Source organism: Trichosurus vulpecula, chromosome 9 (genome assembly GCF_011100635.1).
Source record: "Trichosurus vulpecula isolate mTriVul1 chromosome 9, mTriVul1.pri, whole genome shotgun sequence".
In the NCBI taxonomy this organism is placed as follows: domain Eukaryota; kingdom Metazoa; phylum Chordata; class Mammalia; order Diprotodontia; family Phalangeridae; genus Trichosurus; species Trichosurus vulpecula.
In genome coordinates, this window is record NC_050581.1 from 201,778,048 (window position 1) to 201,843,047 (window position 65,000).

The following is a 65,000-nucleotide window of genomic DNA, read 5'->3' on the forward strand; positions in this document are numbered from 1 at the left end:
ACATCACCAAAGAAATTGGCCACATCTTTACAGATAGGAATTACTGGCTACTGATGTGGAAGCCATTTGAGAATCTGCTTTATATGAGATGTAGTAACCACTGATTAGTCAGAGCAAGGGCTGGTATCAACATTAAATTAGGATAAGAGAGGAAAAACGATATAATTACAAATTTGACTTTACTTATTCAAATAAACTAATGAGAGAGAGGAGGAGGAGGAAGGAAGAAGAAGGAGGATGAGGAGGAGGAGGAGGAGAGAAGAGGAAAGGAGAAGGAGGGAAGAGAAAAAAAGAAATGCAAATCAAAACAGCTCTTTTGGTACCACATCACAGCTATCAGATTGGCTAACATAATGAAACAGGAAAATTATAAATGTTGGAGAACATGTGGGTAAATTGGAATATTGATGCATTGTTGGTGGTGTTGTGAACTGATCCAACTATTCTGGAGAACAATTTGAAACTATGCCCAAAGGGCTGTAAAATATGCATACCCTTCGATCCAGCAATAGCACTTCTAGGACTGTATCCCAAAGAGATCATACAAATGGGAAAAGGACCTGCATGTACAAAAATGTTTATAGCACCTCTTTTTGTGGTGGCCAAGAACTAGAAACTGAGGGGATGCCCATCAGCTGGGGAATGCCTGAACAAGTTGTGGTATAGGAATGTAATGGAGTACTACTGTGCTATGAGAAATGAGGAGCAGGAAGACTTTGGGAAAACCTGGAAAGACTCGAATGAACAAACTGCTGCTGAGTGAGGGGAGCAGAACCAGGAGAACATCGTACACGGTAACAGCCACAGTGTGCGAGGACTGACTTTGACTGACTTGGCTCTTCTCAGCAATGCACGGACCTAAGACAACTCCAAAGGACTCATGACGGGAAAAGTGATTCACATCCAGAGACAGACGTACAGAGTCTGAATGCAGACGGAGGCAAACTACTGGCTTTCTTTTTTGTCGTTGTTTTTCTTTCTCATGGTTTCTCCCATTTGTTCTAACTCTTCTTTGCAACATGACTAATGTGAAAATATGTCTCAAAGAATGTGTGGGTACAGCCTTTATCAGATTGCATGCCGTCGTGGGGAGCGGGGAGAGGAGGGAGGCAGAGAAAATTTAAAATTCAAAAGCTTATGGAAGTGGATATTAAAACTAAAATTAAAGAATTTTTTTCCTAGAAAGAGAGAGGAGAGGGGAGAGAAGGAAAGAGGACAGGAGAAGGAGGGCAGGAGAAGGGAAGAAAGAGAATGAGAGAGAGAAAATGTTGAAGAAGCTGCCATAACTTATCACAAGTTCTTAAAGAAGCCTATATCATGTAAAGCATTTGCCACAATGAGAAAGCCAAAGCAGCCCAGAAACTGCCTTAGATGGCAGGCCATGGGTGTCGTTGCCAAGCTGAGACAAATGACAGTCAAAGGAAACATCAGTTTAGACCCTAAACAGACCAGAGGAAGACTGCAGAATACAACAATGCTTCCTCCCAAAGCAGTGAAAAAAGAATTAAAGGTAAAAATACCAAAAACACCAAGCCTGCAGAAAGCTTAGCAAGAAACCAACCAAGTCCCATCCAAGTGAAAACATTCACAGAGGGCACCAGTAGGTCAGTTAGCAGAAAGTGGGACCCATTTGTCAGCGCGCTTATAAAGATCTGTTTCCATAATCGACTATAGTAGCACCCATGCAGTAGGACTTTTAACACCTCAGTCCCTGAGCGGACAAAACTGGAAAAAGAATGGACAGACCAAACCAAGTATGCACAGAGGATATCTGATATAGAGAAATCCTTGTGGAGTTATCTTTAACAATGTTTTTAGGGAGGGGATAATTTTTAAAAATGGAAAAAAGTCACAGATGGTATTACTACCAAAAAAAAAGAGATCGATAAGGCACCAATACCTATTAACCTAAATGGATACATAGTTCCTTATGAGAATGATCTACACATCTATTGAGGGCAGCCTTGATGAAAACAGAAGGGAACAGGCAGGCTTTGTGAAACACTATTCCACTGCAGATCACATCTTTATAATGAAAGCTGCAGAGAATACAAGATCCCACTACACTTATTGTCTGTAGGTACGTAAATGAGACAAATCATTTGACTCGATAGTGAAAAACGTCACCTCGAAGCTCCCCTCCAAACTAGGTCCAAACTCACATACACAGAAAGACCATACAAGATCCTTTAACGAAGCCACAGAGAGCTCTGATGACCACTTGAAGGGAGGCCGGCACCCCTAGCAGGGAGGTGTGTATGATCACCAGAAGTGCTTGGCCCCGTCACACAGGATGTCATCCATGAGGTTCTAGTGGAAGAGGGGGTACCCATAGCCGGTGAGGTTCCCTGGCTGCTCCTGTTTGTAAGTGATGTTGTGCTGACCTTATCAAGCCCCAGAATTTATATGGTGACTCAGGAGATCAGCCTAATGATCCACATAGGAGAAAACAAGCAGATGGGGCAAAAGATCTCTTTTCAGAACGTGGCCTCCAGTTGAATGGTCAGTCCTTGGAGCCATCCTTCAGCACACGCATGTAGAGCCCTCACAGCTGGTGAACCAAGAGTTGGAAGAACAAGAGGCAGCTCATTATGCTGGGACAAGTGCACAGACGTTTTTTTTTCCTTGTTATTTATTTATTTAGTATTTATAGTTTTCAGCATTAATTTTCACAAGAGTTTGAATTACAAACTTACTCCACAGTTCTACCCTCCCCCCAACTCCAAGATGGCATATATTCTGATTGCCCCGGTCCCCAGTCAAGCCTGCCTTCTGTCACCCCACTCCCCCCATCCCCTTTTCCCTTACTTTCCTGTAGGGCAAGATAGATTTTTATGCCCCATTGCCTAATTACCTTACTTCCTAGTTGCATGCAAAAACTTTTTTTTGAACATCTGCTTTTATTTTTTTTTTGGTTTTTTTTGGGGGGGGGCAGGGCAATTGGGGTTAAGTGACTTGCCCAAGGTCACACAGCTAGTACATGTGTCAAGTGTCTGAGGCCAAATTTGAACTCAGGTCCTCCTGACTCCAGGGCTGGTGCTCTATTCACTGCACCACCTAGCTGCCCTGAACACCTGCTTTTAAAACTTTGAGTTCCAAATTCTCTCCCCTCTTCCCTCCCCCCGACCCTCCCTAAGAAGGCAAGCAATTCAACATAGGCCACATGTGTATCATTATGCAAAACCCTTCCACAATACTCATGTTGTGAAAGACTAACTATATTTTTCTCCTTCCTGTCCTATCCCTCTTTATCCAATTTTCGCCCTTGACCCTATCCCTTTTCAAAAGTGTTTGCTTTTGATTACCTCCTCCCCCATCTGCCCTCCCTTCTATCGTCCCCCCTTTTTTAATCCCCTTCCTCCTTCACACACACACACACACACACATATTGTTTCTTTCTGGCTGCTTGCAGTATTTTCTCCTTGATCTGGGAGCTCTGGAATTTGGCGACAATATTCCTAGATTTCTTTTTGGGATCTATTTGAGGAGGCGATCTGTGGATTCTTTCAATTTCTATTTTGCCCTGTGACTCTAGAATATCAGGGCAGTCCTCCTTGATAATTTCTTGAAAGATGATGTCTAGGCTCTTTTCTTGATCATGGCTTTCAGGTACTCCAATAATTTTTAAATTATCTCTCTTGGATCTATTTTCCAGGTCAGTGGTTTTTCCAATGAGATATTTCACATTGTCTTCTATTTTTTCATTCCTTTGGTTCTGTTTTATAATATCTTGATTTCTCATCAAGTCAGTAGCTTCCACTTGCTCCAATCTAATTTTTAAGGTAGTATTTTCTTCAGTGGTCTGTTGGACCTCCTTTTCCATTTGGCTAATTCTGCCTTTCAAGGCATTCTTCTCCTCATTGGCTTTTTGGAGCTCTTTTGCCATTTGAGTTAGTCTATTTTTTAAGGTGCTATTTTCCTCAGTATTTTTTGGGTCTCCTTTAGCAAGTCAATTGACTTGTTTTTCATAGTTTTCTTACATCCTTCTCATGTCTCTTTCCAATTTTTCCTCTGCTGCTGTAACTTGCTTTTCCAAATCCTTTCTGAGCTCTTCCATGGCCTGAGACCAGTTCATGCTTTTCTTGGAGGTTTTTGATGTAGGCTCTTTGACTTTGTTGACTTCTTCTGGCTGTCTGTTTTGGTCTTCTTTGTCACCAAAGAAAGATTCCAAAGTCTGAGTCTGAATCTGAGTCCGTTTTCGCTGCCTGGCCATGTTCCCAGTCAACTACTTGAACCTTGAGTTTTTCGTCAGGGTATGACTGCTTGTAGAGTAGAAAGTACTTTGTTCCAAGCTTGAGAGGCTGTGCTGTTGTTTTCAGAGCTATTTCTACACAGCAAGCTCTGCCACACCAGCGCCACTCCTCCCCTAGGACCCACCAACCCGGACTGGACTCAGATCTTAAGCAGGCTCTGCACTCCAGCTCTGATCCACCACTTAATTCCTCCCACCAGGTGGGCCTGGGGCCAGAAGGAACTGCAGCTGTGGTTCTGTCCTCAGAGCTGCACCACCTCCACTGCTCCTGGTGGTGGGGTGGCCGCGAACTCCTTTCACTCCCAGCAGCTTTTCCCACTAACCTTCTCTGTTGTCTTTGGTGTTTGTGGGATGAGAAGTCTGGTAACTGTCACAGCTCACTGATTCAGGGTGCTAGGGCTTGTTCCACCCGGCTCCCAGTCTGATTGGTCCAGGTGCAGCCTACACTGGGCTCTGCTCCCCTCCACTCCCCGCTCCATGGGATAGACCTTACCCAGGGACCATCCAGGCTGTCCTGGGCTGGAGACCTACTTCCCTCTGCTATTCTGTTGGTTCTTCAGCTCTAGAATTTGTTCAGAGCCATTTTTTATAGGTTTTTGGAGGGACCTGGGGGGGAGCTCACACAAGTCCCTGCTTTCCAGACGCCACCTTGGCTCTTTTGACACTCACAGAATGCTCCCAGATCCCACCCCTAACTTCCAGATGGATATTCTGAGTTTTGCCTACACACTTTGAGCTAAAATTGGCTCAACTAAGGGGAAACACAGATTTGGTTAAAAAAAAAAGAAACTATCTTATTTTACAGCTGAGGAAGGCAGCGTAACTTCCTCCAGCTCATGTGACCAAGTGGGAGGCACAGAGATCTCTGCACCCCCATCATGCCCACGATACACAGGCCCCCCTCCCCCCAGCCCCCCATACCTCCAAAGCATTAAACAATGTACCTTTTGGGGCTCCTAAATGTGAGTCTAAGGCCTCCCATTATCACCTTCTACCAGGGACTTTGGCAGAGGAGAGAAGCTGTCCCTCCATTCTTCCATTATAAGGACTGTAGCGTGTGTATGTGTGTGCATGTGTGTGTGCGCGTGCGTGTGTGCATGTGTATGCACGCATGTGTGCATGTATGTGCGCGTGTGTGTATGCATGTGTATGCATACATGTGTGTGTATGTGTGTGTGTGTGTGTACATGTGTGTGTACACACCTCCCCATAAAGCATTTCCTTCCCTAGGCAGAGGCCTGGCAAAAGCACAGAGCCCTTGCAGGGGTCACTACCTTTGGTCTAGAATAGACTTGTCCAGAGGCCTAATTGTGGGATTGCTTTTTTAACTGCCTTCAATCCCTAAGCATGATTCCAAGGCTGCAGTTTAAACATCTTTGGGTGAGAGAGCAAAGAGATTATTTCCTTAACGGAAATCATTTTACATGCAAAGGGTTTACTTCCTGACCTACTAACAAGTCCCAGATCTGAAAGACTTGAATCCAGATGTCTACACTGATCCCTTCCTGAGAGAACCTGCCAGACATCTGGAGGGGAGAAGCAGCGGAGCATTGCTGATCTGGAGAGACCTTTTCCAAAGGCAGATTGATAGAAGACATGGTAGTCACTAACACACACATACACACACACAGATGACAAAGAAAATCTTCATTTTCTGGCATCTGCTTAGTGATCACAGAAGCCCTTGCTCTATGCAAGACACCTTCACTCAGATGTCCCGGCTGCATATCAAACTCAGGTCCAAGATGGCTATTTCTACCAGCCCCCCTCGGGTCCTCCTGTCTCTACCAGCCCCACTCGGGTCCTCCTGTCTCTACCAGGCCCCCTCGGGTCCTCCTGTCTCTACCAGCCCCACTCGGGTCCTCCTGTCTCTACCAGCCCCCCTCGGGTCCTCCTGTCTCTACCAGCCCTGCACAGGTCCCCTGTCTCTCCTAGCTCCCCATAGGTTCCCCTGTCTCTAACAGCTCCGCACATGTCCCGCCTATTTCTGCCAGCCCTAACCCATCAGTCCTCCTAATTTCCCTTTCCTGAGGAACAGTCTTCACCATTCAATCCCCAAAGCTCACAGCTGAGGGTCCTCTTTGGTTGTTCATTCTCACTCGCCCCACCCCCCATATCAAGTCAGCTGCCAAGCTCCATCAATCCCACTGCTACAGCATCTCTGACATCTGCTCCCTTCTCTTAACTGATACAACTACTACCCTTCATGGGACAGAGAGCTGGGCCTGGAATCGGGCCTACCCAAGTTCAAATCCATCCTCAGATGCTTATTGCTGGTGTGATCCTGGAGAAGTCATTTAATCTCTATCTGCCTCAGTTTCCTATCTGTAAAATGGGGATAATGGCAGCCCCTCCCTCGCAGAATCCTTGTGAGATACTAATTGTAAAGTGTGCTATAAACCTTAAATGCAATCTCCCCTTCACATGGCTGCCAGACAGAGATTCCTAAAGCACTTCTGACCACGACAATCCCTTATTCACCGAGTTTCCAAGGCTCCCCCTTGCCCCAAGATAAAAACACAAACTCAACCATTTGGCATTTACAGTCCGCCTGTCTTCCAGAACGATCACACACCAATTATTCACCTTTCGGCCCCCATGCTGAACCTTGCTGTTGTGTGCACAGGATATCAGCCCCATCTCTCCTTCTTTGCCGAGGCTACCTCCCTGCTGGGCTGCTCTCCCCCCTCCCCTCTTCTCCCCCATCAGCTCCAATGTCATCTCCTACCAGGGGCCCTTCTGGATGCTCTCCTGCATGGGGCCCCCTGAAGTGACCATTACTTATGTGTACTCTATGTTTAGTTATCTGAGAGATGCTGTGTCCCCCACTAGAAAGTAAGATTCTTGAGGGCGGGGACTATCCCATTTCTCTGTGCCCCCCAGTCCCTGAACAGGGTCCAGCAAATGCCAGGTACTGCACTAATCTTAGTAGGATTGAAAGGCACTATTTCCAATGAGATTCCGCAGGATGGGGGGACTTGACCAGATACTAACACACGGGTTAAAATGAATGAGGCTATAATTCAAAGTGCATTTTGCTGCTGAGTAGGGTGTTTATTGAACTGGGATTGACGGTTTTATTTTTTTCATCACCTCCAGTAATGTGTTCTTGAAAATGGCAGCGATATATTTAAAATAATATTTATTATTCCTAAAGAGCAAAGGAATCCATGAAGTGGAATTCTGATTTATATTGGGTTTAAGTTAAAATAGCAAGGCATCCTCAGTATCAGTATTAGCCTGGAAAACTTGGGTTTGCTTAAAGAAAGCCAGTACATAAGCACAGCCTCCTGGTCTAAACTGAGATTGCAGCAGCCAGAAAAAGCTAAGAAAGTTTTGGGCCCCTTCTGGCAGCCGCAGAGCCTTTCCCAGGCCTCAACTTGGGTTATTAAGGAGTATGGCCCCACCGTTTATTTTTACCCAGCCTTGGTCGGGGAAATCAAGACTTGTTCATTCAGTAACTGCCTTAAAGTACATTTTCTTATGCTTTGGGACAAAGAGCCTATAAAACCATGCTTCTTCTTGGCTTTGCCCATGCAATGAGAACGAGTCGCCCACCTGCTTTATTTTCCTCTCTGAAGATAACCCAAAGGCTGTGCTTCTATTCATCTACCACATCTACACTGCATCAGCCAAATGTCTGTGGAGCAGAGAACAGAAACTAAGAGGGTCCAACAGGTAAATTAACACTCACGGGGGTAAGAGCAGATTGATTTTAAGCATCCTCAGGCCCCTTTTCTGCCATTGTTCCAAGCAGGATGGGGACTAGAATGCAAGTTCTAGGAACAGAGGTTTAGAGCCAGAAGGGACCATGGGGACATCTAGTCCTAAAATCTTATTTTGCAAATGAGGAAACAGGCTCTGAAAGAGGCACACAGGAAGGACACACAGGAAGGTGGCAGGATTCAAACCTGGATCCTCTACCTTCAAATCCATTGCATTAGGACGCTGTGATTACAATCATCTGGACCTCATTCTTTATGGCTGCTCTGAAAGTACTGTCAGGATGGAGGCATGGAGGCTTGTGGTTACAAGTTTATGCTCCTTGAAAAGGGCCCTGAATTTGTCTGGTAGATTTTCTTCCAGAGGCTCACTGGGTGACACTAACGATTTGCTTGAACCTTTCGGTGTTTTCCTTCCCCTAAGAGGTGAATGAATGAAATCACCATAGAGCATCCAGAACACTGGCTGGACATACAAGAATCCTGGGGGGACTGGGTGTGGTTAGCTTCGAGAAAACTTGGGGGAGGGGGCAGAGAGACATTTTTAAGCATCTGAAGGGCAGTCAAATGGAAGGGAGATGAGCCTTGTTCTGTTCGGTGCCGGAGGGCAGAACCAGGGATGACGGGTATAAGTGACAAAGAGGTAAACTGAGGCTGGGTGTCAAGAAGAATTTCCTAACAATTAGAACTGACCACAGTGAAACGCCACAGAGCTCTGAGAGGCAGGGACTCTTCCTTCCTTGGAGACCTTCTAGCAGAGGCTGGATGGCCCCTTTTCAGGTACGTTATGGCAGGGCTTTCCAGGATGAACTGGATTAGACAGCCCCTGAGGTCCCTTCCCATGCCCAAATTCTGTGACTCTCAAGGAGCGGGCCTCACTGATACCATGTGGGTATTTCTCTTGTAGCCTCTGGGCCTTACTAAAGACTCCTTTGGTTCTGGCCAGCCTCAAAGGACAAGATGGTTCAGCTAAGCCACTTGTAGTTGAATAAAAACCTATTAGGAAGGGAAACGGGCCGTGTGAACACCTGCTGAAAAAAGAAAACTCCTCGAGATTTTGCATCCCCCAGGTTGTTCAAGCAGGTGACCCCCCTAACTTTGGCCCCCTCCCCAAACTAACTGGCTGTTTTAATAATCCGGCTAGCAGCTCCTGTGGGGGCATAAGATCCCCCCACAGCCAGCACCCAGGAGGCTGCTGGCACGCCGGGAGAGCACAGGTTCTTTTTCTCTGCTTAAACAAGGAAAGCACGGTGAACGGGTTGACCAGCTTACTTTAATCCTGCATTCAGTTAGCATACAGACAACATTCATTTAGTTCAGGGGAAAATGCCAGCATTCAGTTAGTTCAGGGGAGCAAAGAGATAAGCATCAAGAGATAGACCAAATACAGGTTCATTCACTTACTTCAGGGGAAAAAGCCAGCACCCTGAGGTTCAGAACATTCATTTAGTTCAGGGGAAACGAACCAGCACCCCAAACCTCAAAACCAAAATACAAACAAATTACAAATATCAACAGACAGACCCAATACAATTCATAGTTACCAACATCTGGGCCCAGCCCAAGAGCAAGGGCTGGCCCAGAGTCACGCTCCCCACTGCTCCCGTGCCAACAGGAAAAGGAAAGAGAGCTCTTCAAGCTGTCCTCTCCCCTCTTATAGAGTTCTTGACATCATCAAGCACCGCCTGAATGACCAGGGCCGATTGGTTCTTAAGCTGGCCCCTCCCCCTAGCGTAGACTAGGTTAACACCCAACAGGGCATGGCTCTGGAGTCAACACCTCCCCTCAGCCAGCCCCATGACTCATCACACAGGAAGTTCTCTGATTCCTGGCATGGTGTCTGGGCTTCCTGTCCCGGAAGAGAAGCGGTAGCCCCAGCAAGGCTCAATGAGGTAAACTGAGTCACCCAAAGAAAACAAAGGCCATTCTGGTTACACTGGCTGACACTTGGAAAGCATTCTGTAGGCAAGATACAATCTACACACATCAAGATAGGAACCAGAGGGAATTTGGAGTCATTTTGACAAATCCAGACAAACCTTTTATGGAAAATTCCAGTCAAATTCAAGGAGTAAAATCAAACAGAAATCCGGCCTACACATACACGAGCGAGGTAAATCTTGAGATCATGCCACAGAACGATTCTGCCTGTTCTAGTGCACGACGGAAGGGGTGTAAAGTGCTCTGCCACAAGGCCCTGACAACTCAGACACCGGGCACACGAAGGGAGGCTTTCTGGTGAATCCTCACTGTCCAGGAGGGTGGAGTGACGTCTGGAAGCCAGGCCCAGCCAACCCAGACTCCCGGCCTCTCCCCCATCGAATGCTGCCATCTCCTCATTTCAGGGACTTGCAGGGCATCCCACAGGGCCAGACACAGACTTCTTCCAAAAACATGAAGCAGATGCCGAGCAAGGCACACATTTCTGGACATGCACAATGAGAACTTATTTTTCTTGACTATGCTCATTTGTTACAAGGGTTGTTTTCTTCAGGGTGGAGGGAGGAAAAAAGGAATACTTGATCACTGGAAAAAATTAAGATTTAATTTAGAAAATGTAAACAGGAAGTAAACAGAAAACAAGCTCGCAAACGCTCTGTTAAAGGAACAAATAGACCGGGATCGTGGTAAAAATGTATCTTGAGGCCCATGTGGTAAGACAACTTCTGACTGTGCACTGCTGCTATACAGTCACGGAATAAAGAGGCCTGAGCTAACGTGAAGAAAGATATTCATAGCACTGAAGCTATGAGGATTGCCAATTTGTAAATAGAGGGGGGAAGGGATTCAGCACCTACTATGCACTAAGTCCTGGGCCAAGGGCTGTACAAACATCTCCTTCGGTTCTCACAACCCTGTGAGTTGTAGGCCCTACTATTATCCCTTTTTGACAGGGGATGACACTGAGATGGAGGTGGTGGCTTGCCCACGGTCACGCAGCCGGGAGGCGCCTCAACATGGGTCTTCCAGCTTCCCATCCTCTGTGGCCATGTCAGGTAACAGAAAACCACTTTGTACCACGCCTGCAATGCAACAAATTCAAGGCCACGACTGGCAGACCCTGAGACTTCTCCCCCATCACTTCTCCTAACTGTCTTGGGCTTGTTCCCTGAGCAATTTAACTTATAAATGTATTTACTTCGCTATTGGAAATTCAGATGTGTTAGGAATTAAAGCGCAAAGCGATCTCCTAAAGCAGAAGACCAGTAAATTGAGTACAGTGCATCGGTGCAAGCGTTTCCAATGAACTCTTCATCGAGGTACAATCAATGTGCTGTGTACGCAGCTTGCTTGCAAAAGCAGGTCGGACGGGACGGCAACCTGGTGAGAACCATCAGTGAGGCCTCAAGCCCCACGCTTCCCATCGGCTCGTGGGAGAGGCCAATCTGGTATGCAGATCCCACCCTCCTACAGAAAAGGAGCCAGTTCTGAAGCGCCAGAGCCCCAAACCTATGGAGCCCTGAACATGGGATCACAGCCTGAATTGGGACCCTGGAAGTCATCCTGACAGATGTCCTCCTTTCCACCTCTGGGAGGTGCTCACTCCCGAGTTGCTACAGAAAGGCCTGAGATGTTGGCGAGGCAGTTGGGATGCAGGGAGATTGGCACGCCAGCCGGTGGTCAGCGGGCCGAGGCTGAATGTCTCCCCACCTTTACGCAGACAGGGTGGGGCCCCTCCCTTTCCAGTATCTCAGGCTGCCTTCAAGTCCGAGCCAAGCCAGTGACCGCCTGGGTGGGCAGTGTGCCTACACCTACGGTATTTCAGTTCCATCTTGTGTCCCCCAGTTTCCTGCATTCAGTCTAGAAACCTAACGGCCATGACAAAACTTGTGTCCAGGATCAGGTGCTGAAGGAGGCTCACTCTTTCCTTCACCTGCCACGGTGAGGGGCATGGCCTTCCCACCTGCCTTCTTCCATGAGAGGGGCATCCCAGGATGCCAAGCACCCTTCTCCTCCCCCTTCTCCCAAATCTCTGAGGTGGGCTTCCCAATGCTTGTCTAAAGCTTGACCACTCTGGACAAAGGAGGCATTTAAGGTTACCAGTAAAAAGAAGCGTTCGGAAGCTGAAGGCTGGCAGGTTTCATTCTTCCCACAGGAGACTCAGCGAACCCTATGCCCAGGGTCCTTTGATTGACCAGCAGTGGTCTAAGGAACCCCTATGTGTATGGCTGATTTACAGGCTTCTTTGGCTACCTCCCCTCCCAGTCCCCACCCCATGTGAAGGAATGAGGCAGGGGAATAACAACCAAAGAAACCAAAACAAAAGCCAAGCTATAGGCATCTTTAAGTGGGTATTTAATGTAGGACGTTGTGTAGACAGGCTACCCCGAAATGCTATTCTCAATGGAAACACAGTGGCAGCCCTTCACATGGAAAGGTGGTGACCCCAGGACACACGGAAGCAGATTTCTCAGCCGAGTTTCTGCAGGTGGATGTCAGATAAGGGACATCTGTGGCTACTGCGTCTCTCCTGTCGTGTGCATCTGTACTTTGACAAGAGAAGACTGAACAGAGATGTGCCGGTGGAAGGGCTGCGCCTCCCTCTAAGGACTGGCTCTGCAGGCCTGAGCTCTTTGGTAGCAGAAGGCCCTGCCGCCATCACAGATCAGTGCTGGCAGGGCAGCTCTTTGGTAAGGGGGTGGCGAAGGCCTCTTTGCTCTCAGTGAGTGCCCGGGGCTGGTGGATAAACACACTGAATTTCACACCTTGGTTGGTGGCAGCCCTCACAAAGCCACTGTTGGCCGTCATTGTGATGGCTTTTAAAGTGTCTCCTGTTCCAAAAATGGTTAGGGAGCGGCTGTTGATTTTGGAACTCGTCACCAGTCTTAAGGCACGCTCAGAGGGCTGGTCCGGCACCACACTGATCCGCCCGATCAGCCGGGAAGCCCGCTCCCTCTCTCCAGGCCCTCCCAAGGTGTCCAGAATGGCCTGGAAGTCCCTGACGGCTGACTCGCAAGCAAACAGCTCCTTGTTGGCCATAAAGGCCTCCAGCTGGGGCAGGACGCGCTCCTTGCGCTCCTGGACGGCCTGTTCGGTCAGCACCTTCTCTCGGAAGACAAAGTGGCAGCCGCCATAACTCAGTGCAGAAACGTACGTGATCAGAGTCGTGATGTCCAAGTTCACCCGACTGCACACGTCGACCTTGACCTCTGTGGGAAAGGCCACGCTGGCCACGATGTTCTCTCTGTCCACGTGGGTCACCTGTAAGGGGCCCGGGGCCTCCTCGTCAGACTCGCTGTCGCCGAGCGGGAGCTGCTCGGGCGGCTCGAGTGGGGCGTTCACAGCCACAATGTCCCCTCGGACGGAGATGCCCATCTCCTTCAGCTTCTCGGCCACAGGGCTGGACACGCCGTTATAGAAAGCAAAGATGATGCGGGGGCTGCTATACTGCACAGGCTGCTGGGAGCTCGCCTGCAGGAAGTCCTCGGCTTGCTCGATGACGCTCTTGTCGCCGTACTGGCCCCGGCCCAGCCAGATGTTGTGAAGGGCCTCGGCCTTCCGGCCGATGGCCTTGACCCACGTGTGGCCACCGTTGGCCACCACATCCACCACGAGGCTCTGCTTTTCTCCCGAGCGGTCTATGTAGCCAAAGACATGGAGGACGCCGACCACCTCGTCCAAGTTCTCGGCGGACTCGACGATGGCACGGAGGTGAGTGAGGTTGGTGCTCTGCAGGTGGGATTCCTTAATGGCCACCTTCCCGGCCTCCACCCGGTGCAGGAACTTTAACTCAGCCTTCAGCTTGCTGCACAGCTTGGCTCCCCCCTCGACGCCTCCTTTCCTCGATCTCGAAAGGGCCTCGGCTCTCTTGATCAGCTCCTTGGCGATGGCGATGCGCTCACAAAGCATGGAGTGCACGGACATGCTGGCAGCATCATTCGTACGCTATGAAAAGAGAAGAAAAACCGCATGAGTCAAAGGCCCTGAGAAGGACGCCGGCGACCCGGGCCTTCCAGCTCCGTCTGGATGAAGGACGGAGAGGGCCGAGAGGCCTACGGCCCCACGGACGCTCACAAAGTGCTCCAAAGTCAGGCTCACCCATCTGAGCCTCTGGTCCCGGGGGTGGGCTCCCACAGGCCCTGCCTGCAATTCTACCAGGCCCAGGGACCTCCTGGCGCTGACTCAAGCCCACAGCTCCTCCACCCAGCACGGGGCACTGAGAGGCAAATCCTGCACCATGGGAGCCAGGGGCCTGGAGGCAGGACTGGAACCCGGGCCACTTCCCACAAAGTACAGACGAGGAAGCAAAGGCTTCAGAGAGACTGAGAGCTGCCCGGGTCCCCCGGCTCCGACGAGAGCAGCAAACAAGGGCTTCACCCCAGAGAGGACGAAGAAGCGGCTCGTCCTCAATCACCCAGCAGCGCGCCCGGCCCCGGGTGAGGTGCCGGTGACATACGTACCCAGAGCAAATCGAGGCCTCCTTTCAAGGGGCTTGGCTTCGAACGGAGGAGCAGGATCGGCCAAACAGCTCCACGCTACGGGCAAAAAACGTGGAGAGAAGAGAAGATGAGGGACGGGATGGCAAAAGCTTCAAGCAGTGACTGCCCTCCAAAGGAAGAGAGAACCCAGAGGCAACAAGAAGCATCTATGAAGTGCTTGCTGTATGCCGGGCCTGGGTAAGCGCTGGGGACGCAAAGAAAGGCAGGGCCGGAGCCGGCCTCCAGGAGCCCACGGCCCCAGGAGGGAGGCTGCCTAAACGAGCTAACGGAGCACAAGCCGGGCTTCCTCTCTGGGAAAGGCGAGGCCGTGGCTGGGACCCGAGGAGGGGCTGGGCCGGCCACCGGGCAGGGAGTCAATCTGCCGGCCTCAGGATGGATGGACGGGAGTGGGGCGAGACCAGTGAGGAGGCCACGGAGGCCATTCAGGCTCCCCGAGGCCGGAGGGGACGGCGGACGGCACGGGGTGGTCCTCCAGTCTGACCAGAGGAGCCTGGTGGGAGCCAGGATCTCGGACACCCGGACAGAGCAGGCGGGATATTCTGGACAGGACGGTCGGCATCCTGGCATCCCGGCATCCCGGCGGGTGCAGCCACAGAGATAACTGGGGGCATTGTGGAGACAGAGCGGGATCCGAGTTCAAATGCGGCCTCCGACACTTACCAGCCGGGAGATCCTAGGCAAGTTACCTACCCTGCTTGCCTCAGTGTCCCCGGCTGTAAACTGCGGACAGTAACACCCCCTCCCTCCCAGTGTCATTGGTACGGCGGTTTGAACGCACTTCTGCATGGTTGCAGACTGCTCTGGCCACCTGGTCAAGCCCGTGCACCCCCTCCCAGAATGAGGTGCATGAAATAAAGCGCCCAAGATTACACGGACATCTGGAGGGGAGGTAGCGCAGCAGATGGAGCCCCGGCAGAGAGTCTGGAGGACCCGAGTTCAAATCCGGCCTCAGACACTGCCTAGCTGAGTGACCCCGGGCAAGTCACTTCGCCTCTGCCTCAGTTTCCTCCTCCATAAATGGTGGATCCCAGGAGCACTGACCCCCCAGAGCTATCGTGAGGCTCGAGGCACACCCTCGCACACCTCCTAGCACCCTGCCCGGCTCGCAGCGGGCACTGTGAAAAGCACAGGGCGCAGACCTGGGGGGGCGGGGAAGAACCCCTGAGGACTTCAGAACATTCGGAAGCCTTCTGGAAGGCCTGGGACGGTGCACCTGGCGGGGGTCACCGCCATGGTCCCGTGTGGAGGTAGAGAGGACAGGGATGGGCCAGAGCCACAGCCACGGGGGAGTGTGTGCGTGGGGGGTGGGGGGTGTCCCCGCAGACCCCAAGGCCCCCGATGTGTGCGGGAGGAGAGGCCGCACTCGGGGTCCGAGGCTGGGATCCCGCGGGGCAGGTCCCCCCCTCCTCTGGGCACAGCCCACGCATGTGCTCCCGCCGCAAGCCGGCTCTGAACAGCTTGGACCGTGGCCGTGACCGAGACGTGACGTGGCCGAGACGTGACGTGGCCGCGGTCACGATTCCCCACGAAGACGCAGAAGCGCGTCCGAAGCGGGAGAGGCCGGACTGCGGTCACTCCCCGGGGGTCAGTGAAAGGCAGAGGCTGCGAACAGAGGGCACGGACAGACGATGGCCGCCCCCACGGACCCCACAGGGCAGGAAGACCTGCCCCACCCCACCCCCCATCCCTGGTTGTGACCTTCAAGGCTCAGCTGGAGGGAGGGCATAACTCCCTCCCGGGATGGAGGGCTGAGATGACTTCACTCTGGCCCCGGGTTCGAGTCCCGCCCCAGACCAACGCCGCAGGGGATTAATAACCGCTTCCTGAGCTTAACTACCTGGAGGCCTGGGCACGGACACGAGTGTGTGTGTGTGGGGGGCGCCTGTGCCAGATGTGTGTCAGTAATGAAGTTCCCCTCCCCCGCCGCGGGGAGCCCCGGGGGTCATGTTCCCCTCCCCCCGTCCCTCTGCGCCTCTGTTTCCCTCAGTGCGGGGTGGGCCGGCTGGCCTAGCGCTGCGCCTCTGCCACGCACAGCCCCCCGCGGCCTCAGTTTCCCCGGCTGGAGGCCCCAGGCCCGCGGTGGAGCGCGGGCGGGCGGTCGACCCCTCACCTGGCCCGGCCGGCTGGCAGGGGGCACAGGGACACTCGCCCGGGGCCAACTCCGGCTCCGCTCCCTGCCGGCCACCGTCGCCGCGGGAGCACGCCGGTCACGTGCTCCCTCCGACTGACGCCGCGCCAAGCATCCCCCGCCGGTAGACGCCGGTCCGGCGCGCGCCGGAAGCCGGCCCGGCGGCCATCTTGGCTAAGGGCAGCCGCCCGCGGGCCGCTCCCCTGCGCCCCTCCCTGTGGGCAGCGCGCTTGCGCAGCCGCCCCGGTCCGACTCTTGCATCATCCCGGAGCGCCCAGCCGCCCCGTCCCGCCGTCCGCTCACGGAGACCTGGAATCCTTGCAGCCGGCGGCGGGGACCCGCGCTCCGTCCTGCGCCCACCCGGCCCGTTCCAGGCTCTCCGTCCACTACCACGGCCCCTAGCGTGACGCGCTCCGCCCTGCTCCTCCGGCCCCGCCCCGCCTCCCGGAACCTGTGCCTCGTGCCCCGGGGCAGGCGCGCGTGCGCACTTCCACCTCAGCCCAGAGCACGCAGGGGCCACCCCGGCCAGGACAGCTGTGCCCTTCTAAGGGCCCCCGTGTGGCCTCATCCACCGGCCATTCTGCTCTCCCTGGGGTCGGGGGCGCCGTCCTCAACCCGGGCTGTGCTCGGACGCTGCCCGGTGTATCCGTGCCACCCCGCCCCGGGAGAAAGCAGAACGGTCCAGCACCCGGCGCAGCCTCCCCCGCCTGTGCTCGGGCATCCCGCCTGACTTCAGTGCCGTCCGCCTCCCACCCCCCTGGGCAGACAGAATGGGGCCTCGTGGCCATTCCTTTCTCCGTTTCCTCAAGCACTGAACAGTGTAATTCCCAACCAGCTGCATTGAGTCGTTTATTAGGTTTTACACCGGTCATTTTTAAAAACTTCAGTCCATTCGACTATGTAGAAATAAGTATGCAAAAAACAGAAAACCCCAAACATTTGAAACATTTCAAATTGGTAAATCAATTGAAATGGGTTGATTCCGTCAGTGGAATACTATGCTATGGCAGCGAGGTAATCCTTGACTTCAGTGGGGGTGAGCCTCCTAAAACCCGACTCATTGCAGATGCCAACTTCTATATTGTCTTCTGTCATCTGCCCTTCAAAACTTTCCTGTGGAATTAAAAAAAATAAAAAAATCAACGTGCAAGGCCTGTAATGAGGAAGGAAATTACTGGGCATCCCCATCCCCACCTCCCAAGCTCCATCGGGGTTAACTCACCTTTAGTGTTAAGATGGCAGTGTGGATGGCATCCTCCAGCTCCAGGTCCTCGTTGTATCTAAATTTAAGAAAATGAAAGACCTTAAACAGGGCTGGCCTTCTCAGGTCTTCATGAACATTCAAAAAAAGATCCTGCAATGAATTCTGGTAAGAAATGTTTCATTTTACAATTTGTAAATTTGCAAATTTTTGTCACCTCATTAGCAATGTCACAGTAATTTCTAGCCCATGTGATTCCAGCTTGAAAAACTAGCCCCGACAAATGAGTTACAAATAAAAAAATCTCGTAATGAACATTTTAATCTAAGCAATATATAAAACTATATGATAAAATAAGGAAATTTCAGGTTGAAAATAATTTACTTTAAAGTGAATGATCTTTGATTATAAAAATAAATACGGTCTTTCTGAATTGAAGATAAGAATAACTAAATGGAGTAGTCTGTATTATTTGTGCAAGTTCCAAAACTGACATCCATAGATTTCTCTGTAATGTAAGTAAATTAAACACACGTGTAATCCAAGGTTTAGGAGACAAATATGATGCTGGTGCAGTGGACAGAGCGCAGGGCCAGAAGTCAGGAAGACCCAAATTCAAATAGGGCCTCGGACACTTACTAGCTGTGTGACCCTGGCCAGGTCACTCCAGTGCCACCTGCCTTGTGGTAAATGGTAAAATGGAGGTAGCAACAGTCCCAATCTCCCAGGGAGGGGCTGTTGTGAGGATCCAATGAGCTGTAAAGTGCTATGCATGGTGCCTGGAATACAGTGGTGCCCAATAAATGCTCGTTCCCTTTCCTCTCTCACTGGAGGGTTACAGGTCCAATGGGGTGGAGCAGTGGGGGAGGGAGAAAGAGCATGGAGAAGATGGTGGGAATGCTTGGTTTCATCACAGTCCAAAACGTGAGGCTGGTTCTAGGCACAAGACTCCAAACAGTCAAAGCAACTCTGAAGAAGGGCAGCCTTTGCACAGGTGCCCCCAGGAGACAGAGCACACCCACCTTTTCTCAAGGAAAGTTTTCCCATTCACGTAATTCTTCCCCATTGCTGTAGCTTTCCAAGCAAAGTAAGCTCCCTGGTCAGAAAGGGGAGTAAAAAATACAACATTTTTACATAAAGAAAATTTAATTCTACACAAAGGAAGCCTTTGAAATACAATTCAGAGAACCTGAAGAGTGGGCAGAATGCCCACAATTACTGAAGACACTAGAAAGGTCATCACCCTTTTCTGTAACATAGAGAAGAGGGGGAAAAAGTAAGGATGATGGCCTAAAAGAGGATCAAGAGGCCACAAAGTGTAGCAGGCAGGGCACTGGCCTTGGAGCCAGGAAGGTCTGGGTTCAAATCCTGCCTCCAACACTTACTAGCCCTATGACTACTGGCCATATCATTTCACCTTATCTCTCTAGGCCTAGCCCCTTTAAGGTTTTATCAGGCCCAATTATACTCTAAGGGAACAGACAGATGGCAATTTCCTGAGAAATATGCCAAAGTAACGGATTAGTTTAAGACTCACAAGGGAAGGTTAAAATAATTAGAAGAACCTAGACCTAAAGAGAAAAAAAACACAAATCCACATCCACATAAAGAACTCCTGGTGACTTGACCTCCCCAGACCACTCAAGGATAGCTGTTTTTCATTTTAATTCCAGAGCAGAAGAGAAACACACATCCTTCCTCTAAGTAGAGAGGTGGGAAGCCACAGCAGCAAAGAGCTACCTGCATGCGATGACACAAATGATCATTTTATGGGTCAGATCTGCTTAAACGGAGGCACCCAGAGACCTAAGGGCTGGGTTTATGGGATCTGGAAGCTCTTCCTTGAGTCTTCTTCTTATTGGTCGTTCAGACCAATTCAGACCATTCAGACAAATTCAACTAGATTCTAAGCCCTGGAAGAGTATCGACTAGGACGCAGCAACAGGGGGCATCCCAAGGCCGCAAGACCAGCCCAGCCCACAGAGGTCACGTTCTTCCTTACAATGTTTCCTAAGGTGCTAAACCTCTTCAGGTTTGAAGACTGCCTGCTAAGGACCACTGTAGCCATCTGCAATTACATCTAAGTAGTGCAGAGGACCATGACACCGTGAAAGGAACAAATGAAAACATCATTTATAATAAATAAATCGGATGCTGAGCTTGACAAGGTGGCTTAGCTCACAACGACCTTGAGAGAGTGGTCAGACTAACAGTCTGGACGTAGCGCCTCAGAGAGGTCACAGAGGTCATTCATGTCCTCATCAGAAGGTCCTAGGAGCTCGGGTCTTTGAAAGACTTTCTGACACCAAACCTGAGCCACATGTTTGGATGCTTAATACCACCCCTTTGCTGCTCCCCCCACCCCCATCTTTAACATGATTATGGCCTGGCCATTAAACATGTACACACAACAGTCTGATACTCACAGATGGATCAGATTGAAATAAATAAGGTCGGCCCTCATTCCAACCACAAATGAGCAGCGATACTCCAAAGGGCCGTACACCACTACAGAAAGGAAAAGGGAAAATCGTTTGTCTGTTGTGGAGGAAATGATATCACTGGGTGAAATGACAACAAAAGTTACTCCCGTAAGCTTTCTAAAGACAAAGACACATGTCAGTCCAAGTGAGATCTTAGAAATAACACTGCTAATTTCATAAATGCTTCCCTTTAAAAATAAACACTAAATCAATGTTCTCTGCTGAACCAGACAGTACCACACCATCTGCTTTTCTCTCCTCCAAATAAATGGAATTTAAAATCTGGGGTCAGTAGGAATGTAGCAAAAATTCAGGGTCTTAAAAGGACAACTTCAGCTCAATGCCAATGAGCCAATGGCAGTCCTACACCATCAGGGGTAGGTGAAACAGTCCTTCTAGATAACATCTGGAATCATACTTGACTCAATGTTGGGTTTAAGATTCTACTGTGCTGTGCAAATAACCATGTGTTTTTGAGGAGCAACAGAAACTGTCCACAGATGATGCGCAGAGAACTCTGCTTCATTAGGAGCCCCAACCAGCCGAGTGTAACCCAGAATTAGCAAATAAATCTATGTTTTCCCTAAATGGCACATTTCTGACACTTCACTACAAGGTGATAAAGAAGTCCCAGTAAGGACCCTCTACAGTGGCTGCTGCCCTTAATTGAACAGAACATTTCCTTTCAACGAGTCTGCCTTCACCCGGGGCACTTACCCTGACTGGGTGTACTCCTGCATTACTGAAGCCACCCTCTGCACCAGCTGCGCCGTAGGGATGGGCTCATGGTACACCAGGTAGTACTGCTGTGCCAGTTTCCGAGCTCGGTGAACCAGCACTCTGACAAGCAGGAAGGGAAGAGAGTCAGCTTTGTATCCTAGGCAAGTCTCTTAGTCTAGAGAGGTGGCACAGAGGTGCTGGCCTGCTTTAGCAAATTTCCAAAGCCAGGACTTCCCTGGATGGTGACCTCACAGCTCTAGCTCCTACCCCTGTTGTAATGAGGATATTTTCAAGTGACCTGATATTGGGATCACTTAGGATCTCCTTTCTAGTCCTGCCAAATGTGGGCTTACAAGGATATAAAGTGCCCCGAGGCACCCCAAGGCCCTCCCCTCGTAACCCTGAGAAAGGAATCAGCATGGGTAAAGCAAGCACATCAGCTAGCTTTCCTTGAGCCAACCTTGCCCACATTTCACTACAAACAAAATTTCTACAATGCTTTCCTGTGAAAAGAGGTAATAAAAATGGTATAGCCTTCCCATGTTACATGTGTTCAGTCCCCACCACCACCACCCTGCCCATCCCCAGACCTGTAGTCCGGGCCCATGCCGCTGTAGACCAGGCCGATGTGCTTGGTGATTGGCTCCACCTTGTGGACACTCCTCTCATCATACAGGATCGATTTCTGCTTTTTCTCCGTGGCCAGCACCACACCGTTGGCGGCTGAAAGGAAACACTCCTCGATGCTCAGCTGTTCACAGCCCTTGCTCCATTTGTCACAAATGAACCCCTAACAGAATTTTCTAATTACTCAGGTCCCTTTCTCCCTTGGGTTACCATCTTTCCTTCTCACCTACATTTTGTCAACTCTTCTGCTGGGTTCCCACACTGAAAGTTACCATTTTTAGCTGAGGAACGAAATCATTTCCCATCACCACAGAAGTTTGCTGTCTTCACTGGAAATTCACACTATTAGTACTGGCATTCTGCCTTTTCATAAAAACTTGATACTCAATTAAAATGAAATTTCAAGCCAACTACAGTCATTAAAATGAAAGGCAAATGCTTAGTAAAATGCATTATTTCATTCACTACTATATGTTCAAGAAAAGAATGTAATCATCAAACTACCAATTCATAGGAAAAATCATTCCAGGGGGGCTCAGATGGGAAATGAAAAAACACCAAAGAGTAGAGTGCCTGGGACTGAATAAGTTAACACAGACTCAAATTCATATGAGGATCAACATAAGCAAAATATCATCTCCCCAGGAAGTATGTGCTCTAAATTTTAAACTACCTCTAATTATACCAATAAAAGGGGCACCCCATTAGTACCATCTGAAATGAAGCTTGAGTCAAAGGAAATTCCAATCATCTGGAATGGCCCAGCTCCATTACCTTTGATTCCAACGGAAGGGGCTCCTCCAGCTACAGCTGCCAAGGCATACTCAATCTGAACAAGCTTACCAGAAGGACTAGGAGGGAAAAAAAAGACACCAGGTACTCACATGAGCCATTAAGGTGGTTAATTCTATTGTGTGAAGTCCACAAGACAGCAAAAAATGATGTTTTACCATCATGTTCATGCTTAAAACAGATGAGTCCCTCAGAATGTTCATTACTATTATGAGATTATTAAAAAAAAAATCTGCAAAATGTCTGTAAGAAACTGATATAAGCCTCATAATTCTTATTAATTTAGCAATGGCCTGCTTTTTTCTACCTAAACACCTGACCAGAGTAAAACATCAGTCAGTGTGGGACCCGCTTCTCAAGGCCTGGTCATCAATAGGCAGGACTCTGCTATGATCCTTCACTGTGTTTGTCCATTCCTATCAGCCTCAGTGCCGTTCCCAAGTGACACCCCCACCTTTCTCAAACCCTGCCCTTTGGGGCACTTGGGCACATCTGAGCAACTGCAAACCTCTCCATAGCATTTCAACAACCTGACTATGAAATTCAAAAAAAGTTTTTTTAAATGTAAAAATTAAGTCACAACTTCTCTGGGGACCATGGTCTAGGAACACCAAGCCAGTGACAAATGTCTAATCTTTACAAAGTTACTACATGTGCCTAGGATATCATTTAATTACCAACACAACATGGTGATGTGCAAAGATGTATCACTAGCTGACCCTGCAATTACATTGTGAACAACTTCCTGTTTCAGTGGTGATGACTGGTATGGACCCTTACAAAGGAAGGTGATTGTTAGATCATCTCCCACCTGAAAGGTAACTTCATTTTTAGAAACCACTACAGCAACTAATCTAGTGATTTAAAAACAAAAATTATTTCTAAGGTTTATAAGGTGGAATTCACAGGTGCACTTTAACGAGTCTCTCCTCACCAACTTTAGCGAGGAAAATGATTGTATTGCTCTACTGAAGCCAGTAATGGAAAAGACCTTTACAAATCTTGTTTTCAGTCCAACAGCAATTACCTGCAACCCTCGATAGAAAATTTAACTACCAAAACACCCAGGAAAAGTCATTTGCCACAGAGAAGCTACTTTGTTTCTAGGTCCTAGTGATTTATAGTCAAATCCCACTACAAGAGGAGGCTGACAAGATCTCCATGGAATTTATCACAATGTAGTGTTATCCTCTATGCAACAATTATCCTGGAGGGCCTCATAGAGTAGATGCTCCCGGCAAATGTCCACTATTCACTAAACCTCAAAGCAAAGCTCATACACCTCCTCCATGATGCCTTTCTGGATCTCTCCCGGGAATTACCCTCTCTCCCCCCCAAAAAAAAACCCAAATTGTAAGCACCTTGAATTTATAGAGCTTCCCTTGTTTTCTCTGCATCATCAGTGCCTTGCACAGAGTAGATGCGTGATCAACGTTAGGATACATTCCTAAAGACGGCAGTGAAAACTAGTCAAGTAGATCTAACATTCGTCTGTCCAAGTATATTTGTACAAAGCTGTTTTGCTGTTGCTCCTTACCAGGAGCTAGTTCAGCTTGGGGGCTGTGTAAATAACAGAGCTGGTCAGGAGCCCCTGACCCCAGCACCTATCACCAAGGTGACCCTGAGCATCCAGCCATTTTTACTTTACTGTGCTTGGTTTTTCACCTATAAAAACAGGAAGAATTATTGTTGGGTTATAGTATCAAGTGAGATAGTGTCGCTCTAACCTCTAACCTGTTCTCTCTCCCAGAGATACTGGGACCTCGCAGCTGCCTCTAACAAACAGGCCCTTCTCCCAATCCTTTAAAAAACAGAAAAACAAAACCAACCAGACTCAATCCTCCCACCCCCTCAAGTTATCTTCCCATAACTTTCCTCCCTTTCTCAGATAAACCAGGGGAAAAAAAAACCACCATGTGCCCAGTGGAGTCTACTTCCTCTCTCTGGAATCCCATAGTATTTCCCAGGTCCTCTCTGGATTTCTGGTAGCTGCCTTCCATTGTTTCTGCTGCTCTCCCTCCAATTTCTCTTTCTCACTCTCCTTTGTTGGAGCTATCATCCCCCTTCTGCCTTTTAACTGTGAACATAACCCATCAGCAACCATCGGATCAATCATCACCCCGACATAGAAGACTTCCAGATCTACAGCCACACTTGAGCCTCTCTCCTAAGCTCCACTTCCCTTTACCAAATGACTATTGGGTATTTAAAACTCAATGGCCTATAGTCATCTCAAACTCAACATGTCCAAAACAAAATTCATTATCTTTTCCTCCAAACCCACCCCTCTTCTGAACATCCCTGTTACAGTCTAGGTTTTCAAGACAGTATCTCCTGGTTCTCTTTCTACCTGATTCCTTTGTCTCTTCTGCCGGATCCCATCCTCCAACCATGGGTATCCTTAGGGGTTCTATCCTGTGTCTTCTCTTCACCCGTTGTGCTACTTCATCTGGTGATTTCATCAGCTTCCGTGGATTTAATTACTATCTATCTCTATGTTGATGATTCTCAAATCTGCCTTTTCTGCCCCAAACTCTCTGCTGATCTCCAATCCTGTATCTTCAACTGCCTTTCAGACATCTTGAACTGCATGTCCAGTAGTTTAAGGAAACTAAATGTCCCAAACTGAACTCATTAGCTTTCCCTCTAAACCCTTCCCACCTCCTAATTCCTCTATTACTGTTGAGGGCACCACTATCTTCCATCACCATCTTTCCAGCCCCCCAAGCTTGAAACCTCCTCATCCTTACTCACCCTACAAATACAATCAGGTGCCAAATTCTGTCTAGCTGCCACAACCTGCTCAGACAGCCGCCATTCTATCTCCGGGCCTCCTCACCTCTCGCCTGGACTGCAGCCACAGCCTTCATTAGAAGGCTGTCTCTCTGAATCACATAATTCGAGAGTTGGAAGGGATCACAAAGGTCACCTGGTCTAACACACAACAACCCAGGCCAGGTTATAAAGGTATCTCCAATACACTTTATAACAATCCGTGATCCCCACTCTAATCCATTCTCTACAGAGTGGCTGAAAGGATTCTCCTAACATACACATCTAATCATGTCACTTTCCTAGTCAATCAAACCCACTGGCTACTTATCACTTAGAGCAGTTATTCTCCAAGTGGACCCCTGGAGGTCCCTGATTTAAAACTATCTTCATAATAATTCTAAGATGCTATTTGCGTACTAAAATACTCCTTCCTTTTCCAACTATCTATCTGGGTGAAGCTGGATTTCCTTCATATACTTCAATTAAAATAACATCGAAACTGATTAAATACAAAAGCAAATATAAGAAGCATTCCATCTTCTATTAAGCTAGACGTTGAGATTTGCCAAAATATGTAAAACAATGCCACTCCTCTGATTTTTTTTGGGGGGAAGGGGTTTGGAAAATATCATAATTTTTAAATTGTTGTTCAATCATGTCCAATTCTTACCAACCCCATTTGGGATTTTCTTGGTAGAGATATTGGAGTGGTTTGCCATTTCCTTCTCCAGATCACTTTACAGATGAGGAAACTGAGACAAACAGGGGTAAATGACTTGCCCAGGGTCATACAGCTAGTGTCTGAGGCTGGATTTGAACTCATGAAGAAGAGTCTTACTGACTTCAGACCCAGCACTCTATCCACTGGGCCACCTGGTTTATTATGACCTAATAATAACTTAATTTTTTTATCATTTTTAATTTCTAATATGGCAAATACCTATTATTAGATATTGTAAATATCCCTGTATGTAATTCACATAATAACCCAGTCCCAGCCTTTTCCTTCCTATATATTACTCTTCTATGGTTCAGCCCAGTTGGCCTTTGTGGTGTTTCTGACATATCCCATTCCATTTTTCCATCTCTGTGCTATTACTCCATGCCCGGAGTACACTCCCTCCTCATCTGTGTTTCTTGGAATCCCAACTTGATTTCAAAGCACACAAACACAACATGAGGCTCTTCCTTGTCCTCCCAGGTGCCTCACCTTAAAAAAAAAAATTACCCTGTATTTACTTTCTTTCTATTTTGAAATATACTTAGGCAGGACCATGTTGTCTCCACACCTGGAGGATAGAGTCTATTATTTCCTTTCTGGACTGGTGCCCCCAGAGTCTAGCACAGTGACTGGCACATAGTAGTGAGAACTTAATACATGATAACACATCATGAAAAAGCTGCATAAATGGAAAATCTCTGAAACATTTGGTGGCATTATGCCTCATTTTATCCAAAAAGATGTTCTTACAAAGTTAGGTGACCCAGAAAAAGAACTGATGGAGTCTGAATGTAGATTGAAGCACACTATTTTCACTTTTTTTTTCCCCATGTTTTTTTCCCCCTTTTATTCTGTTTCTTCTTTCACAACATGACTAATGTGGTATACAACATGTAAAAAAAGAATGCTGAAAATTGTCTTCACATGTAATTGGAAAAAATAAAATACTATTAATAGAAAATAGAAAAAACTTGGGTGAAAAGTCAATTTTTATAACTCACATTAAATGTATTTTTTCTGTACATGTTTAATTATTACCTAATATTCTAAAAATGGAGCCAAAGGATGTGAACCCTAATGCACTTCCTACCTACGTGACTTTTAGCAAATATTTCTCCTGTGTGGGTTTCAGTCAACAAACACTTAAGTGTTTACTACGTGTCAGGCGCTATGCTCTGTGCTGTTTCTTCACCTAAAAGGGAAGGGCAGGACTGGGTCAAGGGCTCTTAAACATTTTTGTCTCATGGACCCCTTGGGCAGTCTGGTGAAAGTCACAGACTCCTTAGAGCAACGCTTTTACAAACAAAAAAAATATATGACAGGATTGCAAAGAAGCCCAATTTTATGGAAACAAAAATAAATGCAATCTTTCCCACCAGCCAAGTTTAGAACCCCACGAGTCCAGGTTAATAATACTAACAGCTTACACTCATGGAGCATCCTAAGTTTGCAAAAGCCCTTTGGTGGAACGGTGGACACGCTCAGGGCGTGGAGTCAGCAAGTCCTGAGTTCAAATGCAGCTCCAGGCACTCACTAGCTACGTGACCCTTAACCCCGCCTGCCTCAGTTTCCTCATCGGTTAAATGTAACAATGGCACACTCAGGCCTGTGGCGAGGCTCGAGGAGAGTATTCGTACAGCGCCCGGCAGAGTGTCCAGCAGGCGGTGGGCACTGCCCGAGTTCTCCCAGGACGTGGTCCAGGCTCCTTCGGCCCCCGTCCCCCAACCTCCCACCCGCACACAGGATGCTTCGCACGGGAGAGGGTCGCTAACACCGGCCCTGGGGGCCCCTGCTTCCGCACCGTCAGTGCTAGGACAAGGAAAATGAGGCCCAGGCAGAATTCGCACCCGGCTCCCGAGGGGGCGCGGGCGGCCCTGGAAGGGAAAGTGAAAGCGCTGCCCGCGACATCTCCCGGGCCGGTACCTGGGCCGCCTGCGACCGTGGCTCCGACCCCCTTCCCGGTCCCTGCCCCGGCCCCCGGCCCGAACCGCCTCCGGCCCCGGCGGCCTCGGGACCCAGGCCTGACCGGGCTCACGGTGACTCGGCACGGCTGCCCCCGCGCTGGCCCCGGTCCACGTCCTGGATCCAGCCCCCGCCCCAGGTCCGGATCCCGAGGCGGCCCCGCGTTCCTGGCCCCCGGCCGCCTCCGGCCCTGACCCGCCTGGTCAGCTCGGCCGCCCCTACCTGAAGGTGGTCAGCGAAAAGCTGTAGCCACGCTCCGCCATCTTTCCCCGCTGCAGCCGGACCGAGGCGCTGCGCCTGCGCACGACACCCCGGTCCGGCCCCGCTTCCGCCCGCGCGCCGGCTCCTCATTGGTCGTCTTCGTCGCGGTCGTGAGGCATGCCGGGACTTGCAGTCCGCGAGGAGGGTGGGCGGGCTGAAAGAGGCCTCGCCTTCCCAAGTGCCCGCGCGCAGGCTCTCCGGCAGGAAGCCAGGCCTCCGCCGCCGTCCAGCGCGCTCGCTCTTCCCCTCCTTTCTCGCGGGGGCCATGGCCCTGGCCTTGGCGTGCCTGCGGGTGACGCTTCCTTCTTGGCCGGCGGCTGCCACGCGCCTGCTACAGAACTGCTGGGCCCGGGTGGAGAAGGCGTTTCCCTCGGACCTCTCTGTCGGCTTCCTTGGCCCTTCTTGGGGTAGGTCCTGGTGGGGAAACGCCGGGGAGGCGGGCTCGGGAACGCGCCCGTCTCACGGGGCGGGGACGCGCACATGAGCGAGGGCGCGCGACGCAGAATCGCGTGGGACGCTACGCACGCGCAGAAGCTGAAGGCGGTGCGGGAAGGGGGAGGGGAAAACCACGGGGGCGCTCGCGGGGCATGCGTATTTTCTTCGTTCCTCGCCCGACCTTCTTCCCAGCCCCCTTTGCGGCGTAGTGTCCGGAGCGGGCCGGGAGCCCCAGCGGGCCGCCGACCCCAGGTCCCTAACTACCGCCCTCGGGGAAGTGCTTTGATAGAGGAGCACACTGAGGCCCCCTGCGCAGGATCATCCTATTTAAATGAGGCCCCGCCTCCTTACCGGTTTCTTCCCCTTTCTTGACCTTTGAACCATAGAAGGTCATTGGCCTCAGTCTTCCCTCCCCGCCTTCCTCCGGCTGGCAGGACCCGGAGCAGGAGGACAAGACCCCCTGGGGAGAAAAAAGACGACGCCACCCCCAACATTTCTCAGAAGATGCGGCTTCCGACCTTGGCTGTGGGGAGAGCTCTGGAGCGCCCGCACTAAAAACTGCCTTTGCCTCCGGGGCGCCCAAGGCCGGAAGCAAGGGGCCGCCTGGGTTTTACCCTTGTTGGGAGCCTGAGGAGCGGGCCCGCCCAGGAACCCCCATCCCCCTGCGGGTCTCCGCCGTCCCCGGGCCGGGGCATCTGCGCGCCTCCTTTATCGGTCCCAGGATCCCGTGGTGCGGGACAGGCTGCGGGAACCTGGGGGTGTTGTGTCGAGAAAAGCCAGCGAGACCCCATGTAAATTTTGATGTGGATTTATTCAAGCCTGCGGCTCAAATGGAACAGGGGTAGGGGCAGGTGGAGATGGGAACACAAGCAGTGGGACCAGCTGGGGCAGGATGGAGGGTAGGCTGGGGGGGGGGGGGGCAGCGGCTCTTTAAAGGGCTTTCGCTGGCTTTCTTGTGACCTCTGCCCGTCCTTTTACCGAGAGGTCAGAAGAGCGGCCCCCACGCACCCCGCCCACCACCCCCGGGCCTCATGCCCTCCGCAGGGCTGCTCTCAGCCCCCGGCCTTGCCTTTCTTTCCCTGGTTTTCTCCTGCCCGGCCAAGGGTCAGCCGCAGAGATGCAATCTCCATCTTCCTCTCGGTGATTGCCGGGTCTCCCTGTTACTTTAAGCTCCCTGCACCCCCTGCCCGGCATAAAGGCCATTGGCGAGAGAGGCGGGCCTGGGGACGGGAGGACCCCCAGACGCCTGCTAGCGTGTGACCCCGGGCGAGGCACTCAGCCCGTCTGACCCCTGAGAGCCCCCGCCTCACGAGGAGCACCTCGTCCGCCACCCGGCAGCCCCTTCCTCCCGATCCCCCTCCTCAGAGGGTCTCTTCCTTACTGCCCCTGTGTTGTTGTTCGAGCAATCCGGCCAGCAGCTGCTGGGGGGGCGAAAGCCCAACTCGAGGCCAGCAGCAAGGAGAAGGCTGCCAAAGCCCGGGAAGGCCGGGTGAAGGGGTTGGCGAGGTTGCTTTAATTGGGCACACAAACACCATTCACCTAGTTCAGGGGGAGAGGCCAGCGCCCCGAGCTTCGGAGCAAATACAAACGTGGACAGAGAGACCCAATACAGATTCGTAGTTACCAGCAGCTAGGTTCGGCCGGGAGCTCAGAACAAGGGCTGGCCCAGGGTCACGTGCGCCACCACTGCTGTGGGTCAGAGCTCCGAGAAGGAGAAAGCCAACCCCTGGTTTTATGTCTTTTTCAGGCTCAGGGGTGAGTCACGTGTGCGACTCACCCACGTGACCTAGAATGGTCACAAAGAGGCGACTTAAACCCATGTGGTCTAAAAGCCTCTGCTGTCCCAGACACGCCGTTCAAACTCACGTGTAAACTAGGCCCTCCCCTGAGGCAGGAGCACCAAGGACACCCAGTCTAATCGAGGAAACAAAGGCCAGACTCTTGAAGGGCACTTGGTTAAACTGAGTGCCAAGAGCCCATTTTGTTTGCCAACACAGTTGTGTGCCTCAGGCGGGGCAGGGGCTGCTTTGTGTCCTGGTGCCTGCCTCGGTTTCCCTATCTGTCAAGTGAGAGTTGGAGAGGCTCTGAACTCCCCTCCAGTTCTGGACCCTGTGATTGCCTCCAGTGGCGTCCTGCGCTCTAATAACGCACTCAGTGATGTCATCCCACCAAGAGGCCATTAAAACATGATTTCTTTGGAACTCGATGCCCTGTAACATCTCATCTCGCTGTGTTTTCGGAGCCAGTTAGCAGAGGTAGACACTATCCCCAATTTCATCAGTATTGCCCAGCCAGGAAATTCACCCCAAATGGACAGAGTATCATGGGTGTGGCCTCTCCCAGCCTGGGCCTCTGGTCCACCTGCTCATACTTGGGTGGGCCTCTGATCTCATTGATGTGCCACCTTCCGCAGACCACTCGGTGCCACGTCATTGCAGACCCATCCTGTGCCCCTCTGGCACAGAGGCCTTCCTCTCCTGGCCCAGCCTGTACCCATGAATCTCCTGTCATGTGTCATTGTGATTCTTCCCAGACCTTGGTGCTGAATGAGGGTTTGCAGGCTGGTAGCGTTGCTTGAGATGGGCCAAGCGATTTGCAAAGTGGCTCCTGCCTCAGTTCTTCTCTTCACCTCTTCTTGGCCCAGCTGGGTCCGTTGGTGGAGTTTACTTTAACAGAAGAGACTTGCCTGCCTTTTGGGATTTAGCTTTTCTTCCAATGCAAACCTGACAGCAGATTCCATCCCATTTCCAGCTAGAACTTTGCTCAGGGGGCAAATGTCAGCAGAGTCATCTTGTATTCTGAAGGGTAATGGCGTGTCTACATGAATCAGCATCATTGAGCTGGAGACAGACACTGACGGGTTGTCAGTGAATGAACCCTGTGTTGTGCTCTTCCTCTGTTGGATTTTTTAGGACCAGCATTAGCGGTGCAGGGTCCCGCTGTCCTGCAGCCGATGCCAGATGCCAGCAGTGGGGCAGAGACTCCCAGCTTTTTAGATAGCGTCGTTTGGATGGCGGCCCCCAAGAACAGACGTACGATTGAAGTTAACCGATGTAGGAGAAGAAACCCCCGGAAGTTAATTAAAGTAAAGGTAAAAAAATGACTTTAGGTTTATGTTTTGTCCTGTTCCCTAAGACTGTAGCCTGTGAATGTGGGATGCCTGAATCAATTCCCACAAAGAGGATAGATGAGCTCAGCAGTTCTGGTAGATAATGCTTTCATCTGAGGATATAAAATATTTAGGATTGGCTGTGAATTCTCTAAATTTGTTTTGAAAACCCTCCATAATGCTTTGCCAGCATGAAAGACAAAATAAATAGTGCCCACAAATGCCTGAGTCCCAGAGCTGGGAGGGTGGCTGTCTAGCCTGACCCCATCTTCTGGGTGGCAGAGGTCATTCTGCCCCTGCTTAAAGCCCTTCATGGAGGGAGGGCAGGCCAGTCCTCCCCCCGCAGCCCCTCCTGCTTTAGGGTGGGGCTGCTTGTAGGAAATGGGCCTTTCCAGGAATCTAAATCTGTCTCATGCTGACTTGCAGCCATTTCTCAGGGTGTTGCCATCTTGGGCCAAGGAGAACAAGTGTGAGTCCATTTTCCCTGGGATGTCCTTTCAGATACTTGCAGATGGGTCTCCTGGCCCCCACTCCCCTCCAGCTCATTGACGTTTGTCCTCACTTTCGGCTCCTGGACCTGAATTCTAGGTGTGGTTGCAGCCCCACAGTAGGATTATCACCTCCCTGTCCCTGGAAATGGGGACTTACAAACCTCTGGCCACATGCACTCACAATTAAGGGATTGGGCTCAGTAACTTCTAGGGTTCTTTCCTGCTCCAGATCTGCCTCTGTTAGTGCACCTTGTCCCTGGAAGCACTTCTGCTGCTAAATAGAACATGACCTGAGCATAGAACTGACAACCTAATGTCAGGAAATGCTGACATTTGTCAGTAAGTTCTCAAGGTGCTAAGACCTCTGTTCATGTTTATGAACAAGCCCCTCCTCCTCCTGAGGCCCTGGGAGGCCTACCTCAGCTCCAGGCCCGGCTTCCTTCAGGTCTCAGCCATGGTCCCGCCTTCTGCAAGAAGGCCTTCCTGGCCCTCCTGGGCCTTCCTTCTGCTGCCTCCCCCAGCTGGTGGCCTGTACCTTGTATGCAGAGTCATTTGCATGTCCTTTCCCCCAGGAGACAAGGAGCTCCCCGAGGGCAGAGTCTGGCTTCTCCTTCCTTTGTACCTCCAGCCTGGCACATCAGAGTGCCCTTAACGCAAGCTAGCTTACTAATGAATGCCCTGTTTAGTTAGCAAGGGAGCAGTGTGAGGCCGTGCATTTCTCCCCCGGTTGGTGCTCAGAAATAGTGCCATCTGCTGCCCAATCGTGGTATGAGTAAGTGAATTCTTGGAGGTGTTCCAATGTGCTCTGTTTAGATTTTGACAGGCTGTCTATGCTTCTGGCCTCCACAGCACTCTCCCTGAGCTTGTAAGTGCTATCAAATGCCATTTTCTTAAAGTTCAGTTTTTTAATCATTTCTTTTGGGTTTGTTTGGGTTTCTTTTTTTTTTAGAATAATATAGATGTGTGTCCTGAATGCGGCCATCTGAAACAAAAGCACGTCCTTTGCGGTTATTGCTACAAGAAAGTTCGAGAGGAGACTGCGCAAATCAGGAGGCAGATAGGGAAGCAGGAAGGGGGGCCTTTTAAGGCCCCCACTGTTGAGACTGTGGTGTTATACCAAGGAGAAGTTCCCTTGGCCGAAGATCAAGGCAAGAGAATCATCGAGCGAGACAGGAAGCGACCATCCTGGTTCATCAGGGATTGATGCTGCAGGTGTGTTCAAAGAGGATCATTCCACATTAAAATATGACTCTGGGAACGTGGGCTGTGTTGTTTCTTTTTCCTTCTTTTTACATGGGATTCCAGGGAAACAGCTGTCAAGAGGCAGTGTGGCCCAGAGGATAGGGCACTGGGCTGGAAGTCAGAGAAACTTCACCTGTGTTGTGCCCTTCTGGTGTTGGATTTTCTTGGACCAGCATTAGTGGTGCAGGGTCCTGCTGTCCTGGGTCCTGCTATCCTGTAGCTGATGCCAGATGCCAGTAGTGGGGTAGAGACTCCCAGCTTTTTAGATAGCATTGTTTGGATGGTGGCCCCCAAGAACAGACGTACGATGGGTTCAGACTCCACCTCAGGTGACTCAAGAAAGTCACCCTGCTTCTGCACCTCGGTTTTGTCATCTGTACATTGGGCTCAGTAACTTCTAGGGTTCTTTCCTGCTCCAGATCTGCCTCTGTTAGTGCACCTTGACCCTGGAATCACTTCTGCTGCTAAATAGAACATGACCCAAGCACAGAACTGACAACCTAATGTCAGGAAATGCTGACATTTGAAAGTGTCCACTATATTTGAGGGGAAATGTTTATTTTGCTAACTATAACTTAGATGGTCTTAAAATTAATGTGAAATGGGGCGGTTCAGATTTTGTTAAGGATACTTGGAGCTTCAGTTACTTTTACACAGTAAACTCCTACTCTCCCACAAGTAGATGATGAGATCGACCCTGCAGACGTGGATCAGGTTTGCTGCACAGTCTTGACTTCTTGATCAGGGTGCAGTATGTCACCTCCCAGTTCAGGTTCTAGAGCAGAAAAAGGAGGACCTCAGCCTCTGAAACTGGAAAACTATCCCAGGACAGTCACCTGGGATTTCACCTCTTCAGTCCTTGCTGAAAAATTATCCGTGAGGGCTGCAGCTCCTAAGTTTGGAGAAGTAACATCTGCCAGATAGGATAATATCTGTCTGGCTTCTGAGCTGGGAGCCTAGGCCATCGCCCTCAGTTTATACACAAGCAAATGGGTTTGGAGTTTTTAAGGAATTTAGTGAGGTCACTAAGTAGTGCCAGGCAGAATTTGAACCCAGGTCTTTGGACTCATGCACTCTTCCCACCACCCTGCTCTCCCGCTGCCTGCTAGAAGATGGGGAATGCTATGGAAGGGGTTCGTTTAGATTTCAGCTTTTGATGAAGTATCTGATAAATTCTTTGAAGAATGTGTTGAAGTGTGGCACTGATGACAGTGCAGTTGGGTGGATTTCCGTAATGGGGACACACAGTAGTTGGCACGTCGTTACATGGTGCTTGAAAGGTTTGCCAAGTGCTTTCCTGTGTCTCATCCAGGGCAGGCTCATTCCATGCAGGGTTCGAGACGTACACCATTGTCCTCTGCCCTCCTCAGATGGGTGCAAAGGGGCGTTTTTAAAAGGCCTTCCCAGCTCAGGGTCTGTGAATCCAGAGCTGTGTTTCTGATTAGAAAAGATCAAAGGGGGGTAAGGAAACCCAGGACTTTGTGGCATCTTAGTGTTTTCCTTCCCCAGGACCACAGACATTGCAGGCACTTTAAAAAGGTTGTGATTGAATGCTATGCCCCCGAGGATCCCCACTGGTTAACAGATCATGTGGTTTGCCAGGCACTATGCAGCATGCAGATTGAAAATTGTTCTCACTTTCAAGGAGTTTCCAGCTAAGGGCAATAAGCTAATGGTTTCTTTCTTTAATGTACGTAGCAAAAAAAGACGAATCCTCTTCAGACAAGTTCTGTGACCTAGTTTTTCCTCTGAGCTCTTAGTCTCATATCCACTTGCCTCCTGATCGCCTGGATGTTACACCTATGCCTCCTACTAAACATGTCCAAAACTCAGATTCCTTCCCACCTTCCTCATGGTGGGCCTTCCTCACAACTTTCCAATTTCTGCTGGTGCCCTCACTGGTCAGGAAGTCTACCTCAGGCACTTTCGCTGCTCACATCCTATCAGTTAATTCTACCTCCATGGGTCTCTGATTCACCCCCCTCTTTTCTGGACTATTAACTTCCCAGTTGGTTCCCATCTCCCTGTTCTTCAATACATCCCTCACTTGCTCTTCCCAATGTACTGAGCAATGTGACTCCCCTACAGAAAGAAAAAAAGAAAGGAAGAAAAGAAAGAAAGATAGATCTTCCATGGTTTCCTTTACCCTCTGAGTTAAAAGAAAAACTCCATAGCCTATCATTTAAGGCCCTCCAAAGAGAGGTTCTTTATCGCTGTCCTTCGGGCACATTGATCCATTACCTGTTCAACATTCTAGCCATACTGGACTGTGAGCCATTCCCTGAGCTTGGCAGATACCACCTCAGATGTCCCCACATTCGTACAAGGTCATTGTTCATGCCCACTGTGGGTTCCTGCTTCATTGCCTCAGTCAAAATCCTCTTCTTCATTGGGGCTCAACTCAAGTGCTCACTTGCTCCCTTTCCCTCCAAAAGAGGTATTCCTTGAGGAGTTATCTGGATCCCCTTTTACCCAGGTCAGACTCTATCTTGTATTATTACTTGTCCCCTCCTAGTAGAAGGGGAGCTCCCTGAAGGCGATTTCACCAGCCCATCACACTACTTTGGATACAGGATCAGAAAATCAGAGACTTGAGTAGGGTGGAACCTGCATAGCCCAGAGCCTGCCTAGCATGTAGAAAGCACCAGTCAGGCCCAACCATTATACAGAAGAAACAGGCTTAACAAGGAGAACCCACTCAGCCAGGGGCGCACAGATCCTAAGTGGCAGATCCTGGATGTGGACCAGGTGTTTGTTGAACTGAACTGGAGCTAAGGAAAACATTGAATTTTAACAAACATTTTTGGAAGTCTTTGTTGATGCTTTTGTTTGGCAAGCCCATCGATGGGGCTGGCAGCTTTGTTCATGGGTTTTAAAACAGATTCCTTCCAAATTTAAGGTGTCTTCATGAAGCTTCCAAATGTAACGCTTCACCTGGCTCATGGTTTCCCAGATGCCAGCTCCTTGATTGCATTGGAAAGAAATGGGGCAATGCATTTCCAGTGTATAAAAAGAGATTAAAAGCAAAGACCTACACAAAATACCCATTTCATACCTACAGTCTTCACATTAAATTTGATTTTCATTCTCTCCTGGGATCTTTCTATGCCAAACAGCAAGTTTCTTTGATAATGAGACCCAGAAAGTGAAATAAAATTACTATCCAAAAATAAACAGTCAGAAATGGCTTGGTTCACTCTAGCATACTCATTTTTGCCTGAATGACATGGAGCCGAACCGTTTATGTATTAACCAAACATTGGGAAATGAGGAGCTAGCCAGGGTCTAGGGTATAATTCTGAGGTCCTAGCATCAATGCCTACTATATGCTGCTGGTTTCCAGAGAATGGAAGCAAAAGAGGTACCTGAAAGAAACAATAGGGAACCATTAAATTGAAAAGAACAGATCCAATTTCTCAAGGAGAGAAGCTCAAGAGGAAGAAGAGAAGACTGGCTACTCCTTAGCTTTGAAGACCACAGCGTCCAGCACAGAGGAGGCATTGCTTTGTGGATTAATTGAGTGCTCAATGGCGGCTCTCGAGGTGCTCTGTGGGGCTGGTCACAAACTACTGACAATTGCAGTCATCATCATCATTGTCATCATCATCTTTTGGCATGTGGTAATTGCAGGTGAGGATGCAAAACTAAGCATTTAACAATGCCCTACTCCGTCATGAATGTGTGGTTAAATGTTTTACCCTATTCTGACATTAAGTATTTTTATAAGACACTATTTTTAAGGGTTGTAAGTGCAAGATCATATAAGAGTTGGCCACATTACCAAATTGGGATTGCCTTGAAGAAGGAGCAACCAGAGTTTATACGCATTTTGTTCTTACGGCTTGTCATAACTGGGTCAATTGGAGTCCCAACTATCTAAGGAGAAGAATGTCTTCCAAAATCAAATTATCTTTATTCGAAGTGCTTGAGATAATTCCCTCTCTGTAATGGGTCCATGAGATTTTCATCTTTTGACTGAAAGAATATAGATGAAAGAATGTTAAGTTTGAATAGCAAAGTTAACTCAAAGGAGATAGATTGTTGACGGCAGCCCAAGATAGCATACCACTTAAAAAAAAAAGATTTTTTCATAGTATTTTATTTTTTCTAATTACATGTAAAGACAAATTTTAACATTCATTTAAAAATTGGAGTTCCAAATTTTCTCCATCCCTCTTTCACCTCCTCCTGCTAAGACAGTAAGCAATTTAATGTGGGTTATATACATGCAAGCATGTCAAACGTACTTACATATTAGTCATGTTGTGAAAGGAGAAACAGACTGAAAGAAAAAAAACACAAAAAACAAAGTGAAAACTGCATGCTTAGCTCTACATTCAGTCTCCATCAAGTCTTTCTCTGGATATGAATAGCATTTTTCATGAGACCTTCGATGTTGTCTTGGATCCTTGTGTTGCTGGGAATAGCGAGTCATTCACAGTTGATCATTGTACAAGGTTGCTGTTACTATGCACATTGTTCTCCTGGTTCTACCTTACAACTTTTGATAAAATAATAGTTTTCCTCTCCTTTTTTTTTTTCTTTTCTTTGCTTGTCTTCTGCTCTCTCTTCCTTCCTTTTTTTTATTCCAGCCAAACTTCCTCCTTCATTTCTTCCTTCTCTTTCCTTCTTTCTCTCCCTCCATTTCTCCTTTTTTTTTTGTCAGATCCAGATTTTACTTTTTAAAAAATATTTTCCAATTATAGGCAATCATTTTTAACATTCTTTTAAAAAAAATTGAGTTCCAAATTCTCTCCCTCCTTCCTCTCTCCCCTCATTGAAAAGGAAAGCAATTTGATATAGGCTGTACATGTGCAATCATGTCTAATGAAGTTTTTGGCCACTACAAATCTCAAATACCATCTGCTAAGTCGTGGAAGAGATGCAGTCTTGATGGGGAAGGGGAAGAAGAAGTGAACAAGCATTTATTAAGCACCTGCTATGTGCCAGACACTGTGTGAAGCACTCTACAAATATTATCTGATCCTCACAACGCCAGGATCACACAACTAGTAAGTGTCTGAGGCTGCCTTACTGAGGAAATCATGAATCCTTGAAGAATCCAAATATCTCTTGGTCATTCTGGCTTAGGATCGGATAGACTGGCTTAGACTTCAGCCTGAATTAATTCCAAATTAAAGGAATAACATCGCACTTTGGCCCGGCCACAAAGGTGAGTTCACAGCTGGCCACCACAGTACAACTAATGACTACAACTTAGCTGGGATCCTCAGTGTGACGGCTATTAGTGGTCATTGATATTGGCAGTGATTCGTGATTCATTTCTATTAGCTACTGTGTAACAGAGAGACACCTACCCCCAATGCCATCCATCACCCGGAGTGATTGCAGGGATGCAAAGAGGAAACAGCCGCAGTGGCCATCAGCCATGAGCCGAAGCCCGTTGGAAGGATGGAATTCATTTAAATAAGGAATGTCGATATAACATCTAGGCCATCTTTTGCATACAAAGATATCTCGTGAACTGTTGCTAGCCTCCTTTTCCCAGTTGAGTGAAAGGATTTGAATCCTCTGGCCACGGCATCTCCAGTCATTCTTCCTCCCAACAAAGGCCCACATTTGTAGGCTGGGCCTCTGAAGCATAACTAACTGACCCCTGGGGACATTCAGCTTTCCATCCTGATCTCATTAATACTGGATTGGTGCCAGCTGAGCCAAGCTGATGCGTCAAACAGGGAAACATCTGCTACTATCAATCAACCAATAGAACTATGTGCCAGACAGTGGGGCTGCAGACACAAAAGTGAGGCCGCCCCTGCCCTCCAGAGCTTACAGTCTATTTGGGGGATACAAGGCAACAAAGTAAAGAATGCAACCATGTCTTCAAGGACTGGAAACAGAAAGAACCTCCCAATGCTGATGCACATGAGGGCAGCAGGTGTGTGCTTCAGAAAGGTTCTTCTAGCCCACAAATAGAAGTCACTCTACAGGCACCAGCTTGGAGAATCACCAGGAAGGAAGGGATGAAAATCAATACTTGTTAGTATAATGATTGTCTTCAGGAGTTCATTGGTGGCAGATGAGATCAATAGGCTGTTTGATCCTGACGGTAATCCAGCAATGTGTGCTCAAACCCATAGGTTTTTTCTTGTGAGTAATGAAGGCTGGTTATGGGATATTCTTTATGTTGAAAAGGAGCCCTTAGGGCTGGAAGTTTGTTCTTGCGATCTCAGATTTGCCCCAGTCAAGTGTAGAAACAAACCTGCAGAGACAGATCAAAACAGAAAATCTTGCAAGGCCTTGGGCAGGCATTCTCTCTAGATGTATCTTATGTTCAGACTTACTCTAACTGTTCCCTCACTGAGGTGCCCCAAGTCTTATGGCATTACCTTTCTGATACCCAATGTAGGGTTCCCCTTGATGAATAGCACTTTACGCTTCAGGTGCTTCTTTTGGCTTCCCCTTCTCTTCCCCCTGGAAAAATTTGATGACTTAGGACCTTCCCTTGGCTTCAACCCAGATTGTCTTTGGCCATCTGAAAACCCAGGAGAGTCAAAAAGACAACGAGCTCAGGGAGGGGGCTGGAGAGGAGGCCCCTGAAGTCTGTTTCAAGGTACTGGGAGCTACAGAAGAGAAGCCTGAGGGAAAATAAAATAGGTGTCTTCTACTGCTTGAAGAGCTGCTGTATGGAAGAGAGAGTATGTTTTTTCTGCTTGACCCCAGAGGGAAGAATTAGGAGGAATTGGCAGAAATTATAGAGGCAGATTTGGCTTGGTCTAAGGAATATGTTGAGTCCAAAGAAGGGAATGGGCTGCCTTGAGTGGTGAGAGTTCCCTGTGAGCAGAGATGGTCATACAGAGGCTGGATTACCATTTGTCTGATATGGGCTAGCGGGTTGTTCACATATAGGTTGAGATCAATGCCTCAGTAACTCCTTGGTAAAAAGTTAGGCTTAGTCTACAATGACTTTATCTTTACCAAATGCTTGGGCTTGAATTTTGTTTTTCCTCCCTCTCCTGCCAGACTGCTGACTTGCCTTCCAGCTGGGCCTAAGCATCATAGAATTTAGTTTGCAGATCCTCTAATTCAGACCTCTAATTTTACAAATAAAGAAAGATCTAAGAAAGGTTAAATGACTTACCAGAGGTTACTCCACAAGTAGCCGGAGGACCCAACATTAAATTCCATGTTTCCTCATTTCCAGCCCTGTGCTTTCTTTTTTACCTCACTAGAGTGCATTTCAGGTAACTCCCAAAGTCTAAGCATCTCTACTTGGCCTAGCCCTGGTGCTTTTTAACTGACCTGAGAACCACCAGGGGGTGCATTGGTCTGCAAACAGCCTGAGTCAATGATTGGTCTATTTCATTTTCTGTTGATCCTCATCCAAAAGCCCTTCCATTGGCCAAGAATGCAGCCCTCTCATCATTGACAATGAATGAAGCTGTCTGTGTCTTTCATGTTCATCCAGTCATTCAACCAATAACCATTTGTTAAAACATTTACCACGTGCAAAGCACCATGCTGGGCCCTGGGAGAGATACAAAGATAGTAGGAACAGCAGCTTTCAGAGTTGGAGAGACCTCGGAGATTGTCAACTCCATCCTTCCTTTGAGTAGGTATCCCCTCTGTAATAGCAGTGGCAGAGAGTCATCCAGGCTCATCTCCAAGACAAGGATAAGGACCTCCATTTTGCCTGAGGCAACCCCCCTACACACACACACACACACACACACACTCACACTCACTCACTCACTCACTTGGAAATAGATGTGACTGTTAGAAAGTTTTTTCCTTATGAAATGAAGATTTTGATTCCTGTGTAAAAAAGGGCAAATGAGAACGTGAGAGAGAAGGTGGCTGCAAGTTCTACCAGCTCCCTCATTCTATGGATGGAAAAAAGAAGCCCAGAGAGGGGAAGGAACTTAGGAAAAGTCACCCAGCAAGCAGGTAGCAGAGTCAGGCAGAAGGTCCTCTGATTTCTAGGTCAGAGTTCTTCTCTATGTCACATGCCACATAGATTTAGGAAAGTGAGTTAGAAGCTTGAACCAGTTCAGTTTTCTGGAAGGTCCTTGATCGAATTCTTGTCCAGGGCCAGCAGAGAAGGTGAGCTAAGCACTTGACTGAAACAGCAACATTCAGTGTGATGCATCAAAATTCAACTTCGTTTGTGCTTTCGAGATTCTTTTCATCATCTCTGCTCCTGTCTCCTGCATATTGGCCTCCAGAGTCTCATGGGAGCCCCAGTGACTCACAGCCACTTGCTAGATGTGGTCACCCTGCAGCAAGAGCCTTTGTCTCTGGGTCTTCTCGGCATTTCCCATCCTTCTCATCCTCATGAGTAGAACTGTGCTGTTTTCCTTCCATTCTCTTCTTCATGCTCCCAGCTTTCCAAACAACACAAATAGTTCATCCATCAGCTCCAGATGACTATTAAAACATTATGTTCTGAAGTTTTGTGCTTGTATGCACCTACAGGAAGGCCCAGAAGCCTAGCCAAAATGAAAACAAAATGAAAAACTCTTGGATTAAAAGGTTTGAGGTAGTCCCACTTTTGTAGAACCATCCTGTGCATATGTACACACACACACACACACACACACACACACACTCACACACACACACACACACACACACACACACACACGCGCGCATATTGTCCAGGTCCCTTCTTTAATTATGAGGCAGAGAATTGGACTCCATAATTCACATGTAAGTGAGAATGAATGAGTCTCTAGAAGCCATTCCAGAAAGCACCTTTGGCTCTCCTGGAAACTTCCCCAGACTCCAAGGACAAGGTGCTTCACTACTTGGGACTCTGGGGATGACAGAATTCCTGGCTGCTCCTGGCCACATTTATGGCAGTGCTGAAAGGGCTTTTTGATGCTGCAGAATGGTCATTCTCCCTCCCTGTGCTTCAATGGCAGCTTGAGCAGGCTGACTCCGAGGGCAGGGGCTACCAGAATGGCTGCAGGAGCAGTGGGGGAGTGCTGGAGGCAAGGAAAGAGACAGTTTGAGAAAGAGAGGCAGACCCCATAAAAAGAGACCCATGAACAGAGAGAAGAGGAAAGAGAAAGACAGAAGAAGAGGGGAAGGAGGAGGAGAAGGAGAGCAGGGGACATAGAGGGAGAGAGAGAATAAGCAAGAAGACTAAGAGGGGAGACAGAGACAGTGAAAAGAGGGTAAGGGGCCCAGAAAGCAGATCCTTCTTGGCGTTTGATAGGACTATGCTCAGTGGAGATGGAGTGTAAGCTAATTAGCTTCCTAGCAAAAATTGTTTATGTTTGAAGGAGAATTAAATATTAGCAACCCTCCTCCCACCCCCAATGATTGGAAGAAGAGGAGGAGGAAGGAGGAGGAGTCCGAGTCTTTATTAGAACAGCCAAACATGGAAACATTAAGAAGCATTATGTTTTTAAATGATATTGAACAAGTTTTCAAACACAAAATAAAACCCAAACACCTTGATATTTATTTTGCCAGTTCCTGTTAGTGATCATGATTGATTTTGATCTTGGACATATCCTCAGGGTTAGAACACTTCTTCCTAATGCCCTGAATCCTTCTCTGGGAATCTTTCCATTTCTCAGATGGTTCTGTGCCTCATAACAGATTTCACGCAAAGGTCCTCAGCTATTGGTGGCACCTGTCTGTCTCTCTGACAAGTGATCCTGCTCACCTTGCTAGGCTGTCAGAGGATGATGGGGGATGGAGGGTGATGGGAGTCCAGACAGGATAGATTGTTGAGCAGCCCTGGGCTTGCCATAGAAACTGCTGAAGTCTGGAGGCTGAGGCTCATGTGCTGGCTCCGAGGCTTTCTGCCTGAAGGGCTGATCACCTGAGTTCTCTAGCCTGCAGTTTTCACATTGGTAAAATGAGGGGATTGGACCAGGTGACTGCTGCAGTCTCTTGTTCGACTAAATTTGTGATCCTTTTTTTTACACTACCCAATTATGTGGTTGTAAACAAGTAATTTAAACAGGATAAGCCTCACTTTCCTCATCTGTGAAATGGGGATGATTTTATTGGATTTAGGATTAGAAGCTCTAGGCTCAATTCCAGATCCATCTTCCCTCAGAGACTATTGTGAGGAAGCACGATCTTCAGGGCATAATTTAAAGGTCAGCCATTTTTTGAACTGGAGTGATTAAAAATATAAAGAAATGAGCCAGAGGAACAAATGGTAGCTAACATTGTTAAACCCCTACTATGTGCCTCCTTCCTCCTACTCCCAGGACTCCTGGCTCCGCAGCCCATTTCTGGTCCATGCTCAGCTCTCAGAAGATCTTTACAGAACAAACAGGAACTCTGTAAGTGACCACTGGAACCCACCCAAAAGGGTAAGTTTGACCCACAACAGTCAGAACCAATTAATTCACCTCCAAATGATGAACTTTAGAGCAATAGCCTTTGTCAGTCAGTCGGTCAAAAAGCATTTACTGAGCACTCACTATGAGCCAGGCACTGCTAAGATCTGGGGGCATGAAGAAAGGCAAAAAACAGTCTCAGCCCCCACAAGGACCCCACAGTCCAATAAGACAGACAATAAGCAAATAGCTACATACAGGCTGAATAGGGGGTGCAGAGCCACTGGCCTTTGGAGAGACTGGGAAAGGTTCTTTTAGAGGGTAGGATTGTAGCTGAGTTTTTTTTTTTATATAACATTTTTCTCCAATTGCAAACAACTTTTTTTTTTACTTTTTTTTAAAGTTTTGAGTTTTGAATTCTATCCCTTCCTCCCTCCCCTCCCCCCCTCTGAGTTGGTAAGCAATCAGATATAGGTTATATATGTGCAATCATGTAAAATATTTCCATTATTAGTCATTGTACAAGAAGACTCAAAAGAAAAGGAAGGGAGGGAGAGAGGGAAAGACAGAAAACCAGCATGCTTCAGTCTGTATTCAGACAGTATTAGTTCTTTCTCTGGAAGTGAATAGTCTGCATCATCATGAGTCCTTTGGGATTGTCTTGGATCACTGTATTGCTGAGAAGAGCTAAGTCATTCACAATTGTTCATAGTATAGTGTTGCTGTTTCTGTGTACAGTGTTCTGGTTCTGTTCACTTCACTTTGCATCAGTTCATGTAAGTCCAGGTTTTTCTGTAATCATCCCACTTCTCATTTCTTATAGCACAATAATATTCCATTACAATGATATACCACAGCTTGTTTAGCCATTCCCTAATTGATGGACATCCTCTCGATTCCCAGTTCTTAGCCACCACAAAAAAGCTGCTATAAATATTTTTGTACAAATAGGTCCTTTTCCATTTTTTTTAAATATCTTTGGGATATAGACCTAGCAGTGGTATTGCTGGATCAATGGGTATGCACAATTCGGTTGCCCTTTGGGCATAGTTCCAAATTGCTCTCAGAGTAGTTGGATCTACTCACAATGCCACCAACGGTGTATTAGTGTCCCAGTTTCCCCACATCCCTCTAACAGTTAACATTTTCCTTTTTTGTCATATTAGCCAATCTGATAGGTGTGAGGTGATACCTCCAGTATTGTGTGAGAAACAAAAGAAGAAATTCTGCTTCCACAGGATTAATACTAACCCCAGCTTTGCAGGGGTGATGGCAGGCGTGATGGCAGGAGTGATAACAGGATGTAAGTCAGAGGTGACTGGTTCTAATTGGAGCTGTGACCTAGCAGAACCAGGTTTCTGATCAAGTAAAAGGTCAGAAGCTTGTACACGTGCTTAACACGCTGTTTAATATTATCCAACACACCCCCGGGACAGAACAAGCCAATTTAAATGCACACGCAATGCATGACAAGGGAGGGGGAACATATCAAGCAGAAGAACATAGAAGAGGCAGTTCAGGAAGTTGCATTCAGCCGATGGGGAACCAAGGGGGGAAATCTGAATGGGGAACAGGAAATAAATAGCCTTGTATTAGCCCTGTCAAGTGTGTCCTTTTAGGAAGTTACCCATTCACAAGGAATGTAAAATAAATGTCAAATAAAATGAGAGCTTTCCTTGCTTCAACAACGAGTATTGTTCTTTTTAGAGTGAGCACATTTCTCACATTGTTTTCATTGGAATTTCAGTAATCAATAGTAATTTAGAGAGTGTTTTCATGTGACTATAGATAGATTTGATTTCTTTATCTGAAAACTGTTCATATCCTTTAACCATTTATCAATTGGGGAGTGACATTTTTTTTTTTATAAATTTGATTCAGTCCTCTATATATTTGAGAAATGAGGCCTTTATCAGAGATCCTTGTTGCAAGTTTACCGCTTTCCTTTTAATTTTGGTTGCATTGGTTTTGTTTGTGCAAAAACTTAAATTTTATGTGATCAAAATTATCTATTTTACATTTTGTAATGCTTTCTATATTTTCTTTGATCCTTAATTCTTCCCTTATCCATAGACCTGACAAATAAACTATTCCATGATCTTTTAATTTGAGTATGGTATTTCCCTTTATATGTGAATCATGTACCCATTTTGACTTTATCTTGGCATACAGTGTGAAATGTTGGTCTATAGCTAGTTTGTGCCATATTGTTTTCCAGTTTTCCCAGCAGCTTTTGTCAAATGATGAGCTTTTGTTCCAAAAGCTTGGATCTTTGGGTTTGTTCTATACTAGATTACTGTGATCATTTACTATAATGCAATGTGTGCCTAATCTATTCTAGTGAGCCACCACTCTCTTTCTTATCCAGTACCAGGTATGTTGGATAATTACCACTTCATAATACATTTTGAGATCTGTTATGGCCAGACTACTTTCTTTCACATTTTTTTTTCATCGATTCACTTGATATCCTTGACTTTTTGTTCTTCCAGATTATTTTTTCTAGCTCTATAACATATTTTTGGTAGTTTGATTGATATGGGCTTAAATATATAGATTATTTTAGGTAAAATTGCCATATTACTACATCGGCTTAGTCTACCTGATGGGGTACAGGCTCTGGAAACCCCCTTGAACTCTCCTTGAATCTTCCTGCTTGACCTGCGGTTCCCCTGAGGCCATAATCCCCTCAACTGGCCTTTCATTATCCCTAGGCCTGATTTTCTGTTACCCTTAACCTAGCCCAGGCCTTCATTGTCTGTTTCCTCTGGATTGCCTCCAGTTACTCCCCACCCCGATCCTATCAAAACCCCATTCTCTTGGTTCCTGGCCTCCGACCTCTAGTCACCCCAGCCTACTGGCCACACCCATCAAGATCCTCCCTAGACCCTTCTCCAGTCACTTCAGACGACTTGGCCAACCCTAGATCCTCCCACAGTCTTTCTGTACAGAAGATCCATCTTGTTTCCATGAAAGCACTCAGATATAATCCTGGCCCTCTTGCATTAGCTCAGATTCCTTAAGAGTCTGGCCAATGTGGCAGATTTTTAATAAATTTTGTTTTTCTTTGGCTGAAAGAAGGCTTGGGTGGAATTCTTTCGGGCAGGACCGGCATGTCACTATTTTGGGGTCCCAGCACCCCTAAACCTCAACATGCCTATGAGAATTCATATTTTCCCAATTGTTAAGATCTTACTTTATTTGTGTGAAAAGTGTTTTGTGCAGCTGAACCTTCAAGGAAACCAGGAGGCTTAGATGAGGAGGGAAAACGTTCCAGGCATGGAGAAAAGTCATTATGTTGGGAGATGGACAAAAGGGATCCTGGGCATACCCCATCTGATGTTTCCAATTCTCTCTACAAGGGCATCCAAGGGTACTCCTGTGCCTTCCCCAGGAAGAAATAATCAGAGGCTTGCCCTTCTGAAAGCCTGGCTTGAGCAGCTCTCCATATGCATGTGTGGATTTGTTGAAAAACCATTGACTTTGGGTCTGGAGCTGGAAGGACTTTTCTGAGTGCATTGCTGACCAATGAAAGAATGAATGGTGCAAACAAGCAAGAAGACCCTGTGAATCCCAGTGTCCATCCTTCTCCCCTCTCCCCCCACCAACCTCTTGTAATACAAGGTTACAAGTCAAGCTGCTGAGACCTGAGGAGTTAATGACTCTATTTTGGGGTTGGTGGCGGGGAGCTTGAGGAAAGAGCTAGAAGAGGAGAAGGAGCTGCTCCCAAAGAGGCCTCATTAGTTTTCTTTCAATTAGCTGGCATTGAAAGGCCACTGGGTAGTGAGTATCAGGCTGAGAGGTCACAAAAGAACTCGAGCTGTGGGCCAGGCAGCAGCAATGGAAATCTGGGGGAAAAGCACAAAGGGAATGAGGCTGTTGGGAGCAGGAAACCCAGCCCGCTCCCAATTATGCTATCCATTCTATGGAGAGGGTGGGCCCTTGGGGTTGGAAGCCCGTTGTCTAAGGCATAATTCCTGTCTTAAAAAAGGAGGAATGAACGCTATGGGAAGCTTTGTGGTGGGGGCTTTTGACCAAAAATTGGGGGAGGGGAGCGCTAATCAAAAGCTTGAGAAAGAGACAACTCTGAGCTAAATGCCTGTTTTTACAGGCTTTCTAGCCTGAAAGCAAAGCTTTCCCATAATTATGCCATATTTCTGGTGTGTATCTCTCCAGGCTATAATAGCTTGTCACATTCATAATTCAGCAACTGCCAGTCTCAAACCTCTGTGAGTTTCGGCCATGTGCCTCCGTCTTTTTGAGAAACGATTTCTTTTAGAACTTGGAGGAAAACTGACTTAACTCAGTCACAAACCTCAGTAGGACAGTGCAGGAATCTAGCAATCTCATCCCTTGCTGCACTCTCCAGTGCTGGCTCCAATCCTTCCCTCCTCCCTTCCCTCCCTGCCTACCCATGTCACCCTCCACAAAGACCCTGGGCTAGAAGCAGCAACCTTCTTTTCCAAGTGCTCACCCTAATTACCATCACCTGGCCCAGATCCGGTTCGCTGTCACCTACTGGACTTTCTCTAGGGAGGGAGAACCCGCTACCTCCAATTAGTTCCACTTCTAGATGATAATGAAGTTCCAAGGACAGCTGTTCCTGTGAGGGGCTCAGGTAGAGTGGAGACACAGCTCACCAGAGTTGAGAAGATTGATGAACTGGAAAGTCCCTGATGAGGTCCCAGAGTAGATGGGCAGTGTTGTGCAGGGACTGAGAGTCAGCTAGAAAGCTCTCTCTTTTCTCTTTTCCCTCCAAGCAAGCATTTATCCAGCACCTGTATGGCAGACACTACTGCAAAGAGATATTTCTAAGGTATAGATCTAGCCATATCACTCGCTCTCTCAATTGATTCCCAGTCTCCTGGGCTGTCCTCTTTCCATTTGCAAGGGACCCTTCCTGTCTGCTAGGTAGCCCAGTGGATGGAATGCTGGACTTGGAGTCAGGAAGAGCTGAGTTCAAATCCAGCCTCAGATACCAACTGTGTGACCCTGGGAAAGTCACTTAACCTGTTTGCCTCAGTTTCTTCATCTGTAAAATGGAGATAATAATAGCACTTACTTCCAGGGTTTTTATGAGGATAAAATGGGATAATAATTGTAAAGCACTTAGCACAATGCCTGGCACATAGTAAGCACTGTATAAATGTTAGCCAATCATCACGATGATGACGGTGGTGGTGGTGATGATGATGGTGATGGTGGTGAAGATGGTGGTGGTGGTGAAGATGGTGATGGTGATGATGATGACGATGATGATGTGATGACGATGATGATGATGATGATGGTGGTGGTGATGGTGATGATGGTGGTGATGATGATGATGATGATGGTGGTGATGGCGATGATGGTGATGGTGGTGATGGTGATGATGGTGATGGTGGTGATGATGGTGATTGTGGTGATGATGGTGGTGGTGATGATGATGATGGTAGTGGTGGTGATGATGGTGATGGTGGTGATGGTGATGATGGTGATGGTGATGATGGTGGTGATGATGATGGTGAAGGTGATGATGGTGATGATGATGATGATGATGATGATGGTGGTGGTGGTGATGATGGTGATGGTGGTGGTGATGATGGTGATGATGATGGTGATGATGGTGATGGTGGTGGTGATGATGGTGATGATGATGGTGATGATGGTGATGGTGGTGGTGATGATGGTGATGATGGTGATGGTGGTGATGATGGTGGTGATGGTGATGATGATGATGGTGATGGTGATGGTGATGATGGTGATGATGATGGTGGTGATGATGATGATGGTGAAGGTGATGATGGTGATGATGATGATGGTGATGATGATGTGATGATGATGATGATGATGATGTGATGATGATGGTGATGATGATGTCGATGTCTTCCTGCTCTGTGTACCTATCTCCTAGCCTAGACTGTCTACAGGGGCAGGATAGAAACTCTATTCCATTAGCTTTTCCACATTTGTTGCTCCTCTGAGCTGACTCATGCCCTGAGAGCACACCACCCTGAGGTCAAACCCCAAGTGATATTAATTACTCTCCTGAACTCATTCAGCAATGATTAACAAACACCGACCTGATCGTACCCTCCCCATCCCAATGATCCTGAAACCCTTGTATCATTATACTCTATCTCTCATCACCTGACCCCTTATTCCCATCCCTTTTAATGCAACCCTCCCCCCAAATCGTTGCACTCTCCCCACCACCTACCCTATGCTCTCTGGAATGCCAGCTCTATAGGCAACAGCTTTGCTTTCCTCTCCAGTCTATTCTTTTTCCGCTTCTCCTGTCACCTGGCCCTCATGGAGACCTGGTTTCCTGCTGATGACCCAGCCTCACTGACCGCCCTTTCCCACACTGGGTACACTTCCACTCATTCCTCTGACTCACTGGTTGAAGTGGGGGAGAGGGAATACCACCTGCTCTCCTTTGCCACCTCCAAGCTCTCGTTCTACCCTCCTCCCTCAGTATTTTCTCCTCCTTTGAGATTCACTCAATCCACATCTACCATCCAATAAAAATCCTGGTGGCTGTGGTCTGCTGACCTCCAGGACACTTGCCTTCCTTCCTCAATGACTTCACAGCCTATTTCACACTCTTTCTCTCCTCCCCAACTCCTTACTTCATACCAGGGGACTTGAATATACTTATTGATACTCTCTCAAACACCCTAACCTCCCAGTGCCTCAACTTACCCATTCCCCATGATCTTCATCCCTTAGTTACATATAGAAAGGTCACACCCTATATCTTGCTATCACTCACAAATGTTTATCAACTCTGAAATTCCTCTATCTGATTGCAATCTATGGTCATTCCACATCTTCCTCTGCCTTAAAATCCATAGCCCTGTTTTTCATCCCTACCATGACCTCCACTCTTCTGATCCTTTAGTACTTTCCTGAGCCATCACCCTTACCCTGGCTACATTCCCTTCCCTTCCCTGTCTTGACCTCTGGTAAAATAGTTCACCTCTTTCCCGTCCTCTTCTCTCAAGGTCCTTGCCCCATCATCCTATCTCCCATCTTTCCTCCCAAGCCTTGGATGGCTCCCACTCTCCACTGCCTTTGCTGCCGCTCAAAATGAAGCTGGAGAAAATCACGAAACTGAGCTGATGGAGCCACAAAAAATATATGTTGTGTGGGGCCCTCATTGCAACACAGTGAGACTTTGATACCTCCCTAATTGGTTCCCTAAAATCTAACTGAGCTCATTGTCTTTTGTAACAACAATGCTGCTTGCAGCTGCTGCTGAGGTGTAACATCCAACAAGAGCTGCCAGCACAGGTTCTTTGATCTGCTTTTCTAAGGAAAGCAACTTTAAGGGGTTAACAATCTCACTTTAATCAAACATATGTATATCATTCACTTAGTTCAGGGGGAAAAGCCAGCACCCTGAACTTCAGAGTGAATACAAACAGAAATTGCAAACATACATTATATAAACAGAGCAAATAACACAAACTGGTCTATCTATAGCAATACATAGTTTCCAGAGAAGCACCAATATCTGGGTTTCTTCAAGGCTGGGGGGGTCCTTAATGGCTACCCAGAGTCTCCACACCAACATTCTTCCAATGAGTGAGAGCCCCAAACAAAATGCTAACCTCTGAGTTTATATACCCTGTTCAGGGTCAAAGGGCATCGTAGCCATGCAATTCAAACCTATGTGAACTAGGCTTTCTTGTTTCTTAAGCAGGTCATCAAAGACTCCCAGATTTAATCAAAGAAACAAAGGCACCTGATTACTTCAGTGCTCCAAAGCGAAAACAGTAAAAAAGTCCCACCCTAATTAATATTCGGTCTTTCTCCCTCCTTATCCTGCCCCTCTTCTTACTGTCTCAACATCCTCCCAGTCACTCAGCTTGAAACCTAGATGTGTTTTGGACTTCTCACTCTCTCTCATCTTTCATATCCAGTAAGTTGTCAAGTAGCATCTTTTCCAACTTCCTAATATCTTCCAGCATATGACCCTTCTCTTCTCTGACACTGCCCCAACCCTGGTGCAAGCCCTCACCTCCTCATGCCTGGATTATTGCGGTAGTCCCTGGGGGTGGGGGTTTGCTGTCCTCAGGTCTCTGCCCACTCCAATTTGTCCATTCAGCCACCACAGGGATCTTCCCTAAGCACAGGACTGACCATCTTAGTCCCCCCACCCCTACTCAATAAACTCCAGTGGCTCCCTGTCACCACCAGGATGAAATATAAAATTCTCTGTTTAGCATTCAAAGCCCTTCATAACCTGCCTCACCTCCCACACACCTCTTTAGTCTTCTCATACATAGTCTCTCCTCACCATTTTCTCTGAGATCTAGTGAAACTGTCCTCCTTGCCTCTTCACTGTTCTTCACTCAAAACACTCCATCTCTTGACTCTGGGCATTTTCTTTGGCTGTCTCCCATGCCTGAACTGCTCTTCCTCCTCATCTCCACCCCCAGGCTTCCCTTGCTTTCTTCAGGTCTCACCTAAAATCTCACCTTCAGCAAGAAGCCTTGCGCCGTCCGCCTTCATCTGTTGCTAAGGCCAGTTCATCCAGGTTTCATCTTGTTTGTGTACAGTTGTTTGCATTTTGTCTCCTCCCTTAGACTGGGAACTCTTTTCTGTTTAGCATGCTATAAAGATCTTCACAACTTAGCTCTGACCTAGAGGGAGACAGGCTTAGGAGCAATAATATGGCTAGAAGTGAGACAATATGAAGACAGAGAGGCTGAGAACCTCATAAAGACACCAGGAAGACATCATGGTTTTCATTTTTCACATGAGTTCTGAAAAGCTATAAATTGTCCAGATTTACAGGGGCCATTGCTGTTTTCTATACCCAAGTGAAAAGAAGATACATGGACAGAAATAAGTCCACTTCTTTCATTTTCTTCCTTACTTCCTCCCTCCCTCCTCCCTCCCTCCTCTCTCTCTCTCTCTCTCTCTCTCTCCCTCTCTCTCTCACACACACACACACACACACACACACACACACACACACACACACACACGCACACGCACACGCACATGCACACGTACACGCACATGCGCGCACACACACACATGCGTGTACAAAATACTCTGAGCTCACCTTCATTTACACTGCACATAACTTGTTCATGCATAGTTATTTACATATCACCTCCCCTGTTGGGGGAACACAAAGTAGGCACTTGATAAATGCCTATTGATGGACAGATGTTGAAGTCTCAGCTTCCTGAGAGGATGAGGGCAGGTTTTCTGGAGGATTGCTACTCTGGACTTGAGCAGAGCCTTATGTTTCCTCTCTTCCTTACAGTGCAGTGTCTCTGTGGCCAGAGATGACCCAAGAGGACCAGACTTCAAGTCTTGCCTCTGACACAGATTAGCTCTGTGACCCTCTGCTCATTGCTTAAACTCTCCAAGACATCAAAGAGGGACACACTGCTTCCTCTGTGAGCTTCCTCCCCAGGGTGTTCCCTACACCAATGCCATCCTAGGTCCAGTCCCTGCTGTGAGAAATGGTGGAAGCAGTTTTGTTTCCACAGAGTTGAAAGTATCCCTCTCCCCCCTCCCCCAGCTTTAGCAGAATGTAAGTCAGATGAGAGCTATAATCTAGCAGAGACCAGGCTTCTGATCGGGTTAAAGGTTAGAGGCTTGTATGCATGCTTAAGGAGCTGTTTGAGGGAGGCATGATGTGGGCAGTCCAGGGGGTTGCATCTGCAATGAAGAGCCAGGCGGGAGATTCGAATTAGGAGCCAATAAAAGGACTGGAATTTGTCTGAGTCCCTTGTACTCCTCTTACTCTGTTAAGGGGACACACCCATTTATTCAGGAGGAATAAATGTAAGATATAATTAAAACCTTGGCCTTCCAACGAGTATTGTTTATTCCTAGACAAAGCAAGTATGTTTCTAACACTATCCCTACCTTAAAAGACCAAAGATAGGTTGAACAATGGGTGAAGCATTCCAAGCACAGGGGACAAGTTGGACAAAGACAAGGAGAGTGAAAAGTGAGAAATATATTTGGGTTGTGGAGTCCACTTTGGCTGGAGCTTGGGAACCAAGGAAGGTAAGAGAGAGAGAGTAATTTGCATCCAAATGATGGAGGGTCTTAGACTTTGGTCAGCAGACAATGAGGAGCTATCCAAGGTTTTTGAGGATGTGACCAGTGTTGTTTTAGGAAGACCAATCTAGTGGCAGTACTCAGAATGGACCGAATTAAGAACTGAAGCCAGGAGACTATACATCACATACATCTATTCTCCTATTCTCCTATCCTGATGTGATAAAAGGGTCAGATGCTTACTTCAGTGTGAAAGTCAGAAACCAGGGGCACCCAACTGGGCAGTTACACTAGCACTTAATGGCTGAGATGGGATCGGAGTGTATTTCTAACTCCTCATGAATTTTTTTTTTTTTTTTGCTAGACTACATTATTGGTCTTAGAACTTGGAGCGACAGATGGGCAAGAGGTCGGGTTAGGAGTGCAGATGGGGGAAAACAACTCTGAAAGCTTTCTGTTTTCCTTTGTTCTTTTTTTTTTTCATTTCTCTGCCTGTCTCTGCCTCTCCCTGTCTCTGTATTTCTGTTTTTCTTTGTCTCTCTCCATCTACCTGTCTCATTCACTATCTTTTTCTGTTTCTCTCATACAGGAAAGATTAAAAATGTTCTGCTTAGAAAATTTTAATAAAAAATAGGCTTGTAGTCATAGGTCCTGGCTCAAGGTCTGGCCTTGCTTACAACTTGTGAATCACTGCCCCATCTAGGGACTCAGTTTCCTCATCTATAAAATGGGGGGGGGGGAGCAGAGTTTGTGCTAGATGTTCCTTTGGTCCTTCTTCATTCAAATTGTATTCATTTACAGATTGCTACTCTGGATTTAAACTCCAGATATAGAAGCATGATATTTCTTTTTTTTTATTTTTAAACGTTTTTATTTAAAGTTTTGATTTGCAAATTCCATCGCTCTCTCCTTCCTTCCTCTCTCTCCTGCCCCCTCCCTGAGATGTTAAGCAATCAGATATACATTATATGTGTGCAATTATGTAAAACATTTCCATATTAGTCATTTTGTCAAAGAAGATGCAAATAAAAGAAAAAAATGAAAGAAAGTGAAAAGTAGCATGTTCATGATGTTATTTCTTTAGGAGCTAGCTCTAATTCCACCTTTTCCATGAAACCTTCCTAGATTTTCCCTTCCTTCCATCCAGATGGGAAATTTAGGTCCCTCCCTAGTTGTCCTAGAGCATGGAGCATATTGTGTGGGGAGGGAACCCTCCACATGCCTTCTCACCCTGGCTGCCTTCCTCTGAATGCCCTCCAGATTTTTACTGCCCTTCCAATGGAGTGATGCCTCCAATGAGCGCAGACTCCAGCTGGGATCTGACCGAGGCAGAGGATGGAGTGTAGCACTGCTGCTTCCCTCATAAGATCTTTCTGTCAGTGCAGCCTGAGATCAAACTAGCTTATTGACTTATTTATTCATTTTGGGCAATGGGTCATCCCCCTGACTCATGTTGAATCCATGACCCGCTAAAATCTACAGGATTTTTTTTTTCCTGGACCAGAAAGCCATGTTTCTGTCATCTTCTACTTGCCCTAAGGATTTTTTAACCCAAGTGAAGGATTTCACACTTACCCTTTAGAGAGGCCAAAAAAGGCCAGGCTGTGATATCCTGCTGTGGAGAGGCAAGACAAAAGTCCCAAGTGTTCTGAAGCTTCTCTGGCCAGCACAGATGTTGCTGTTTCCATAAGACAGAGCATCATGAACAGGGAAGTTCTGAACATTTTTCTCGCCAAAGCCTCAGCAACGTTTTTTGTTTGAGGAAGTCAAGCCCTTGGCATATTTGCCTTGCCAGCTGGGGCAGTAGGTCCTAAGATTTAAAATAGGTTTCTAGCAGTAAGGTAGATGACACTTAAACTAAGAGATTCAGGGGAGATAAGTAGTAAACAGAAAAGTGAAAATAGAGAGATCCAAGAAGAATCAAAGAGCAGCCCTGGCTTTAGCCTTGTTCCGGCCCAGGAAGCTGGGAGGCTTCTTCCCATCTCCCTTGGTGGAGCCTAGATGGAAGCAGAGTTCAGAGTGCTCACTGAGGAGAGCTAAAACTCTTTGTAAGGAGGAGGGTTCCTAATCACACCACCACCTGCAGATACAGGACAGACTCATGGAAGGCTATGAAAAGAGCTCCTCAGAACTCTCAGATGAGCTTCTCAAATGAGAAACTGTAACTGAGATAGAATGAGGTTAAATGAGCTTCTGCCTTGCTTGTTGGGGAGATGCTTATGGAGCGCACCATTGCTTGGGCATTGGAAAGGGAGTTATTGACCACGAAGACCAGCTGTGGCAATGACATGACACCTCCTAAGAGAATGGAAGATGGGATGTCTAGAAGAGAAAAGTCCAGCAGAAAGCAACATGAGAAAGTCCACAGAGGACAAGGGAAGCTTCATAGGTTTGCAGCTTTGTAGTTGTGCCCTTCCATGCATGTGCCCGGTTCAGTCAGTCAATAAGCTTGGTATGGGCTAGGTACTGTGTTACATCCTGGGGATCCAAGAAAAAGGCACAGTCCCTGCCCTCAGGGAGAACACATTCTAATGGGGGAGACAACCTGAAAATAACTATGTGCATGCCAGATACATACCCAAGCATGGGAGACAGCCAGTGAAAAAACAGAGTCAGGAGAACATGGAATGGAGTAACGTGTAAGGAGACTGGAAAGGTAGGAAGAAGCTATTTTGGCAAGGACTATAAAGGCCAAACAAAGAACTCTCTGTTTGTTCCTAGAGGTAAAAGGTTGTAAAAGAGTCTGTATGTGTGAGAGAGAGAGAGAAACAAGCAAAAGCGAGCATTCATGGAAAGGGAGCTCAATGATTATGGGCTGACTCCCCCTATGAAACATTAGTCTGTAGGATCCCACTCGATCTTCCTCTGACTGCCTTAACACATCTATTTGACTAAAACTGAGAGAGCATGGCATGACAGATTATGCCTGAGCTTCCTCTCTTTTTTCTTTTATCCCCATTTTGAGGTTATGATCAAGAAAATCGCGGATAAGCCTGAACACTTTCATAGACAAAAAAGTTGAGAAAATAAGAATTGTAACAAGTCTGCAAATCTCCTACTTGGGGCTTTTTCCTTTGTGTATACATTACATTGAATATGGTTATGCCAACGTGGCCCTGCTCATTTGTGTCCCCTCTAGCCCCCACTTTAGTTTCCCCTGTGTATTTTTTAACATGTAATTTGTCATTCTTTCTTCTCTCTTTCCTTGATATCTCTATCACTATCCCCAGCTATCTCTCCATCTTCCCATTATAAAAACCCCTTCTATAGTAATCCCTAACTTTTACATATCATTTTACATACATTATCTCATTTGATCCTCTCATCAACTCTGGGAGGTAGGTGTTGTTATTATCACCATTTTACAAGTGAAGAAACTGAGGTAGACAGAAGTTACGTGATCTGCCCAGGGTCACACAGACGGTACCTGTCTGAGGCAAGATGTGAACTCAGGTAGTCCTGACTTCTAGCCCATCACTGTATCCACTATGCCGCCAAAAAAGTACAGTCAAGCACAACAAAGCTGTATCGTAATGGCTGTGTGTGTGTCTCATTCTGCCCTTCCGGGCCTTCATCTTTCCATTGACTCTTGGGAAGCATACTTCAGCATCGGTCTTCATCTTCACTTTTGTGATTATTCATTGAATTACCGTTCTTAAGTCTTTCAGAGTTGCTTTCCTTTATAATATAGCAGTCATTGTACAAATCATTCTCCTGATTCTGTTAACTTCTCTCTGTATCAGTTTATAGTAATCTTCTCAGGCTTCTCTGAAGCAGTCCTTTCTGTCATTTCTTATGGCACAATAATATTCCATTCATCCATGTGCCATAATTTGTTTGGCCTTTCCCCAATTGTTGGGCACTCCTATGGGTCTCTAGTTCTTTGCAATGCCTAGAAGAGCTCCTATAAATATTTTTATGCATATAGATCCTTTCCCTCTTCTTTGATCTCCTCAGAGTAGATACCTCCTCATGGTAAGGGAGTGTACATACAGGGGATTGTAATCACTTCCCAATTCATGGCACTGCCATCAGTGCAGTTATATGCCCACTTGCCCCACTAACAATAGTAATCCTCCTTTTTTTGTTACCTTTGCCATCAAAGGTCAAATGTGAGGTTGAATATCAGAGTTATTTTATTTTATATTTCTCTTATTGATTTGGGGCATTTTGAAGGATGAAATTGTCATTAAGGTAGGGTGAGACAGAGACAGAAAGACAGAAATAGAGAGAGATAGAAACAGACCTATGAGTACCTCAGTGGGACTAAGGCAGGTTTTCCTATTGCTTGGGGGTGGATCTCATACTCAGAGGTATGCAACTGTTTCAGAACAGTTTTAGCATATATTCTGAACAGCTGATTTTTTCACCAAACCATTATGTCTCTATTGTGCTTGGTGACTGAGGATAGCCAAGACAATGGGGGTGCTGTTGAATTGGAGAGTTTTACAGATTTTTTTCCATGACATGGCCCATGAAATAAGTCTTTGCAGACACTATGGAGGAAGGATAGTGGTGTCCCTCATTAAGTAGAAAGTCTAACAATGTTTTAATAATAGTTGTTGAGTATACTTTGGCAGTAGAGCGGACCAATCCATTCTAAAAACACACCCATGATAAGGCTGTATCCATGATTACATTTGAATTTACTCAGATGCATTTGTTAATGGAAGGTCCCCAATGAGTGAAGTGTGCTGTTCTTCATTTTGATTCACTTCCCAACAATATATACTGGGAAAATACCCATTCCCAATCCCCCTTCTCCTTGGCTTTTGCTGCCTTTGACACTCTGGATCACACTCTCTTCCTTGATATGCCCCTCTTCAGATTTTTGGGCCACCCCTCTCTCTCTTGATTTTCCTCCAGCCTTCTCTGTAGCCTTTGTTGGATCTTCATCCAGGTCACCTCCTCCAATTGTGGGTGTCCCATAGGTCTCTGTCCAGAGTCCTATTTTCTTCTCACTCTTTTTCACTTGGTGATTTTATCAACTGCCATGGATTTAATGCTAATGATTTTCAAATCTACTTATCCAGCCCTAATGGCTTTACTAATCCCCCTTCTCCCATCTCCAACTATCTATGAGACAACTTAAACTGGATGTCCTATAGACCTTTTAAACTTATTAGGACCCAAACTGGCTTCATCTTTCCCAATGAAGCCTCCTTCTTCCTAACTTTCCTGTTACTATTGAGGGTACCACCATCCTCCCAATCACCCAGTCTGGCAACCTAGGTGCCATCCTTGATTCCTCACTTTTTCTCACCGCCCCCCCCATTCCCCACATACCCAATCTGTTGCTAAGACTTGTCAATCTTGCCTTTGTAACATCTCTTGAACGTTACCCTTTCTCTCCTCTGACACTGCTAACCACCCCTCTCCCATGCAGACTCTCATCACTTCACACCTGGACTATTCAATCACCTGTTTGGGGGGTCTACTGGCTTCTAATCTGTCCCCTCTCCAGTTCATTTTCCATTCAGCCATTAAAGTGATTTTCCTAATGTACAGGTCTAACTCAATAAACTCCAGTGACTCCCTGTCACCTCTAGAATCACATGCACAGTCCTCTGGTGTTTAAAGCCCTTCGCAATTTGATCCCCCACCCCCTCCCCAGTCTTTCTAGGCTTATATCTTATCCCCCTCTACCTACCCTGGGATCCGGTGACACTCATCTCCTTGTTTCCAGAATAAGATATTCAGTCTCCCAACTCCAGGTGTTTTCACTGGCTCTCTCTCAAACCTGAAAGGTTCTCCCTCCACAACTCAGCCTTTTTTCTTCCCTGGCTTCCTTTAAGTCCCAGCTAACATCCCACCTTTTGCAGGAAGCCTTTCCCAAACCTTGTTAATTCTGGTGCCTTCCCTCAACTTTCCTGTTTATCCTGTATATAGCTTGTATGTATATGGGAGCTCCTTGAGAGCAGGGACTATCTTTTGTGCATTTTGCCTGCACTTAGCACATTGCCTGGAACAAAATCTCTCAAAGGTTGGGTTCAGCTCATGTTGAAGGTCTTTTAGGAAAATACAAAGTAGATCAGGTATAAACTATTCATTTCCTCTTCCACAAAAGAAATGCTTCATGCACAACTCAAACATGTATTCATAAAACATTTAAAACATGGAATAGTAACCCATAAACTCCTAATATTTTCTCCCAGGAGACTGGTACTTAAAACATCAAACACCACGTGAGATTGCTGAACAGCCATTTTATCTTCAACTCAGCTTGGCACAATCTGGGGAATTCACTCCCAGGCCAAGCTTCTGGGCTCATCCTCAGGGCAGTGTTCCTCTAAGACGTTGTTTCAGAGGTCACCTCCTGCTGGCCTCCTGAACTCACAGGGTTGCCAGCAAGGCTAGGAACACTCCTAGGATCACTGTTTGGTCACCCGTATGCAAGGAAAGAAACACAAAGCGGAAGAGGCAGCCTGAGAAGTCTGAGGCAGAGTTCACTGACTCCCACTATTATGGACAGAAGAGAAGAGTGATAGTGGAAATTGTGTCTGCTTTTGAAGCCTCCTGAGTTACTTTTCCCATTCAGTTTCCAATCATCTTCAATATACCCCTTGCAAAAAGGGCAAAGACAGGGACCATCCAGAAATCTCTCATTGTAAATGTCATTTAGCAAAGGGATTGTCCCCTGGAAGGGTCCAAGTTGTATCATTGGCTCAAGGGGATGTGCCCTAGCTCAGCAGACTGAGGGGAGGAAGGAGAGAGGCTTTCCCTTTACAGCCTACATTACATATGGCTGTTCTTTTCTTTCTTTTCCTCCTCCTTTTCCTCTTCTAATCTTCTTCTATCTCTGTCACTTTAGTTGTACACCTCCCCCCCCCACCCCATTCTCCTTTCTATTTGTTAAAAGAAGGACTTGATTATCTCTGATGACTTAAAGCATAGAGGGGTGCTCCTCAATGCCCTTTGTCCCCACCCCTTTCTCTAGGAGAGAGGACACCCTATACAGACTTGGCTCTGGCAGAAATATTGGATACTAGGTGCAAATCAATGCAAAATCATCCTTTCTCTCTGTACTGTACTCTACGGTAAGAATTCCGGGCTTCTTTTTTTGAGTCCCTTGAGACGGTTTATTGTAAATTGTGTATCCTCTGAATAGCAAAAATAAACTTCTCAGTGGGGACTTCTAAGCTGGGACTTGGAGAAGAATGTGATTCACACAATACCTGGCTGGAGGCATCTATATGGAACACACACACACACACACACACACACACACCCCACACCCGTGCACGTACACATACACACACACATGCAATATACATACACATACACAACACACATGTACACACAGACACACACTCACACACACATCCATATTAAATGGCTGCAACCCTATCAAATGATATCTTATTAGATTTAGCACACAATTCTAACTTGTTAAAATCTTTTTTGGGGGAACCTGATTCTGCTATCAAAAGTGTTATCTGCAAACTTGATAAGCATATTATCTAAGCCCTTATCTTATCTAAGCCACTGATTAAAAACCAACTGCTGAGCAGAGCAGAGCTAAGGCTAGGTCCCTGCGACTCCCCACACTGGTATGGCTTGGGTGCAGTGATTTCTCCTTATCTGCAGCTCATGGTCAAGTCACTTAACTTCTCTTTGCTTTTGTTTCCACATCTGCAAAATGGGCCCAGAGCCCGGTTAGAGAATCAATTGATGTAATGTTTAGAATGTGCTTTGCAAGTCTTAAGGTGCTGATGTTACTATCAGTTGCTCTCATGAGGTGACACATCTGAGATAAATGTACATTCCTCCCTTCCTTCTCTCAGTTATCATCTCCATATAAATGTCATTTGGAGCTTAAATAAGTCAGATGAGGGATTCTCAATTATAGATCTTTTTCTTATATTTGTCATATTTTGCTATTGGACTGTTGAGGTTTTCTGCTGTGAGATTTTTGTCTGTTTCCTCTGGTAGTTTTGTTACCCTTTCATGGAAGTCAAAATGCTAGTTGCAAGAGAATTAAGAATTTTACAATATTTGCTATTCCTCATTTCTTTGACCATCATATAATAATATTGGCTGTCACTTTTGGTGTTCCGGTGGGAATCTGACCTCTTCAAAGTTTCTTCATAGACCTAAGTAAAATCATAACGAATCTGTACAGAAAACCCAAGGGGAGGTGTTGTGTAGGATATGACAGTGAGACGAGACCTGGGTTCAAGGTAAGTTTAGGGTGTGGATTTATTGGCCAAGCGCGCAACTACCTGGAGTATGTACTCAAATCAGGCAGTCCTGAACTGAGGGACTTACAGGTTTATAAAGGTGAAAACCACAAAGACACAGTTGGGGAGGGTCACTAGCAGAAGCAAAGATCGGCCGTGGGTTGGATTCATCAGCTCAGAGCTAGTTTGGAAATATGGCGAGATTCAGGGGTGCGACCATCCTGTGACACAGGGTGGTCAGTTTCCTAGAATGGGTGGCCCTCTTAGGTCGTAATCGGTTTCCTATAACTCGGTGGAGGGTTCAGGGTGGAATTTCCCAGAAAGTAACCTCTACTTGATCAGCTATGGTCTGGGTAGAGGGACCCAGCTTGGTCAGCAGAATAGCTGCACCATAACCCAGGGTGTGGGGCCACCTGGCAACCGGGGGGGGGGGGGCTCCACCCCAAAATAAACCCATACCTTACCCTAGCAACTGATCCTTGCACATAATGCTGATGTAGAGAGAATATACAGAATGCTGAATCATGGCGGGGGGGGGGGGTGTCAGGGGACTAGCCTTGGGCAATCTACCCGGGACTATGCCTTAAGCTGTTTCAAGCCATTTCAGGGTGTGGACAGAGACAAAGATGAGACTATGAAGGGGATTAATGGTGGGCTCAAATGGTGGGCTTCATTTGGGTGTAGCAGAGGAAACACCCAGCCTTACCCTGGAAAAAATTAAATGATGACAGTAAACTTGCATGTCTGGATTTAAGATACATTAGAGAGTGTTCATCATTAAAACCACCTTAAATTAGCAAAAATTCCTAAGAAATCGGTTATAGGATTATACATCCAGGAAACAGCCAGGAAATGCTGAGGTCACAGATTCAGAGCTGGGAGCTAACTTGGAGATCAACTTGTCCAGCCCACATTTTGTACATGAGGAAACAGAAGTCAAGTGACTTGGACAATAAAGGTGATTCTTTGCAGTCACTCCTTGTCTTCTACCACTCCATCTCTGTAATATCAATTAAGTTGGGACTTTTTTACTGTTTTAGAATGATAAATTAATTAAGTATCTTTGATTGAGCCTTACTAGGGGCAAAGCCCCAGGCCCAAACCCTTATCTACTAGGTGCTAAGCCTATGTGGGCATGGAACCCTCAGGGTCCTAAAGGGCGTTGCTAAGACCAGAGCCAATGGTAGGAGCCTAAGTTCTGGTCACTTAGGTGAAGTTTGATGATGGCTAAAGAGTGTATAAAAAGAGAGAACAGAGCTATTTGCTTGAGACTCCCACTCTTGGAGGAGTGTTGGACTCTGGGCAGCCGCTGTAAGAGCCTCCTGGTTCATCAACCCAGATGTTTTCTTTGTAACTATGAATTGTATTTGGTCTCTTTCTGGTGTATGTTTGTAATTTGTTTGTATTTGCTCTGAAGTTCAGGGTCCTGGCTTTTTCCCCTGAACTAAGTGAATGCTGTTTGTATGTTGGATTGAAATAAGATTGTTAACCCCCTAACACTACTTTCCTTAGTAAAGCAGATCAAAAGAACCTGTGCTGGCAGCGTTCTTGTTGTTGTACTTGTGTTGGTCTTTCACCCCCCCCCCCAGTAGCTGCTAGCCGAATTGTTGCAACAACTTCTACCACTGGTAAAACAGAAGGGAGCCATGGGGGGGTTTGGGGGGGAGGGGACGACATTTTTACTTGTCCATTTTCTGAGTCATTATACCCAGCAAATCTTTGAGCCAATGGCCAACCTGATGATCATGAGCTTCTCTGTATTTAGCAAGGCTGGCTCTCAAAAAGAAGAAGTGTGGTCTGTTTTCAGGGTAGGTTTTGAATCATTTCCTCCTGGGTAGAACCTTCCAGAACTTGTGTTCTGCTAGTGAAGCCCGTGGGAGCCCAGGGTCAATCTTAGGCCTTGGCAAAGCACTAGAGGTAGTTTCTTGCTTGACCCCAGAGATGTGCACTGTGTGGTTATATGTGAAAACCATTGATCTTCATCATTAGTATGAAAATAAGCCCTTGATGCCTTTACTATATGTCAGAAAGGAAAGATCATTAAACATTGAACAAAGAACGCTATTTCCCTCTAAGTCGTTATAAAAAGAGACTACCTTTGTTTTAAATGAAAGAATCTTGCCCCTGCCTGTGTCCCTGAGCTAGTTAGCACATCAAAGAAGAAAGTCCTAATAAACTTCACATTTTATGAGCACAGAATTCAACCAGATTTGCTCCATTAAGAAATAGGTTGCTGTAGTCAAAGCTGAAACCAGTCACAGAATTTCAATGCGAAACCGAAAGTATTTACAGAGTTAAATTGTCCAGCTGAGAATCCATATCCCTAACATCATGGTCACAAGGCCGGTGCTGAGGCAAAACAAAGACCCAGAAAAGAGTCATTGTTTCATAAATTATGAAGAGCCAACAGCCTCCACTGAGAGGCCCCAGCAACGGGTGTGGGGCATTGGTTGCTCTGGAGCTGTCCTTAATGCACTTGCTATTGAATAAGTAGTGGATTTCCATCGCTAATGCACATTCTCCATCTAGGAGTCATTTTCACTGCATGTTCAAGTCTCTTTTTCCAAGATCAGGCCAAGTTTATTTAAATGTTTCATCTAGCTTCCTTTTTTCTTTGCGTTTCATAGCACTATGAGATGTAAAATTAATTGAGAATTACACATGAGGCTGGAGCCTCAGTACTGCAGAGGCTCAGATGGATGGGTCGTCTCTGGTTGTTTCTTTTACTCCCAAAATGTTTGGAGTCTTAGAATTGGAAAGGGCCTCAATGAGTGGACAGTTCAACCTATACCTGAGTAAAATTCCCTTCTGTAATATCCCCAACAAGTGGTCATCTGGCCCCTACTGGAAGAACTCCAGGGAGAGGAAACCCACCATCTCCTCAGGCAGCCCATCTCACTGTTAGCAACATCAAACTCAAATTTGCCTCTTTGCAGTTTCCATATGGTATTTCCAGCTCCACCCTCTGTGGCCACGCAGGCCAAGTCTAATCCTTCTTATGTATGACAGACGATTCGTTATTTGAAAACAGTGATCATGGGCTCTCTGAATTTTTTCTTTTCCAGTGTAAGCACCCCCATTCCCTTCACCTGATCCTCACAGGACATGAACTTGAAGCCTTGCTCCACCCTGGTTGTTTTCCTCTGGACTCTCTTCAACCTATCCATGCCTTCCTAAAAT

General features: G+C 47.2%; 3 protein-coding genes across 6 annotated transcripts; 1 reads left to right on the top strand and 2 right to left on the bottom strand.

Annotated features, from left to right (window-relative positions):
* Nucleotides 1-9,226: 9,226 nt before the first annotated feature.
* C9H7orf25 (chromosome 9 C7orf25 homolog) lies at nt 9,227-16,991 on the bottom strand. 3 transcript variants are annotated; one of them, XM_036737396.1, is made up of 3 exons: nt 16,852-16,991; nt 14,376-14,450; nt 9,227-13,860 (listed from the first exon to the last, which is right to left on the bottom strand). In XM_036737396.1, the coding sequence occupies exon 3, from the start codon at nt 13,837-13,839 to the stop codon at nt 12,574-12,576; it is 1,266 nt and encodes a 421-aa protein (XP_036593291.1). In that variant the 5' UTR covers nt 13,840-13,860; nt 14,376-14,450; nt 16,852-16,991; the 3' UTR covers nt 9,227-12,573. The 3 variants fall into 3 exon arrangements, with proteins under 3 accessions (XP_036593291.1, XP_036593290.1, XP_036593292.1); XM_036737395.1 differs by lacking the exon at nt 16,852-16,991 and adding an exon at nt 16,525-16,637; XM_036737397.1 differs by lacking the exon at nt 16,852-16,991 and adding an exon at nt 16,252-16,310 and having other exon boundaries at nt 12,223-13,860.
* Nucleotides 16,992-17,366: 375 nt separating this feature from the next.
* On the bottom strand, nt 17,367-28,158 carry PSMA2 (proteasome 20S subunit alpha 2). Its single transcript, XM_036739356.1, has 8 exons — nt 28,046-28,158; nt 22,348-22,424; nt 21,537-21,669; nt 20,944-21,066; nt 20,170-20,251; nt 18,766-18,839; nt 17,765-17,822; nt 17,367-17,655 (listed from the first exon to the last, which is right to left on the bottom strand). Exons 1-8 carry the CDS (start codon nt 28,084-28,086, stop codon nt 17,539-17,541), a joined length of 705 nt encoding a protein of 234 aa, XP_036595251.1. The 5' UTR covers nt 28,087-28,158; the 3' UTR covers nt 17,367-17,538.
* A 119-nt stretch (nt 28,159-28,277) lies between these two features.
* MRPL32 (mitochondrial ribosomal protein L32) lies at nt 28,278-33,382 on the top strand. 2 transcript variants are annotated; one of them, XM_036739707.1, is made up of 3 exons: nt 28,278-28,491; nt 31,432-31,610; nt 33,069-33,382. In XM_036739707.1, exons 1-3 carry the CDS (start codon nt 28,350-28,352, stop codon nt 33,321-33,323), a joined length of 576 nt encoding a protein of 191 aa, XP_036595602.1. In that variant the 5' UTR covers nt 28,278-28,349; the 3' UTR covers nt 33,324-33,382. The 2 variants fall into 2 exon arrangements, with proteins under 2 accessions (XP_036595602.1, XP_036595603.1); XM_036739708.1 differs by lacking the exon at nt 28,278-28,491 and adding an exon at nt 28,737-29,360.
* Nucleotides 33,383-65,000: the final 31,618 nt, after the last annotated feature.

Excerpts from the sequence above, each read along its gene's own strand:
- MRPL32 (XM_036739707.1), top strand. The coding sequence starts at position 28,350 with ATGGCCCTGGCCTTGGCGTGCCTGCGGGTGACGCTTCCTTCTTGGCCG. Across the intron at positions 28,492-31,431 it reads CTTCCTTGGCCCTTCTTGGG|GACCAGCATTAGCGGTGCAG; the intron begins GTAGGTCCTGGT and ends TGGATTTTTTAG. Across the intron at positions 31,611-33,068 it reads GGAAGTTAATTAAAGTAAAG|AATAATATAGATGTGTGTCC; the intron begins GTAAAAAAATGA and ends TTTTTTTTTTAG.
- PSMA2 (XM_036739356.1), bottom strand. The coding sequence starts at position 28,086 with ATGGCGGAGCGTGGCTACAGCTTTTCGCTGACCACCTTCAG. Across the intron at positions 21,670-22,347 it reads CCCTTCCGTTGGAATCAAAG|CCGCCAACGGTGTGGTGCTG; the intron begins GTAATGGAGCTG and ends GTTTCCTTTCAG. Across the intron at positions 21,067-21,536 it reads GGCATGGGCCCGGACTACAG|AGTGCTGGTTCACCGAGCTC; the intron begins GTCTGGGGATGG and ends CCTGCTTGTCAG.
- C9H7orf25 (XM_036737396.1), bottom strand. The coding sequence starts at position 13,839 with ATGTCCGTGCACTCCATGCTTTGTGAGCGCATCGCCATCGCCAAGGAG.